This window comes from Capricornis sumatraensis, chromosome 4 (genome assembly GCF_032405125.1).
Source record: "Capricornis sumatraensis isolate serow.1 chromosome 4, serow.2, whole genome shotgun sequence".
Lineage (NCBI taxonomy): Eukaryota > Metazoa > Chordata > Mammalia > Artiodactyla > Bovidae > Capricornis > Capricornis sumatraensis.
In genome coordinates, this window is record NC_091072.1 from 119,429,078 (window position 1) to 119,500,194 (window position 71,117).

Sequence of the window (71,117 nt, forward strand, 5' to 3'; positions counted from 1 at the left end):
GCCTCTTCCCTAAGCTGATCTCTGGCAGGAGAATTACCCCGAGTGGCTCAGACTAATCAAGCCCTGCCTCCTTGGGTCTGGGGACAGGAATAGATCTATCCAAGATCTGATTATTCTAATATCTTTGGTTCTTGAAGGTCATTCAGTTCAGTACAGTTGCTCACTCGTGTCCGACTCTTACCTATTGTTAATTGTTTCTGCTTACTCTCACCCCTGGTGGCTTGTTTCCTTGTGAATATGGTGACTGTTAATTAAGGACTTAGGTGGCTAGGTGAAAAGTCAGCATGGTTTGGCCAAAAGTAAAAAAAAAAACAAAAACATGATGTCTTCTACAAACAGACAACTAGAGCTTGGTTCCTGAGAGGCGTTTGGGATTCAGTTGACTCACGGCTCCTCCTGGTCAAGTTGGGGTTTGTCATAAGTCACGTGGTCCCTTGTCCACGCTGTCACACCTGCTCCCCCTTTCAGCATGGCTGCCTGGAGGGAAACCACAGAAAGCACAAGCCCAGGGCAAACAGAGAAGGGTGCTTTCTCTTCTAGCATCCAGTACTGGTGATCACAGCAATCCAGGCAACCTGTACCACAATTCCAAGGTTGGAAAAAAATAGGTTGTCACCATCAAAAATGGCCATTCACACCTCAAAGGAGTTCTCACTGGTTGGCTCTCTCCTTGGATTTCACTAGTGACCATATTTGCAGGGTCTCTGCAGCCCGCCACAAGCCTTCTGCTGCTCTTCCTCTTACCCTAGGCCTTGGGCTCTACCCTAAATCCTCCACTGAGCTGCCTGGGGAGCCTTCAGATTTCTGCAACTTAGTTATGCTGAGCAAGTCTGGCAGGAGGACAGGGGCTTCATCTTTCATGAACATAAAAGCACCTATAGATTTCTTCAGAGTTCAGAAATAAAACAGATTTGGTCTTCACAGTGTGTTATGTGGCTAAAACTCCCCTGGGAAATCAGCTTGAACTGAGCTGAGGGCCTGGATGGGCCTTGGAAATGCCGTCACTTAAAGGTTGAGCAGAGAAATAAGAGACCATGAAGGAGAAACAGAAGGAAATAGAAAAGCATGGTGTTCGGAGACCAAGGCACAAACACACATCAGGCACTGAGTGTTCAACAGCATCGAAGTCGTGTGTCCATAGTGCTTTACGTGGCTGTGGATTTGGCAGTGTGGAGACAGAGCTCTGCTGGCTTTGTCAGAAGCCGTGTTTATGGAGCCGATTTCCCTGGGGTGAGGAGTTAGTGGGAGGCAAGAAGTGATGGTGGTGGTTGTAAGCAAGACTCTAGAAGTGGCAAGCGTCTCTTCTGCCCAAGGAGATGGACCTGACCATCCCATTTAATGCTGCGAGTTGCTCTCCCCTCGCTCACCCAATCTTCTTACCTTGCTTCCCTTATTTTCCCCATGATGGCGTTAATCCCCTGCCACAATATTACATGACTCTATCCTTTGCTTGGGGCTTCCCAGGTGGTAAAGAACTTGGGGTTAGTGGTAAAGAACTCACCTACCAATGCAGGAGACATAAGAGAGATGGGTTCGATCCCTGGGTGGGGAAGATTCCCTGGAGTAGGAAATGGCAACCCAGTTGCCAGTACAGTGTTCTTGCCTGGAGAATCCCCACAGACAGAGGAACCTGGTGGTTTACAGTCCAAAGAGTCGCCGAGAGTCAGACACGACTGAAGTGACTGAGCTCAGCACACACAGCACATCCTTTACTAACTTATGGTTTTCTTTGTTGATTGTGTCTCTCCCCTGTGAGACCAAAACAGTTTTGAACATGGAGATCCTTGTCAGTGGCATTCACTGATATATCCTAAGTGCCTAGAGCCTAGAACAAAAGGTTAGCATCCAATGGGTTGAATGAATGAATGAAGAGGAGAAGGACAGGGATTAAGAGAGATGCTGGGGCAAAGCAGGCTTTGGTTCTAAAGATGGTGGCAGCTTGACTATGTTTATGGCTTGGAAGACCTCTCCAGTTTGAAAGCACAGAAGAGAGAAGTGGGAAATAATGACTCAAGGTCTAAGAACTGGTGAGTTTCAGAGCATGCTTAAAAAAAACAGTCTGGTTTGGGGAAGTTGCAAGTAAAGTGACATGTAAAGGGGAGGGTAGATCCATGGAGTGTCTTAAATAACTCCAGTGGGCTCAGAATTAGTGACCTGGGAAATGGAAAACCTGGGGTTGATGCTCTTTTTGAACAAGAAAGAGACAGATCACTTCGGTGACCACTCAGGGTCACAGTGTTGCAGTGTCTCAAGACAGACCATTCAAAATCCTGTATAGCACAAGGTGAATGGTGCCTTCTGGAGCTGTGTAAGATGGCAGCCCTGTGTGGAGGGGCTGATGCTGAGAAGGGTGCAAGGCAGGATTGTATGATGGGAAACTCTTGGAGACGTAATGAGGCCTGACTAGGGTGTAGAAAGTTCCAAAGGCTGATTTTTTCCCCCAGCTTGTTGCAAGCTTTAATATCATTCACATGCAACTGATTCCAGAATTGGTCCTGGTATTTGTACTCCAGATATACACAGGGATGCTTTTATTCATATTTCTACTACTTTTATAAAGAACATGGTTTGAGAAATGTGTCCAGGGGTAGCATTAATGCAGGTTTATCTCCTTTGGTTCTGACTTTATTGCATGTTCCTCTCGTGGCCCCATACTGACTTCCATACTGAACAAAGGTCCCCTGCATCGGGAGGATGTCGAACTGGATCTGTTTCATTGGTTGGAGTTCCCTTCTCCTGTGTTCCCCATGGAAAGCAAGGCACAGATGCCAGAAGGGTGGGCCAACCTCTAGTAGTGAGCAATAGACTTTTATTCTCTGTAAGTGGAGAAATAGTATAGTCCTTCTTCTGCCAGTGTTGGAGGGTCTCCTGGGGAGATGTGAGTCAGCAGTGGCTTGCCATGGGGGTGGGGGCATTTATGGCAGCAGCCAAATTCAGATCTATTGGCTTGACCAGAGCTTTCATTCAGGTTTTTCAATAAGATGCTATGGAAAAATCTGAATGAACCTTTTGGCCACAGTACTAGAGGGTGGGCTAAAGCTCCACTACTTTGGGCACCTGATGCAGACAGCTGACTCATTAGAAAAGACCCTGAGGCTGGGAAAGGTTGAAGACAGAAAGAGAAGGGAATGACAGAGGATGAGAGGGTTGGATGGCATTACTGACTCAGTGGACATGAGATTGAGCAAGCTCCGGGAGATGGTGAAGGACAGGAAAGCCTGGTGTGCTGTAGTCCATGGGGTCGCAAAAAGTCAGACATGACTGAGTGACTGAACAACAATAACAACTAGTGGTTGGGAAGGTAAGAGGATCCGAATATTAAATGTAAATTGTTTATGGAAAGCCCTTCGAAACCTGGGCTGGCTGGACTGAGGAGATAATGAACTGGGGTTTTGGTAGTTGCACTTGCTCAAGAAAGAAGGAAGTCACTTAGATACCATAAAATGTTTTGTTAAAAGCATGATTGTAGATAAGTTCCCAAACAAGACCTATAAAGGGAATTTAGCACTTACCCAGAAAAGGACAGCTAGAAGTTGTGACCTTTGAGACTGATGTAGGGAGGCCACCTATGTCATACTGAGACCATATTTCACTGTCCTATTATTCTTACTTGATTCAATGTCATCTTGTCCCCTCTGTAAGATTTAACTACATTCTAGTCCATTTAATAGATTTTAAATGGGGATCTAGAAATCGTTGGCATCAGAAATGCGAAATAAATGGTGAGAAATAAATGGCATGGTCCCTGCTCTTGACTGGTTGTCAGACTTCCAAAGAAGACAGAAACACAAACAACTGGAGTAAACTGTGGTGGTGGTTTGGTTGCTAAGTCGAGTCTGATTCTTGTGACCCCATAGATTGTAGCTTAGCAGGCTCCTCTGTCCATGGGATTCTCCAGGTAAGAATACTGGAGTGGGCTGCCATTTCCTTCTCCAGGGGATCTTCCCGTCCCAGGGACTGAACCCAGGTCTCCTGCATTGCAGGCAGATTCTTTACCAACTGAGCTATGAGGGAAGCCCTAATGCTAAATGAAGCTTCTATGGAGATTGGGGAGGGCAGAGGGAGGAGAAGGTTCCTTCTCTCTGAGTTTCCTATGGAGACTTTTCCTTAGTCATCTTTCTGCCCAAAGTCCCAGGAGCTGGAGTGTACAGTGGGAGGAAAGAGTAAAGAAAGCTCAGGATTTCATGTTTGCTCCTAGGATCCCTGACTCTCCCCAAAGTCATTAGAGGTATTATGGGCCTCCATTCAACCTCTAACTGGCTGTGACCTTGAGGTGCCATTCACTGCTGGGGAGCCTGTGAGTGGGGATGTGGACTCAGTCTTATGTGGAAGCCCTTTTGACTGCCTGGTGCCCTCAGGAGCAAGCCAGGTCAATGAGTAGACCCTAGGGATAATGAGCAAAAGCCCTCACCTCCAAGAAGCCTGCCCAGATAACCTTTTCCTTTGCCTGGCAAAGCCTCCATAAACTCTAAGATGTAGCTCCGTGGATATCTCCTCTATGGAGCCTCCTCTGATCTCCTAGGAGATGTGTCTCCAGCTTCCACGTGCTCCTACTGTGAGTGGGAGGTCCTCACAGTGCATAGGAGTGAGAGGTTTGCACCTGACCCCCCCCACCCCCACCCCCCCACCCCCCCGGATTGTGCATTCCTTGTGGCCAGTCACCGGCTTTTACTAAACTTCATTACCTAGCACATGGCAGGTACTCAGCGCTGGTTAAACAGATGAATACATGAATGAATGTCAACATTTTACATCCTCCTTCACTCCACAGAGTTACCATCAAGGTCCTTGGAAGCTTCCCTTGCCTCCTCGGTCAGAAGTCATCTTTCCTCATACTCTCATCGAATGTTCTTTTACTATCTACTACAATACGCCAGAAAATTTGGAAAACCCAGCGGTGGCCGCAGGACTGGAAAAGGTCAGTTTTCATTCCAATCCCAAAGAAAGGCAATGCCAAAGAATGTTCAAACTAACACACAATTGCACTCATCTCACATGCTAGTAGAGTAATGCTCAAAATTCAACAGTACATGAACCGTGAACTTCCAGATGTTCAAGCTGGATTTAGAAAAGGCAGAGGAACCATAGATCAAATTGCCAACATCCGTTGGATCATAGAAAAAAGCAAGAGAGCTCCAGAAAAAAGTCTACTTCTGCTGCATTGACTATGCCAAAGCCTTTGACTGTGTGGATCACAACAAACTGGAAAATCCTTAAAGAGATGGGAATACCAGACCACCTTGCCTGCCTCCTGAGAAATCTATGCAAGTCAAGAAGCAACAGTTAGAATCGGACATGGACTTGTTCCAAATTGGGAAAAGAGTATGTCAAGACTGTAAATTGTCATCAGTGATCAGTAATCAGTGAAAGTCACTCATTCTGACTCTTCACGACCCCATGGACAGAATAGTCCATGGAATTCTCTAGGCCAGAATACTGGAGTGGGTAAACTTTCCCTTCTCCAGGGGGTCTTCCCAACCCAGGGATCAAACCCAGGTCTCTCACATTGCAAGTGGATTCTTTACCAGCTGAACCAAAAGGGAAGCCTAAGAGTACTAGAGTGGGTAACCTATCCTTTCTCCAGCTGATCTCCCCAACCCAGGAATCGAAGCAGAGTCTCCTGCATTGCAGGTGGATTCTTTACCAGCTGAGCTATGACACCCTCATGCCTGGGGCTCTGCCAGATTGCGCCTCTGAGCAGAGCTGGAGCTCTGCCATTCTGGAGGCGCACTCGGGCCTTCCCCATCAGGTTAAATGCCAGGCTGGATGAAGCATAAGCTTGAATCAAAATTGCTGGCAAAAGTATCAATAGCCTCAGATACACAGATGACACCATCCTTACGGCAGAAAGCGAAAAACTAAACAGCCTCTTGATGAAAGTGAAAGAGGAGAGTGAAAAAGCTGGCTTAAAACTCAGCATTCAAAAAACTGAGATCATGGCATCCAGTCCCATCACTTCATAGCAAATAGATGGGGAAACAATGGAACAGTGACAAACTTTATTTTCTTGGGCTCCAAAATCACTGCAGATGGTGACTGCAGGCTTGAAATGAAAAGACGCTTGCTCTTTGGAAGAAAAGCTATACAAACCTAGACAGTATATTAAAAAGCAGAGACATTACTTTACTGACAAAGGTCTGTCTGTTTGAAGCTATGGTTTTTCCAGTAGTCATGTATGGATATGAGAGTTGGACTATAAAGAAAGCTGAGCACAAAAGAATTGATGCTTTTGAACTGTGTTGCTGGAGAATACTGTTGAGAGTCCCTTGGACTGCAAGGAGATCCAACCAGTCCATCCTAAAGGAAATCAGTCCTGAATATTCATTGGAAGGACTGATGCTGCAGCTGAAACTCCAATACTTTGGTCACCTGATGTGAAGAACTGACTGACTGGAAAAGACCCTGATGCTGGGAAAGACTGAAGGCAGGAGGAGAAGGGAACGACAGAGGATGAGATGGTTGAATGGCATCACTGACTCAATGGACATGAGTTTGAGCAAGTTCCGGGAGTTGATGATGAACAGGGAAACCTGGCAGACTGCAGTCCATGGGGTCACAAAGAGTCGGACACGACTGAGTGACTGAACTGAACTGAACAAAACGGGAGCTGGCTGGCAAAGTTTTTTTTTTTTTTTTTTTTCTTAAAGGACCAGATAGTAAATATAGCTTTGCAGGCCAAGTGATTTCTGTTTCAACTTCTCAGCTTTTCTACTGGAGCACAAAAACACTGGAATAATTAAAAGCAGGGCCTCTGGAGACAGAATAGCTATATTCAAATTCTGTTTCCAAACTCCGTTTCTTCCTTCCTTTTACAGTCAGAGTTCCTAGGCAGCCTGATGAGGGTGGGAAGGCAACCAGGACTCATGCAAGGAGTGTGGCAGTAATGGAGTACCAGAACTGGGTAGCTCGAGACAATAGACATTTATTGTCTCATAGTTATGGAGACTTGAAGTCCAAAGTCAAGGTGTCAACAAGGCTGAGCTCTCTCTGACAGCTTTAGGGGAAAATCTCTCTTTGCCTTGTTCACGTTTCCAGTGTAGGCAGACAATCCTTGATTTTTCTTGCTTGGAGATGCTTCACTACGCTCTGTGTGTCTGCACATCTTCTTTCTGTGCATGTGGCTGTGTCCACATGTCCCTTTTATATGCATGCCAGTTATACTGGATGAGAGTTCACACTAATGACCTCATTTTCACTTAATTACTTCTATAGAGACCTTGTTTTCAAGGAAGGTCACATAAAAAGTGCACTGCCCTTAGTATTTTCTGTAATTTGAAATTGTCTCAGAATAAAAGCAAAAAGAAAAAAAATACAATGTAATCAGAGACTAGCTATTTGACAAGTTGTTTCACTTTTTATGCCTTAGTTTCATCAGGAAGGATAAAGCAACAACTACCCAAAGGGTATTGTGAAGGATAGAGATCATGTGAGTGAAGCAAGACATGGACTGGTGGTCCAGTGTCTGGCCATGATGTAAATGCTCACGCCACGGCTCTTTTCAGTACTATGTTCTTGTCCATAATTTGCAGTATTTCTTAGAATCTGAGATGTCATTAACAATAATGTAAGGCACATTATTATTCTATATGCTACTGGGAAAATAAGAACATACCTAATTAAGCTGACAGAATGATTCTTTTCACTTAGAATCTTTAATATTTCTTGAGAGAGCTCTTTTAGATTTCTTTTAATGTAGACTTTAAAATTCTATGTCTCTATATTAATTATGTCTCCAAAATCAATGTGGATGGTGACTGCAGCCACAAAACTAAAAGACACTTGCCCCTTGGAAGAATAGCTATGACAAACCTAGACAGTATATTAAAAAGCAGAGACATCACTTTGCCAATAAAGGTCCATCTAGTCAAAGCTATGAATTTTTCCAGTAGTCATGTATGGATGTGAGAGTTGGACCTTTAAGAAGGCCAAGCACTGAAGAAATGACACTTTTGAACTGTGGTGCTGGAGAAGACTCCTGAGAGTCCCTTGGACTGTAAAGCAATCAAACCAGTCAATCCTAAAGGAAATCAGTCCTGAATATTCATTGGAAGGACTGATGTTGAAACTGAAGCTCCAGTACTTTGGCCATCTGATGTGAAGAACTGACTCATTGGAAAAGACCCTGATACTGGGAAAGCAAAAGGAGAAGGGGGTGACAGAGGATGAGATGGTTGGATGGCATCACTGACTCAAGGGGACATGAGTCTGTGCAAACTCAGGGAGATAGTGAAGGACAGAGAAGCCTGGTGTGCTACAGTCCGTGGTGTCACAAAGAGTCGGACATGACTTAGTGACTGAACAACAGCAAAAGGATCACATGAGAAGGAACTTACAAGCAAAAAAAAAAATGCATTGGTTGAGGTGTGCCAAAGATTTCTTCGTATTTGCAGGCTGGTGCTCCCAGATCATTTAATTCAGAGTCCTCGCGTCTTTGCTTTTCTATCCAACAGCATCTGTGTGCCATCAAGGGCATCAGTGATGCAGTGAATGTTCCGCTGTTAATCTCTGAAACGTTCTTCCTGGCTCCCACCACCTACCATTCTGTGTATATATAGACTTGTTATTATAGGACAATGAAGGAAAAAGAGAAAAGAAAAGGGAGAGAGAGGGAGATTAGGAGAGTGATGACTGATTTTATCTGTCTTTTTTATGCCTATGTCTTATGTCCAATATCTGATTGCTCTATATCTTTATCTCTTGGGGGTCTATATCTATTGTTTGTTTTTGGTTACTTTCTGCAGCTTCTTTCCTTGTAAGTTTGGTGACTGTCGTTTGTGAGCTTATAAGTGGGGAACAGATAATGTTTTTCTCCAGAGAGATATGCATTTGTTTCCACAGGGAGTCAGGGACTATCCTCCCCTAGACTTGATTGCGGTCTCCTTCAGGGCTCTAAGTTCAAAGTGAAAACCTTGAGTTTACTGTCCCTGTCTTTGGGAGCCCAAAGTCCAGATGGTCAGAGCAGTTAATCAGCATTTGCACTGATAGCAAATTTGACACCACATTTCCTGCTTGCTTAATACTCGAGGTTTCAGCTCACTATTTTTGCTTTTTTTGCTGTTTGTTTTTAATTCTTGTTTGAAAAGAGGGAGTGCCTTAAAGAATTCCTTCTCCCCTGGGAAGTCGAGCAATGCATTTGAAAGACAAGTGGATGCAGAATCTAGGGATTTCAGAGTGAAAGAGACCCCTGGTGTATTTAGATCATCACACCAGCTGACTTAGGAGATCTTCTGTTGTCTTTGGGGGTTGACTCATGGTCACGCTGAGTGGAATGCCACAGTGGAGCAGCAGATGATGGCCTGATTATTATTATTATTATTATTATTTTTATCCCATGCAGGTGGTATGCAGGAGTCTTGAGGGTCTTTTGTCAGATTTTTGTAGGGTGTCTACTTGGCTCCTTGACCAGCTCTTCTCCACTTTGAAGGGCCTTTCTGTCTGGATTTGCTGACTCACTCTCTTTCTCAGTTTTGTTTCTGACTGAAGGCCAGAGGAGCTGCCTGTGCTGGGTTGCCCACCTCTTCAGTGATTTCTTTGCTTCTGTGTCATAAAATCAAGAGCAGAAAGTCACTCCTATGTCCTCGATTGGTTGCTTTGGTACATTTCTTTTCAATTTTCTTCATGAATTTTTTGTTCATTTTGGTTAGTATCTGGGAAATACAATCTGAGATTTTTGCTTCACTCTCTCATTTAATCCGGAAGTCTGAAATCTATATTTTTCACAGCACCTTAGAAGTCGCAGATGGTCTTTAGACCAGAATTTGAAAGTCAAGGGTCACCCATGGCCACCAAGTTAGCATGAATAAGCAGAGAAGGTTATGGACAATTCTGATGTCAGAAAGTCTTTGCCTATCACTTTGTTTAACTGAAGCACATAAAATGCTACTAAGCATAATGTGATTTCATACAAGTAAAGTTCAAAAGCAGGCACAATTCAGAATGGCAGCCTCTCAGTCACTTAGACAGAAGTACCCTAGACTCATCAATTCCACTTCTGGGAATATTCTCAAAAGGAGTGAAAGCAGGGATTCGAACAGATATATGTGTATCTGTGTTCATAACAACATTATTCACAATATACAAAAGGTAGAAACAACCCAGATGTCCATTATAGTTGATTGGAAAAACAAAAGCAGTCTATTTACACAATGGAATACATTCAGCCTTAAAAACAAGGAATTCTGACATGTGCTACAGTATGGATGAAGACATTATGGCAAGTGAAATAAGCCAGTCACAAAAAGCTATATCCTGTATAATCCCACTTACATGAGATATTGAAAATGGTCAAATTCAAAGAGATTGAAAGTGGAATGGTGGTTGCCAGGGAGTAGGAGGAGGTGAGTACAGGGAATTATTGGTTAATGGGGACAGACTTTCAGTGTTGGATGATGAAGAATCTCTGGAAATGGATGGTGGTGATGGTTGCCCAGCTATGTGAGTGTACTGAACTGAATGCCACTGAACTGTACAACAGGATAAAAACAGAAAATTTGTTTATTTCATTCCAATTAAAAAAAAAAACAAAAATAACAAATTTACAGTCAGGGAAATCAAGGTAATGGTTATCTTTGAGAGAGAGTGATGGATGGAGGCACAGAGGAGACTTCTGGGGTTTGGGAATCTTCTATATTTGATTTAGAGGTGATTATAATAGCATATAGATTTCTTAATAGTCCCTACACTATATATTTGCTGCTGCTGCTAAGTCGCTTCAGTCGTGTCCAACTCTGGGATTTGTGTAATTTAGAGTATGCAACTTTAAAATGTTCTAAATACAAATACCATGGAGAATTTTATGGAGAATTTTTTTTACTTCCGCAAGCAAAACTTGTTTGGTCCCAGGCAGAGAGGAGTTGGGCTCCACGACATTCACAGCAGTCGAGAAAAGAATCACAGAGCTGGGAAAAGGCAGCCTGCCATGAACCAGGTGGCGCTCCTCCACCCTCCAGCCAGAACCATGTTGAGTAACCACGTACCCCATCCCGCCCTGTGGGAGTTCACACCCACGTCATAGTCACGCCTCAAGAACACAATTCAGTTTCTCTTGGTTTATTTTTTGCGAAACTTCTTGTTGTTGTTGCTTGTTGGTTTTTACATTATTGGAGGCTTTATTTTCAGACGTCAAAGACTGTTAATCTCTGATGCTCCATGTTCAGGTCACCTCACTGCTGGAAACACATCCCGTCACTGAGTCCCCCATGTGGAGCCCCGAGCCTGAGGGTCATCTTTGCCCACTGAGAAAGAGGGGTGTGACTCTTGTTGGGAACTCTGCTGAGCTGGGAGAGGGAGCTGGGCTGCCAGGTACCAGAGAGCTGATGACAACAGCTAGCTGACAACTGAAAGGGTTAAACTTTCATCACTTACTGCGATGGCGTAAGATGCTATAAGATGGTAGAAGCAAGATGGTAAAACAGGAGAAACACAGACCCTTGTCCTACCTCCAGAGGGCCAGATGAATCCTCTCATTGTTGAGGAAACCAGAACACAAGGCTCCAGCCTTTTTATGGACCTTTGAGTTGGGTGAGGGCCAGGTGGAGGGCTTGGAGTTGAGAAGCACAGGGTTCTGAGTAGGGAAGTGTCCTCCAGGTGGCTCCCTTCCCCCCATAAGGAGACCTCCACCCAAGGCCTCAGCTAAGAGGCCTAGGAATGCAAGGATGCGAAACAGCATGACTGACCATGGAGAGCCTGAGTCCTTGACCTCTTCTCTGCCGGAGCTGACCCTGCACCGTGCGTGCACAGTCTGGAGTAAGGGTGGGGGGCAGACAGGGACAGCTAATCTGGGGTCAGGGCTGAGAAGCACACACGGATTTTTAATCAGGAGCCGGACTCCTCAGCAGTGTGTCTCTTGCCCTCTCTAGGTGGGAAACGAGGGGGTGGAGGGTCAGACCTTCCCCGAGGAGACAAGATGGAGTTACTCAGGCTCCCTGGAGAGCTGGAGAGCTCAGCGCCTGTTGCTCTCAGTCCACAGAGCTCAGTCCAGTGAGACTACCACAGCTCGACTTCCTGGAAGGGTCTGTTTCCTCCGCCTAGCGATCGGGCCTGGGGTGGGCCCTTTGGGGTGGGGTCCCCACCCCCTAGACCACAGCAGAGGAGCACAGCGCACGTCTTCTCTGTCCCACAGGACATTCCAGGCATTTGGGCCGGGCCTGTCCTGGTAGGAGAGAAGCAAAGAGACATCAGGCCAGGAATCCAGTGGCCACAGGTTCCAGCCTTCCTCGCCCTTCTGCCCCAGCCCCTGCCCTGCACCATTTCCCCTCATTTCTCCCCTTTCCCGTCACTCTGTCTCTGCTCAGGAGAAAAGGTACTGTCTCTTGCCAGACTCCAGTATGGCTCAGGGTGGACCATCAGCACATGTCTTTATTTAAAATGTTGTATTTGTTTATCATGTATTTTAAAAACTTTTTTATAATATTGTATTAAAATATCATCTTGAGGACTTCCCTGGTGGTCCAGTGGTTAAGAATCCACCTGCCAATGAAGGGGACAGGGGTTCAGTCCCTGGTCGGGGAAGATTCCACGTGCCACAGAGCAACTAAGCTTGAGCACCACAGCTCCTGAAGCCCGTGCACCCCAGAGCCCATGCTCCGCATCAAGAGAAGCCACCGTGATGAGAAGCCTGCACACTGCAAGGAAGAGTAGCCCTACTCGCCCCAACTAGAGAAAGCCCTTGCACAGCAGTGAAGACTCAGTGCAGCCAAAAACAAAATAAATGCTTAAAAAAATTATATATATATATATATAAATATATTTTTAAAGATAAATAAAACTATCATATTGATTACTGAGGATCTGGGTGCCACCTGAAACTTTGAGCCCAAGGGGATGCCTTCCTCTTGGCCCTGCTGTGCTCAGGGGCTGCTCTCCATTCACTTGTTCATTCATTCATTCATTCATTCATCTGTCCCACACACAGCTGTTAAGGGCCCCATCTGTGCCAGGGGGCATGCTGGGTACTGAGGAGAGAAAAGGAGCTCACAGAACAGTGTTGGGGAAAGACAGCTGCGAGCCCCAAGACTTGTGGAACAGTGGAGGAGGGGGGGTACAAGGCAAAGGGGCCCCAGGGGAAGCAAAATTGTACCAGCTAACACTTGGGGGTCTCTTGTACCAGGCTTTGAGCTAAGGTCTTGCCCTGTGACATTTCAATGGCCCTTTGATATTTACAGATGCTTGTAAGTCAAGAGGTGGGTCCTGAGCCCTGGTGAAGTTACATGCAGGTAATCTGCAGAAGATCTCACCCTGAGCAGGTGGCAATGGGAGGCCAGGTCCCTGTGGCTCTGAGCTCTCACCTGCTCTGGGTGTTGCAGCCCCACCCCCTGCATCCCCCCGGGGGTGTCTGGGAAGGCTGCATGAAGGAACTTTGCACTGAGCAGAGAGAGCACATGTGGAAGTTTCTAGGGAGACCACATAAAAAAGATTGGAGTACTTCTAGAAGAAGGAGCAACATTGGCAAAGCCAGAAAGGCTCAGAATAAAGCTTCACATCTTGGTGTCCACAGTTCTGGGAAGCCAGGCAATCTTGTGAAGAGGCGCTTGTACAGAAAGAGGCCAGGGCCTGCCGCTTCCTCTTTCTGCTTCTCTGTTTCCTAACAACGTCAGCATAAATAGGAAGCCTGAGAGGCTCGCTGACTGCCTCCGGGAGACACCACAGAAGGGCCGTCTGTCCCGGCACAAAGAGGTACGTGTGGGCTTCGGGGCAGGCTGAAGGGCGGGGTCGGGAGCAGGGGCGTGTGGCAGTCTGGGATGGGAAGGACAGTGAGAGCCTGGGGGTGTTGAGTGGGCAAGTGTGCCCCAGGGACTTGGGAGGTTAGGGCTTGGCCTTTTGGAAAAATCTGAACCCAGACTCCTGGGCAGCCAGTGGACGAGGAGACAGACAGCAGGGACCAACCAGCCTAGGTGTTGGGGGAAGGGCTTTGGGGGTCCAGTCCTCACTGGTGGATCCGCCTGTCCTGTCAGTGGGGAAGATGCCTGGGACGGTAGAGAGTTCAGGCCTGGGAGTCACACAGCTGTGTTCTGTTGTCTTTACTTTGTCACTAAGGTGTCACTAAAGTTGGTGGCAGTGATAACATCCTGTCCTGGGCTTCTGTCTCATGTCTGGAACACGGGAATGCCGATAGTCTCTGACATCCTGGCTTAGAAAAAGTGTGTGCATGCACGCACATGCACACACATTCGTGTGCGTGCAGACACATGTGTGAATGTCCACGGGGATGCAGAGATACTGGAGGCAGATGATGAAGCCAGGAACCTTGTTGTGCTCAGACCTAGATTGGTGTGGGTTGAGAAGCTCATGTCAGAAGATAAGAAGGGAGTAGGTTCCTTACTTACTTAGAGACATGTCTTCCGCCCTCCAAGAATGTTTTCTTTATGGTCGTACTCTGCCCTGACCACTGTCGATTAGTTGGGTTTGGGCCCAGCTGTGGATGCCTGCTACTGAAGTGAGTTGGCTAGGTGGTGGGCATCTGGGGGTGTTTTCGTCCAGGTGTGCACTTGCCCTCTGGATGGGAAGGCAGGTGTTTCTCTGGGTCCCCACTGAGATAAGAGCCTGAGGGGGCTTGCCAGGCAGCCCACAGCAACAAGTTGCAAATGTGCAATGTTTAGTCTTTAGACACCTCGCTGTTACATTTTTGTATAAACGGATTCTAATTTTCTCTGCTTATCATCTCCTTGCTTTCTAAGGGTTTAATAACAGGTAAAATCTGTCCTGCTAATTTTGGGTCACCCTTTTTTTCATTCATTAGTTTTATTTATGTTGTGTTATATCCACTAACATCACAGGATATTTCTTGAGTTCTTAAATGAATGTACTTAATATTAAAGTGAACCCATGGATCTATGCTTTGCTAAAAATTTAAAAATTGGGAGTACATTACATACATGTTGCCCTATGGCTCAGTTTTCCACTTAGTAGTACGTTTTGGACAACATTCTGTAATAAGGTGGAGAGATGTGACTCATTAATTAGCCCTAAGAGATACACGACATTTATCAGTTTAGGTGTTACTGAAAGAGCATGATGGGGTCTGGCTGCTTGCCGTTCAAAAGCCAATAAGCAGGCCAGGTTGGTGGAAAGGAAAGTTTGCTTTATTTCAGATGCTGGCAACTGTGGTGGCAGGGCATTGTGGATGTCTGTCCAAAGGCCAGCTCCCCACACTGGCAACCAGTGAGGCAAGAGCTTTTATAAACAGAAGGTGGGGATGGGGCTACATACAGAAAACAGCACAATCAGCTCTGACAGTCATCTTCAAATTGGTCATCGGTGATCTGACCAGTGTCATCGTTATTGTTTTAGATACAGTTAACCTTCAGTTTCGGGGTCCATTTGTTCCCATTTCTTTGAGGCCAGTTCTCGGAATCGTGGCAGCTGATGTCGTGAGTACAGTCTGGTGGTCATGCAGTTAACTTCTCCATCTTGGTGTTTTAGTATCTGCAAGACAGCTCACAGGATATGGCTCAGAATATTATCTATAGCCCTTGAGAAAGCACTAAAGATCCTTGATTGTGCTTAATGATTACATTATTATTATTTGGTCTCTTTCGACCATTTTCCCTTGCTTCTGTATGTCTCACTTTTCTGATTAAACTTATTCTTTGACTAAAGTTTTCCACAGACAAAAGGCAGGCAGAGGACGCGGTGGGGTGGAGGGTGGGCAAGGACCAGGGCGTCCTGCTCCATTTCATAGGTGCACCACGATTTACCCAATCGATCGTGGTGCACCTAGACACTTGCTAGACACTTGGGTGGTTTCCAGTTTTCCACACCTGAGAAAGTCTTCCTACAGCCCAGATTCCTAGAAGCAGAATTGCTTCTAGGCAAGAGACTGCACATTTGAAATAATAATAGATATTGTCAAAGCATCCTCAAAGTAGCTGAACTAACACACATCCCATGGCAGTGCATAAAAACGCTGGTTTCTCCTTAAGAAAACAGTCCATCTTTTAATTGTGTCCAGTGTAATGGATAAAAATTATCTGGTTCTCACTTGGGTTTTTCCTTTCCCTGGTGATAGGTGAAGTTGTGCATCTTCCGCGTGTTGAAAGGCCCTCGGGATCCAGTTTGTAATGTGCATGGAAATGTCCTTTACATTTCTCAATGGGTTGGTTGTCTTTTATGTATTGAGTATTAATACATTTGGAGCATTTTAGGAGTGGTCCATCTATTACGTGTATGAACCATTTATTGACATGTTGAAAATATGTCTTTTGGATTACTAGTCTATTTTCTCTTTGGTGTGTTTAAAGATACCTTGCATTGTATAAAAATGTATTCATTGATTTTAAGTCAAATCTGTCATTATTTCGTCTTTCAGCTTTCTGGATTCGGTGTCTTATTCAATCCCTGAGATTAAAGAAATATTTTAGAGCTTTTATCATTTTTAGCTTTGACATTTAAATCTTTAATCCATTTAGAATTTGGAGGTGTGGGTAATAAGTAATCATCTAACTTTTTAAAAAATGATTAGCTGATTGTCTAAATATCATTAATTTTGAGTGTGCAAACTATGTGTTCTCTGTGATTTGAAATTCTATTATTACTTCCAATTCCTAAGTAATTCTTTTCCTTAATATTTTCTGTTCCATCTGTCTACTATTATACTCATCGTTTTTCTAACCAATAAAGCAAGTCCCTCATGTTGGATTTGTTATAATCTAGAATCAGTTTGTTAAGCCAGTTGAAAATCTTTCTGGAGTCTTACTTTGGATTGTCTTGAATTTACAGATTACTTGGGGGAAGGCTGATCCCCAAATAGGAGTCATGTCATAAAACAGCAGGCAGCCTTCTACTTTAAAGCAGAAGGTACTGACATTTCTGTTGACTTTAATGTTACTGAAGTTTTCTAGTACATACCCAGAAATGCCAACGTTTTTTTCAATTCCTCATTTGCCAAAGTTTATTTCTTTGTCTCATCACGAATGGCTTTTGTATTATCAAATATTTAAGGGCATCTGTCGAGATAAGCTTATCTTTTTCTCCTTTTAATCTGTCTGTTGATCTATTTCTATTAATCACAAATAGAGTTGATGCATTCTTCTTTTTAAAGTCTTCATCAGGTTGTCCTATGAAATTGTTTTTGTCTGGAGTGAATTTGTGCCTTTTTTTACCTTTTCCAATAGCTATTTTTATCATTAAATTTCTGCATGAGTTTGAGAATTTTGGTGAGCATGTTTATTTTATTTTGAGCAAGAAGGCATTTGGCTTTTCTCTCCTCTTCCTCCCTCTCCTCGTTCTCTTTTCCCCCTTCCTGTAATCCTCTGGTTTCCATGCTTAATCCTCACTCATAGTGATCTTTAACCCTTACATTTTAAACACATATATTTATATTTAACTTATATTTTCCATCAGCATTTGGGCTTACTCAGAATATATATACTCCTCCAAAACAAGGCAAGATCCTCAGCAAGCTTTGGGTTCATCTCTGCTTTTTACCTCTAACCTCATAGCCAACACTTGTGTTAAAATGATCTCAGTTTTACTTCAATGTTGTTACTGTGTATTTATTTGTTTTTACTTTGAAAAGTGGAGTTGCTCCATCGTGCAGGACTCTTTGCGACCCCATGGACTGTAGCCTACCACGGTCCTCCACCCATGTGATTTTCCAGGCAAGAGTACTGGAGTGGGTTGCCATTTCCTCTCCAGAGGATCTTCCTGACCCAGGGATTGAACCCAGGTCTCCCTCATTGTAGACAGCCGCTTTGCTGTCTGAGCCACCAGGGAAGTCAGTAACAATATTTCTTTACTTAACAGTAAGTCCTATTGGTTTCTTTTTTCAAAATTGATTCCAGTATCAGGTGCTATCTCTCTTTTTTGGAACTTTTATTTTTTGTGTGAAATATATGCTAGAGTAACTCTCTTTAAAAAGATCTGGAAAGCTTTTGGACTGTAGCCTATCAGGCTCCTCCATCCATGGGATTTTCCAGGCAAGAGTGCTGGAGTGGATTGCCATTTCCTTCTCCAGGGGATCTTCCCAACCCAGGAATCGAACCCAGGTCTCCTGCATTGCAGGCAGACGCTTTACCATCTGAGCCACCAGGGAAGCCCTTTTTGTCCTTACATTTCCAAAATATTATGATTTTTCCCCCTTGAACTTCAAAGTAAGCTAGACTTTTTATATTTCTAGGTTCAAACATATTTTGTTCTCAGTATTTTCAAGACATTACTATCTATTTAGCGTCCTGTGTTACTTGTTAGAGGACTTTGCAAACCCAATCTTTTTTCACTGAAAATAACTTATTTGTTTACTTCTGGAAGCTTCTAGAATTGCCTTTTACTCCTTGATGACCTAAAGTTTATTAGTACGTGACTGAGTATGGTGCTATTAAAAATGAGTTTTGCTTTTAACTTAGTAGATTATTGGCTGATTTAAAGCCCTGTGAATTTTTCTTCTATTTGCAATTGTATCTCTTTGGTTGCACATGGAAAACCCCCAGATAACAGTAGCATAATACCATATAAGTTTATTTTTTCCCTCACATGAAAGATGTCCAGAGGTAGACAGACTCAGACTATATGGTTGGTCCACTGTGAGAAGAGGTATCGAGGTTCCTCTTTTTCTGTGGCATATGATTTCTACACTCAAAAGAACCTTATAATTCAAAATGACTGCTGGAAATCCAGCCATCACTGCAAACTGGAGAAAGGAAAAAAAGCAGAAGGGCGAAAATAGATTCCTCCTACCTGAGCCACTTCCTTTAAGCAACTTTTTTTGAAAGACACACCCAATGATTATACTCACATCTTCTTGGACAACATTTAGTCACATGACCACACCTAGCAATAGGAGAGTGTACGAAATAAAATCTTTTATTCCGGCAGCAAGAAACCTACGTAAAACCTAACCTTTTGTTACCAAGGGGAAAGGGGACAGCTAAGTAACCGACACCGTCGGCCGTACCTGCCCTCCGTTCTCTGTCTTCTGCTTCTAGATGTTGGAACTCTTGAATTTCTTTCCGAGGCCTCAATTTTTCTCTAAGACTTTTCTTTTCCTAGCCTATTTGCTGTCTTCAATATCTACATTTGTAACATGACAGTTTATAGTGTTAATTCTGATTTGGCCCATTATTGAATTACGGTGTGTGTTTGTTTCTTTGTTTTATGGATTTCTTCAACAAAACTTCAATACAATTTCAATTACCTTCAAATGCTAAGAACTCTGTTTATTTGTCCTTTGCATAGCAATCTGTTCTTAAGTGGCCATGATTTCTCAAATCTCTCTGAGCATGCTACTTAAGATGTTTTAACGTTTTGTTTTGTTTTTGCACAGACATCTGTGCATATCTACAGAAGTGTCTGTTGGGTCAGTATATGTCAGAATAGAGATGAAGGATTCCAATAATTGGGAAATACAACACTATGCTACTCACTATTATAACTGGTTAAGAACACAAATTCTAAAGCCAATCTCCTGTGCTACAGTCTCAGCCTTTTCCTTTCTGCTGTATCACCATGGACCTATACCAGGTTCCTCATCTACAAAGTGGAGATTTTAACCTACACATTGATGGGTTAATATCTGCACAGCCTTTTGAACAGTGGCCAGATGATGGTAAGTGTTTTGGAATTGTTAGCCACTAATACGAATTCTCTGCATGTAGGTCTTTTATGCTTGTGTCCTTGGATGCCATCAATTTGTTTGAACTATTTATAGCATAAAGGTAGTCACTTGTTCTCCATATTTTGGCACAAACATTTATTTTTCACTTTGTCCTTTGCTTTGTGGTTCAGTTATTTTTATAAAACACTGAAGTGTTCACTTTTAGGCACTTTTATTTGTCAGCCTTTGTCTTTGATTTTTTCTGGTGCTTTGAAGCTGAAATAGTTCAAAGATATCCAGTTGTACAGTTTGCAAGTTTCATAGGATTTAACTGCCTATATTTAAATTTTTATTGATTTGATACATGGGGAATTGTGTAAGGTAGGGATTTAGGCTGATATGTTTTATGTTGTTATTCAATTGTTTCAACACTTTTTATTATTCCATCACTTAATACTGATTTGTGGTTCCTCTTCATCATGTAGTACATTCTCTGGTGAAATACAGTTCATCTAATCAGTATGTCTACTGATTTGTTGTGTGTGTGCATGCATGTGTGTGCATGTGTGAAAATCCATTACTTTACCTATCAGATCTTTATAATAAATTTTGCTATTGAATGGAAACTCATTATTTTATTGACTATAGTTGATTTATAATATTTAATAGGTGTCAAGTGTAAAGCAAAGTGATTTGGTTATACATATATATATATCTGTATTTGTTTTACTTTTGATTCTTTCCCATTATAGTTTATTATAAACATAGTTTATTTATAATAGTTTATTATTGAATATAGTTCCCTGTACTGTACAGTTTATGGTGTTTATGTATTTTATATATGGTAGCATACATCTCAGTTCAGTTCAGTTGCTCAGTCATGTTCGACTCTTTGCGACCCCATGAATCACAGCACGCCAGGCCTCCTTGTCTATCACCATCTCTGGGAGTTCACTCAGACTCACGTCCATCGAGTCTGTGATGCCATCCAGCCATCTCATCCTCTGTCGTCCTCTTCTCCTCCTGCCCCCAATCCCTCCCAGCATCAGAGTCTTTTCCAATGAGTCAACTCTTCTCATGAGGTGGCCAAAGTACTGGAGCCTCAGCTTTAGCATCATTCCTTCCAAAGAAATCCCAGGGTTGATCTCCTTCAGAATGGACTGGTTGGATCTCCTTGCAGTGCAAGGGACCCTCAAGAGTCTTCTCCAACACCACAGTTCAAAAGCATCAATTCTTCGGCACTCAGCCTTCTTCACAGTCCAACTCTCACATCCATACATGACCACAGGAAAAACCATAGCCTTGACCAGACAGACCTTAGTCGGCAAAGTAATATCTCTCCTTTTGAATATACTATCTAGGTTGGTCATAACTTTTCTTCCAAGGAACAAGCGTCCTTTAATTTCATGGCTGCAGTCACCATCTGCAGTGATTTTGGAGCCCAAAAAAATAAAGTCTGACACTGTTTCTACTGCTTCCCCATCTATTTCCCATGAAGTGATGGGACTGATCGTCTATTAACCCCCTACTCCCAATTTACCCCTCCCCGCTATCCATTTTGTTAACCAAAAGTTTATTTTCTATTGGTGCTTACTCACTCAGTCATGTCTGACTGTTTGCAATCCTCTGGACTTCCCGCCAGGTGCCTCTGTCCATGGAATTTTCCAGGCAAGAATACTGGAGTGGGTTTTCGTTTCCTCCTCCAGGGGATCTTCCCAACCCAGGGATCAAACCGGTGTCTCCCGTGTCTCCTGCATTGCAGACAGATTCTTAAACTGCTGAGCCACTGAGGAAGACCCATTTTTCTATGAGACTTCTAAAGTCTTATTAACTGTCCTCACACATATTTTTCCCCTTGTGAATTCCTGCCAAAAAGAAAGAAAATCTTGTTAAGTTTTGATTAGAGTTGTGTTAAACTTATAACTGACTTTCAGAAGAATTAACCTCTTTACATGTGAGGAATTTGCATTTGTGGTAAGACCCAAAGAGAAACTCTGAGTTTTTAGCTGAGTTCCAGGTAGGCAGAGCAAGCCGCACCAGCTCAGGCAGACTCTCCTTTGCCTGCCAAGGCGCTGCTCCCCTGCAGGAGCTAAAATACTCTCCCCCAGCCCCAGACAAACCCACTCTTCCTTCCCAGGCATTTCTTGGACTAATCACCCCACAAAGATCATCAAGTTTGGCTCTCTCTCACGATCTCACGTGAGATACGTCGGGTTGGGCCCATTTTACAGGTTTAGAGAGCGAGGTTCAGAGGGCACTGAAAAGTCAGCCCAGGCCGCCAGCACAAGAGGGACAGGGCCGGTGTTGAAAGTCAGTTTGGCTGAGCCTAGAGCCGCGGTTTTCCCAGCAACAGAGCTTCTGGTATATGTGTCTGTGCAGCTTGAGTGAAGTTTTTGACAATTTTACAGACAGAAAAGGAGTCATGGTCCTCTCTGTTCTACTTTCCTGGTACTTCCCAGGGGCTGGATGAAATGAAATGAGGAAATCCCCAACCTTCTGCAGAAAAAAAAGGGAACTGGCATTTCAGGGGGTAGTGTGGGAGGAATGAGGTAAATGGAACAAGGTGGGGAGAGCACCAGGCTTGTGTGTGTGTGTGTGCACGCACGTGCACGCGTGAGTGTGTGTGTGTGTGTGTGTGCATGCACGCGTGAGCGTGTGTGTGTGTGGTGAGGGTGTGTGCACATGCTCACTCCCACAGAAGGATCACACCCCAAAACCCAGTGACTCCCCCAGGTCAGTACCTGGTGGGGGAAAAAATCAAATACCAGGCTTCCCTCTTGAATTTTCTCATTACCAGGGCAGTGTGGCCCAGTGGGAACCCACATCTGCAGAGGCCACTAAGTGCATCTCCTTCACGGTCACATCCCTGGCACTGAGTTGAGGAGCAGGGACTGTCCCAAGGGCCAGGCTGAGGCAGCAGTGGGGGTGCAGCCAGGCAGCAAGGCCGCTCCTGGGTCCGCCCTACCACGTGGGCCACGTCTCATGGGCTGATGATTCCTTCCGCAGGCCTGGAGGAGGCAGGATCCCGGAGAGAGGAGGATTCCCAAGAGCTGATGACATGGGTCTAGCCCAGCCTCCAGCAGAGGAGGAACACAAGACTCCAGGACAGTGAGGAGCCCACACTTTGCCCAGACCTGGACCCACCCGAGCGGGCCACCTGTTCTCCAGAGCTGAATCACGAGATGACACTGACCCGGGGGCTGCTCTCCCTGGCTCTGCTGGCGCTCTGCTGGGGACTCAGCACAACAGGGGCTGAAGGTGAGCCGGATCGCCCCCACCCCTTCTCACTGCCGGGCCACAGAACCGAGAGCCCCAGACTTCCGTCCTCCTCCCCATCTCTTCTCTCCCCTGATTTTCCCTGCAGGCCTCCCTTCCCTCCCCCTACACTCCCACTCCTTCTTCTCTGGCCTCCTGTAAAGACCCTCTCTGGTTGTGTGGCTTCTCTGTCCACATTTCCCAGTGTGGCATTCCAGACCTCTAACCTCCTGGCTGGCCATTCCAGTCCTTTGTCTGACCTTGTGTTCCCCCCAGACACTCAGCACCTGGAGGTCTTGACCAGTTCCCACCTCTGTACCTTTGCTCCTGGGGACCCTCAGCCAGGGTGTGGGGGGGTGTCTCTCCTCTTGCCTCAAGGCCCTGCTGAGATGCCCCCCTCACCCTGGGCTCCTCAGGCCACTGACCACCCTCTCCAAGGGCTCCCAGAGAACTCAGCTCCCCTGATAACTCTGAGAACCACACTCCACTTTCCAAGCATCAGGCCTAGTGGGGCCTGATCCAAGAGTAGGGTGGGGAGGTCCCAGAGTAGGGCCCTTAGGGGTGGGTTTGTGCCTCTGCTCCCAGGCTGCACCCACCCGGGGGGCCCAGGGGAAAGGCCTGTGTCTGATGCATGTGCCCGCCTATAGTGGGAGGGACTCTGTTTCTCCAGGAGCAGGGCAAGGCAGGGGCTCAGGACACATGCTGTGAATCAACTAGAATATTGTGTTTTTCCCGACAGGAGGGTCCACAGCTGGCTCCCTTACACCTGCACACTTGCAGAGACAGCTGCCTCTGCCCCTGCCATGGTCCCTGGGGACCTTTGCCTGGGCTCTAGGAGCCTCTACCGGATTCTGGGAGACTTCTCTGCAGTGCTGTGCACCCAGGAGGTGGCGACAAGGGGGAAGGTGTGACCCTCTTTCTGCTTTCCTCCCTGGCAGGGACTATCCCTCTGGAGACCCTGCGCTGCCACAATGACTACACCAGCCGCATCATTTGCAGGTGGGCAGACACCCAGGATGCCCAGCAACTGGTCAACGTGACCCTCTACCGCAGGCCCAAGGAGTGAGTGAGGCAGGGCCCAAGGTTGGAGGGCAGTGAGGGGCACTGCTGTGTGGGCAGTGCCAGGGGTTTGGGGCTGGACAGAAGGTAGGGATGGGAAACTCCTGCCCAGGAGCTCCCGACCCATCAGGCAGCCTGCCGGGCCCAGGGGCTTGTGTCTGATGTCCAGTTTGGGGGAAGAACCTCCGATGTTAATATTGTTGATGATGGTGATAATCTCTTATTTTGTCACAATTGAACAAAATCAATCAGCAGAAGTCAATTTTGGTTCGTCCTCCTTATGAGGTTGGCAGGACATGGACATGATGCCCAATTCACAGATGGAGAAACTGAGGCTGCAGAGGTGAGGTCTCTACCCCTGGCCACACAGTGGGTTCAAGGCCTTAGCAGGACCAGTGTCCTGTGTCCAGCCTGCAAGGCTAAGCACCATGTCTCCCCCAGGCCCTGCTGCCTCTGGAGTGGGGGCTTCTCCTCTCGCCTCACCTAGTCTCCAGGACATAGCCCATTTGGGAAGGTACTCCCACCATTCTGGGATCCGGTGATAGTCTAACTCACCATAATGGAAATAATTAAACGGCAGGCATCACAGGGTCTGGGGAGACCCCTGATGACCTCCCCTTGGAAGAAGGGCTTTTGCTCCACAGCATCATTGCCCCTACACTCTCTCCCCTGCTCTCCCCAGAGTCTCCATCCTCCTTGTCCACTGCCCCCATCCCCCATCCTCAGCTGTGGCCTGCCTCCTCCTGCACTGGGACACCAGAAGAGAAGCTTCCCAGCACCTCCCCCCACCATGGCCTTCCACCTCCCTGGATATTCCCGGCAGTGATGGCCTGTCCCAGGCCTGTCTGAGGCCAGAGCCAGGGCCCCACTTGGTCTTGCTGCTCAAGGACATCACTGCCATCCCAGTCTCCACTGTCCCCATGCTGTGGAGGGACCCTGTCCCAGGATCCACTTACAGATGCCAACCAGACTGCAGCTCAGGGCCTCGCAAGTCCAGTCTCCTAGCCCGGCTGTCCATTCTCTGCTTCCCTCTGAGGAAGCCTCCTCTAAAGAGTGGTCTGGAGCCCTGTTTCCAGTGCCTCTCAGGTACTTCCTCCAGAGCCCACTCTCCCAGGACTCTGCTGCCCCCAGCAGGCCATTTAAACTGCTCCTGCTGGAGTCGGTGATGCCCACTTGGTGAAAATCAGTGGTTAGTCCTGGCCTTCTCCCCACACACCCGCAGGCAGCACCTGACAAGGACCGGCTGGGCCTAAGCACGAGGCACCATGGCACCTCCCTCCCTGACCCTGGCCAGCACCCGGGCCCTTCCCCACGTCCCCCTGGCCTGCCCTTTTCTGTCTCCTAGTCTGTTCCCTACTCTGAAGGGGACGATGTCCCAGGGCTCTTGGACCTCCACTTTCTTGCATCTGGGTCCAGCGGCAGAGACCCAGCCCCAGACTATGGCTCTGACCCAGACATGCTCTCTCCAGCCTGGACCTTTCCCCAAGTTCCAGAACCATAGGTGCACTTGCCTGTCCACATTGTCCCTTATAGTCTTTAACTTCAAGTGTCCTAAGCAAGTTCCTGCTCTGCCTCCCAAAGACAGCCCCTTTGCTAGATTCCCATCTCAGCTCACCAAAGGGGAGCTTCCAGGGGCTCAAGCCAGACAAATGGGGGCAGTCTTTTATTTTTTGCTTTCCAGTCTCCTTTCCCTCCTTTCCTTCTTCACCGCAATGTCCAATCCATCAGCAAATGTGATCTACTTCATCTTCAAATAGAAAGTGAATCTGGCTAACACCTGATTCAAACCACTTCTTATCACTGAGATAGCCCAGAAGCCTCCTAACTTGTCCCTCTGCTTCCAGTATTGCCGCCCCCCACCCCCCGCAACCCAAGTCAATCTATCCACAGCTCAGCAGCCACAGGAATCCTTTCAAAATGTGTGTCAAAACAGCACTCCTTTGCTCATAACTCTCATTTTTCCTCACTTCCAGTGAATTCAAAATTCCTTACATTCCCTTTAAGCACTGGCCTTCTGTAACCTCACTCTGCTAGGCTCCTGGACCTCCCACCCTCACATCTCTACTCTGCATGCACTGTTAATTGCCTAGTCACACAACATCCCAAACCTATGCCTACCCCAGGACCTTTGCACTTGCTGTTCCTTTTCCTTGAAATCCTCTTTCCCCAGATTTGGCATGGTTCCCTCCCTGATCTTCAAGTTTCTGCTCAGATGTCACCTTCTCCAAGAGGTCTTCCCTGCCTCTTTTACTTCAAATCGTATCCCCAGGCCAGCCCTTCTGGCCTGCTCACACCTCTTTCCTTCCTGACTTGTCTATGTACGCTTCTCTCCATTTGACATGTGACATCATTCCTTCATTGTTCTGTGTATGTCTGCCTCTATTAGGATGTCTGCACTGTAGACAGGGATTTGCATGTGTTTTGCTTCCTGCCAGGCTCCCTGGTACTAAACAAAGCCTTACACGTAGGAACCACCCATTAATATTTGTGAGTGAGTGATTCTTCTCTCTCGGCTAACCTTATCCTCTCCTGGCAGGGACCATCCACAGCGAGTGTCCTGCAATCTTAGTGACGACAAGCCCTGGTTAAACAGCCCTTGTCCTGGCTGTGTACCCAGAAAATGTGTTATTCCTTACCGAAACTTTGTCCTTGCCGACTATGACTACTTCTCATTCCAACCGGACCAGCCTCTGGTCACTGAGCTCACCGTTAATCTGAGCCAGCATGGTAAGGCCTGGGGTCCCTGGCCAAGCGTAGTCCCCTGTGAGGACAGAGAACCCTGGAGTGTCCACAAGTGCCTGGCCTACTTGGGGAGGCAGATGTGGAAACATCTAATCCTCCAGGGTTGTAAGGACCATACAAAGGGTGTGGTGGGCCAGGAAAAGGAACAAGGGATTCTGCCTTGGGGAGAGGACCCAAGAAGTTTCCGGAGAAGGATACACGTCTGCTGGGTACTGAGAGGTGCAGGATGACCCTGGGCAGAGGAACTAGTTAAGTGTGGCCTGAAGAGGGAGTTACAGGAGTCACAGTGCCCTCTGCTGGTGGCCACACAGGCCACCTCGTGGACCGTGGGGACAGAAGGAAGCCAGCTCCCTTTGGAGTTTAATTTGAGCACCTTTTATGGAGTTTATGTTCTGAGGCCTAGGAATCTGCACAGCTTCATTCATGTTCACGCTGAATCCCCACGATTTAGCAGAAGGCAGTCTGAGGTCCATGGAGAAGAGGGGTCTGTCCAAGGTCACTCAGCCAGTGGGAGCAGTGCCTGGCCTGGGACCCAGGCCTATCCACACATGGGCCACAGAGGACCTTCACCTCCCGCACAGTCATCCAGCCCCTTAGGGACCCTTTCCTTCCTGTCCCTCCAGTGCAGCCCCCCACACCCAAGGACCTCAGCGTCACAACTACCACGGAGAGTCTCCTGCTGTCCTGGAAGATAGCCCATGAGGGTTTCCAGAGCCACTGGCTATCCAGCCTGGAGTTTGAGGTGGCCTACAAGCGGCTTCAGGACTCCTGGGAGGTAGGGAGCCCACCAACTGTGCCCCAAACCCACAGGTACCCGGCCCAGCCGGCCCTGCTCAAACAGCCCCTCTCCCCTCCAGGATGCCCACACCATCCACTCCAAGTCCCCCCAGGCCATCTTGGAGCTAAAGTACCTCCTGCCCAGCAGCACCTACGTGGCCCGAGTGTGCACCAGGCTGGCCCCAGGCTCGGGGCTCTCAGGACGACCCAGCCAGTGGAGCCAGGAGGTTTCCTGGAACTCCCAGCCAGGTGACAGAGTTGGGACAATGCTCCCTTGTGGAGAGGGGAGCTCATTACAGCTCCAGGACAGGAGTCCACTGTCCACACGACAGGATCCTCGGGTGCTCTGTGTTCAGTGTGGTTTCCTTGGACCCACCCCATCCCTACTGTGACTCTGCAGAGGCAGCGGCTGCATCTGACTCACCCCCAGGCCCCAGTTTGCTGTCCACGTTCTGTGGAGGAACAATTACAATTTAATCACAATGGCATATGGGCAGCTGTGTTTTCATGAGGGCTGCACGACATGTGGACACAGCAACATGACGGTGTTATTTAATAAATCCCCAAACCCCGAGGCTGAGAGATCCTCCCCATTTTGCACAGGGGGTGTGAAGTTTCACAGAATTCACCCTCTGACCTGAGGTCACACGGCTGGCAGGTCAGGCTGAGTTTAACCCCTGATGTTTTTAGCCCCACAATCTCTCTGTGACGAGTCTCATGCTGAGCCCACTGAAGGCTAGGAATGAACGAATGAGGACTGAAGGAGGGTTTGTTCTCCCTCCCAGGGGATGAGGCCCAGCCTCAGAACCTCCAGTGCTTCTTTGACGGGGCCGCCCTGCTTACTTGCACCTGGGAAGTGAGGTCCGAGGTAACCCGCTCTGTCTCCTTCACCCTCTTCTACAAGACCGGCCCTGATGCGCAGTGAGTGTTCCCTGCCTCTGTCCCCTCCCCTCCTCTAAGCCTCACCCTCTCCAGGCCTCCTCCTGCCCCTGGAGCCCAGCAGAAGCCACAGCTCCCCCTGAGGTCTCACCCCTCACATAGCCCTGCCTCCCCCTGCCCTGACCTCTGCCGTGATCCTCAGGGAGGAAGAATGCTCTCCTGTGCAGAAGGAGACTGGCAGCCCCTACATCCGGCACCGATGCCAGATTCCTGTGCCTGACCCCAGGAACTACAGCCAGTACATCGTCTCTGTTCGACCAAAGATGGAAGAGAAACTTATAAAGAGCTCAGACAACAGTGAGTTTGCCCCTAGCCTTCTGTGTGGAGCATCTCCCAACAGCACTCTTTCGTTCCTCATGGTCCAGACTTCATGTGTGTCAATTTCAATGATATACCCTAGGGAGACAAATGGAACAAAAATGATTCCAGTCTATCCTGGAAGTTCTCAAGAAGCAATAATGCAACAATGACAAATAACATGAAGGAAGATGCAACTGATATTCCTCAAGAATATCAGTATTAAACACCTCTGATCTCAGTCTTTTAGCTCTATCTTCCCTGGTGGCTCAGACGGTAAAGAATCTGCCTGCAAAGCAGGAAACCCCGGTTCAATCCCTGTGTTGGGAAGATCCCCTGGAGAATGGAATGGCTACTAACTCCAGTATTCTTGCCAGGAGAATTCCATGGACAGAGAAGCCTGGTGGGCTATAGTCCATGGGGTCACAAAGAGTCAGACACGACTGAGCAACTAACACTTTCACTTTATTTTCCCCTCCAACTTCTCAGTTGCTCAAAAGTTCCTACTTCTGCCCATGACCTCCTGGTCTTCCCACCGATTTTTCCTTTTCTTTCCCAGATTGGATTTTTCTTTTTTAAGTTTCCAAAGTCCTCCCCAGATTGATATTTTCAGAGTTAATAATAATTCATCTGTGATTTACTTCTTATGTTGGGTACTGATGCTGCTAAGTCGCTTCAGTCGTGTCCGACTCTCTGCGACCCCATAGACGGCAGCCCGCCAGGCTCCCCCGTCCCTAGGATTCTCTAGGCAAGAACACTGGAGTGGGTTGCCATTTCCTTCTCCAATGCATGAAAGTGAAAAGTGAAAGTGAAGTCGCTCAGTCGTGTCCAACCCTCAGCGACCCCATGGACTTCAGCCTTCCAGGCTCCTCCGTCCCTGGGATTTTCCAAGCAAGAGTACTGGAGTGGGCTGCCATACCAGGGGCAGGCTGCCATACCTTGCAGGCTAAGCTCCCCAGTTCCTGTTACATAGCGAGGACCTCATGCAGAGGAAACTCCTGCATTGCTTCTCGATAATCAAGTTCTTCTTCCCAATCTCTTGTGTGTGTCAGGGACAGCAGCTGATTTGTCTTAGTTACCTGGGTTTAAATCCGCTACTTATTGTTTGGGATCTTCCATGCAATCTTTGTCTCTACCACTTGATAGCTGCCTGTCCTTGGAAAGTTACCTAATCATTGTGGGGCTCAATTGTCTGAAAAGTGGACAGATTCAGAGTACTTACTACATCCAGTTGTTATAACTGAGTGAAATTATTCATATAAATTTAGCATGTATAATAATGCTTAGAACAGTGTCAATACTCTAGATTAGAATAAATTAACAGTACATTTATTTCTATTTAAATACTAGGGGTAACCCATACTTTTGGTCACCTCACCACAAAACAAGTGTATATTAACATCTCCCAAGAGAAGGGCATTTCAGGTCAAAATAGATGACATGGTAAAACCGGGGTGCAAAGACCCTAAGATGGGTGGGATCTGGGGTCCTGGGTTAGTGGAGAGAGCACCTGTGATGAGCACGGAACACAAGAAATGTTCCACTGGAGGAATACTAGAAACAATAGGCCTTAAAAGTTTTCCTCCCTCCAGTCCAGATGGCTCCCCCAACCCTCAACGTGACCAAAGGCAGAGATGGCTACATCCTGCACTGGAAAGAAGAAAAAATGAGCTACTCACACATAGCTTGCATCTTCCAGGTCCAGTACAAGAAAGAAGGAGCCTCATGGGAGGTGAGAGCCTGTGCCCAGGGAGGGGCCTGGAGGGGAGGAAAGGGCAGTGAGACAACACTTGGGAAAATGTCACCTGCCGGATGCCTGGCTCCCAGCATGTGACCAGCCTCAGAGAGGGTCTTGGGACTTGGCGGTCACTCCAATGAGCAGTCTCATTGTCTCTTCCTTTGGTGAAGGAACTGAGACTCACAGAGATGATGTGAACTTGGCCAAAATGTACACATGACCCTGAGTTGCAAAGGGGGCATAGACATCAGGAGGGGGAGAGCTGAGAGGCAGCTGGAGGATGGGTTTTCAAAAGTCATAATAAGGTGACACTTCTTCATAAGACTCTCATCCAGAATGCAAATGTGCAGTTGCTAAGAGCAGAGCAGCTCCTGGGGAGGCCGGCAGGGCCTCAGCCCGGGGCTCAGTATCTTGCCCCGGCCCTCAGGCAGCCTCTGGGGCCTGTGGACAGAACCTGGGGCTCCACAGAGGGCAGACCAGAAACCTCAGAGCCAGCCCCAGAATTTTCGGCTAGAAATGGGGAAACTGAAGCCAGGAGGAAGTGGGTTAGTGGTGGAGCTGGGAGTGGTCCTTGGGCTCCTGAACATCTGTTTGATGGTCCAGGTTTCGGTCACCCTGCACCACACTCCAAGGGAGACCATATCTGGGGTCCAGGCTGCCCCAAGGTGAGCTGGGAGGGTGAGGGGGGCATGATGATTCCTCAGGGTTTCTGCACCCCGATGTTGTCATGTGTGCCAGGAGTTCAGTACAAGAGGTGCTCCCTGGTCCCGTCCCTCTGGAGTGCAGTCCTCCGTGGTGAGGGTGATGCTGCTCAGATCTGGGGATGTGACTGCAAGCTGGGCACTGATGGGTAGCAGGAAGGCTGGGGTGCTGAGGCGGGAGGGTTTCGTAGCTGTGCCCACGCACCCCAGACCTCAAGACTCCTGCTCACACACCTGCTCCTGCAGGACACCAAGACAGAGGACTTCCAGAATGCCCACACCATGTCGCTGCCACCTCTGGAGCCCGCCAGCCGGTACCAGGCCAGAGTGAGAGTAAAACCCGACCCGGGGAACTACAATGGGATCTGGAGCGAGTGGAGTGAGGCAAGGTCCTGGGACACCGACTGGGGTAGGTCTGCCACGCTCCGCCTCACCCCTCCTGGCTCAGCCCTGCTGGGCAGAAGACAGGGAGGATATGAACACAGAGACGTAACCCCACCCCAGAATAGCATCCTTCCCTCCCAGGCATCATTAGGGCTTAGAAAATTACACCTCCTGGTGTGCAATGCAGACTGCAGGCAAGGTCTCCAGAGGACAGAGGAGAGAGCACGTCTCACCAACAGGTCTCCCTGCGACTGAACCTTAGCCTTCTATTAATATGGCCCAGGCTTCTACTGGCTTTCCAGGTGGAGCAAGGGTAAAGAATTAGCTTCGCCTGCCAATGCAGGAGGCACAAGAGATACGGGTTTGATCCCTAGGTCAGGAAGATCTCTTGGAATAGGAAATAACAATTTGCTCCATCTTGCCTAGGAAATTCCATGGACAGAGGAGCCTGACAGGCTATAGTCAATGTGTTCACACAGAGTCAGACATGACTGAGAGCACACACACACACACACACACACACACACAGGCATGCTTTCATTAGCCTTTGTGGAAGCTACTACTCAGGGACCACTCAGCCTGAGGAACTACAGACTGGGGCCTGAGATTGGAAAGCTTTGGTCTGATTTCTCAATCTCCTACTTTTGTTAATTTCATTTATCTATCACCATGGTGGCCACCAGGAGACAAGTATAGGACAAGGTCCAGGAGGTGGCTGCAGAAAGAGGACAAAGTGTTTGCAACAAGGTCCCCAGTCCCAGCCAACTGTCAGGGTAAGAGCCCCAGAGAGAGGACCTCAACCAAGCAGAAAGGAGAACTGGGCCACAGGACCTAAGGGAAAGAGATCAGCGGAGTTCTGGAGGGGCCCAGCCAGTAAGGGGCTTAAGCCCAAGTGGACAGTTGAGAGAGTCTTTGATGGGACTTTGCATTTTATGGTTCCTCCACCATCACCCCTTGCTTCATCTCTGCCTCCTGTTGTCCGTGTTCTTGATGACCACCTTATATGCCACCTCCTTTGGGAAGTCCCTTGTGATTGCCTTTGGCCACAGTTGCTGCCCTCCCATAGCAACTCCTGCTACTGGCCAGGATCTAACCCTCTGTGTCCTCCCACCAAGCCAACATTGTGGGTGGCTCAGACAAAGGCCCCCTTCTTCTTAGTCAGTTTCTGGCCTCCTCTCCTCTGCACCCCAAGGAAGCAGCTACACCCCGTCTTCTGAGTTTCCAGCCCTTTCCCTCCCTGGATGCTAATGATCCTTTTTCCTTTCTGGCTTCCTGAAGTGCTACCCATGTGGGTCCTAGCCCTCATCCTTGTCATCAGCACCTTAATCCTGCTTCCAGTCCTGCACTTCTGTGGTGTCTACGGGTACAGGTAAGGGTACTCCAAGAGGAGGGAGAGTGTTATCCAGGGCCCTAGAGGATGCCAGGGTCACTCTCTGTCACTGCTTTTTCACCCGCTCCCAATGGGGTCTTGGACAAATCTGAGCTCTCCCTGGGCTTCAATTCCACCTCCGTACGTGAGCACAGGCAGCTGCCCGGAGGTCTTGGGCAGCAGTCACCCCTTTGCTGTCTTTTCAGGCTGAACCGGAAATGGGAGGAGAAAATCCCCAACCCCAGCAAGAGCCACTTGTTCCAGGTAGGAGCTAGCCGTGAGGGCAGCGGAAGTGTGGGGCTCGCGTGCTCCTGCGCCCATGTCCCCATGCCCGCGTCCTGCTCCCCTTCCTGTGGGCTTTGAGTGGGGCTGGAGGTGCAGGCGGCTAGAGAAGGGGCTGGGAAGCTCTAAGAGCCAGGCCAGCCCGCAAGCCCAGTGCTGAGACCCCCTGGTCTCCCCTGACGCTCAGGGTGCCCTGCCGGTGGGGACTAACCTAGGATAGGAGGGAGGGTTGGCATGGGGGGCTGGTCCCTGGGAGGCTCCAGGAGAGGCGTAGTCACATCGAGGGCAGGTGGATGGTGGGAGGCAGAGTGGTTTTCCGAGGACAGAACGGCAGAGCTGAGCTCTAAGGGATGCAGGGTGGTGGCAGGTGGGAGAGGCCACAGCAGGCAGAAGGCATGTGGTGGGTGGAGATGAGGCTCCTTTGAGAAGGGAATTGAGTGGGGAGGGCGGTGAGTCTGGGGCACATCGCAGGAGGCTGAGAGGACCCTGGGGAACAGGAACCCTTTGGTCAAGTACACGGGGCCAGAGCTGCCTTGGGAGGGTCTCACGGCAGTGCAGAGGGGGCTGGGGTGAGCATGGAGCAGGGACAGTCCAGATAGTGTCCTCAGAAGACCCAGGACCCCGGCGAGGTCCCAGCCCCTCTCTGGCCTCATCTCCTAGTGTCAGGAGGCCGTCCTGCTGGTACTGAGAATCTGCCTCTTCTGGGGGCTCCTGAATCTCTACCATCCTCAAGGCCTTCCTTCCATCTGCACCTTCTGGAGCACCTTGACTCCCAGAGATACAAATGCCCTTTCTCTTCCCAGAACGGGAGTGCTGGACTCCGGCTGCCAGACAGCATGGCCACCCTGGGTGGTGGAAGCCGCCCACAGAAGGGGCCGTGGGGCAGCAGCTGCCCTCAGCTCCTGGAGGGGTGAGTGTTGGCCAAGGGGATCCCTGGGTGGTGGGAGGGTGGCCCCCTCTTGCACACCAGAGGTTTGGAGGAGGTGGCCTGGGTCTGGGCCTCAGTTTGAAGACATCCATGGAGGCTGGTGGCGCTAAAGCAGGAGGCATCCCAGGTTAGCGAGGGTCAGACCTCAGACTTGACTGGAGGCAGGAGACTGGAGCAGATGACCCCCCTTCACCCTGCTGCCCAGGGAGACCCCACACTGCCTCGGCTCCACTGGGTGGCAGAGGGTCTGTGAACCTTCATGGCCTCAGCATCAGAGCCACCAGCTTGCCACTAACCCTCATGTGAGAGATGACTGAACCCAGGCTGGACACTGACCTGGGGCCTGAAGCTGGGTGACAGCAAGGAGCGGAGGGTGGGAGGGGTCCTTGACCTTGAATGAGAGCACGGAAGCTGGAGGGCCAGACCCATGGGGAGGCTGAGGAGCATCTGGTTTCCTGCTCTGGGCCTGCTCCCCAACACTGCCCTGCTCTGAGTTTTCTGTGGGTGTGGCCAGGCCTCTCGTCCCACTACCCCCTCTGCCATGAGCTGAGACGTCTGTCCAAGGAGGTCCCAGCATCTCTGCCCCTGTTCTCCCCACAGGGCATTCCCTGTAGACTGCAGGCACAGCGAGGTGTCACCTCTCACCACAGAGGACCCTAAAGATGCCTGTGACTCATCATCAGAGCCTGACATGACTCTGACCGCCTCGGACCTTCCCACGGAACAGCCCCCCAGCCCCCCGACAGGGCTGGCTGCCCCCTCAAGCAGGCCTGAGAGCCAGGCTTCCGGCTTTGACTTCAACGGTCCCTATCTGGGGCCGCCCCACAGCCGTTCCCTGTCTGACCTCATGGGCCAGCAGGTGCCCCCACAGACAGGCATGAGCAGGAAGCCACAGTCCTCGGGGTCCCTGGAGTACCTGTGTCTGCCCGCAGGGGGGCAGGTGCAGCTGGTCCCGCTGGCCCAGGTGAAGGGGCAGGGCAAGGCCAGGGATGGGAACACAAAGTCCAGCCCAGGGGCCCAGAGGAGCCCTTCCCTGGAGTCAGGGGTGGGCCTTGCCCCTCCAGAGCCTGGGCTGATGGAGGGTGGTCAAGACCAGAAGGACAGGGCCCCCACAGTTCTGCCCACTGGCTGGCCTGAGGATGGCACCATAGCCTCTGGTTATGTCACCACTCCAGATCTGATATTCACCCCACCCACTGGGGCCCCATCTCCCTCCCAGGCTGCCCCTCCGAACCTCCCCTCAGACCAGAGCCCCATTTTCCATCCTGGACTGGCTGATGGGCCCCCTGTAGCCTCAGCTCCCCGGAAACCAGAGTTCGAGGGCTATGTGGAGCTCCCTCCAGCCACAGGCCAGTTTCCCCAGTCCCCTCTAGCCAGCCCTGCCCCTCCTAGAGTCAGCAGCCCTGTCCTGAGCCCAGGCCCGCACCGGGCAGATGTGCCCCCCACCTCCCCTACCCCTGAGGGTCTCCTTGTCCTGCAGCAGGTGGGTGACTACTGCTTCCTTCCTGGCCCTCTCTCCCCCCAGAGTAAGCCCACTTCCCCAGGACCGTGTCCTGAGATCAGGGACCTCAATCAGGTGGTCCAGGCTAAGAAGCCTCCAGCTCAGGCCATTCCCCAGGTGCCGGCCATTCAGCTCTTCAAAGCCCTGAAACAGCAGGACTACTTGTCACTGCCCCCCTGGGACATCAGCAGGCCTGGGCAGGTGTGCTAAGTCTCTGTAGACCTGGAGGGAGGGGAACAGAGGAAAGGGCCTGCCTTTCCTCCTGCCCTGCCTGGCGCTCCTGCCACCCCTGCTCCCTTCCCTGGTCCTTTCTGCAAAGCCATGGAGAAGCTTCCATGTTGTAATAGATGGAGACCAGAAAAATAAGTTAACCATCTACCTCCTTCCTTGACCTTCAGCAAGGTCAAGCTTCTCTCCCTCCCTTCCTCTCTGCCACACACACACACACACACACACACACACACACACACTGTTTTTTGAAATTAACTTATTTTAAGTTCTGAATTATTGGAACTTTATATATATACACACCAGAGAAGGAAATGGCAACCCACTCCAGTACTCTTGCCTAGAGAATCCTGTGGACAGAGGAGCCTGGTGGATTGCTGTCCATAGGGTCGTACAGAGTCGGACACGACTGAAGCGACTTAGCATGCCTGCATGCATTGGAGAAGGGAATGGCAACCCACTCCAGTATTCTTGCCTGGAGAATCCCAGGGATGGAGGAGCCTGGTGGGCTGCCGTCTGTGGGGTCGCACAGAATCAGACACGACTGAAGCAACTTAGCAGCAGCAGCAGCGGCAGCATATATACACACACTCATTTCATGTCTCCTTTTCCTTTTTACTAAGTTTTCCTGCTTTTGCTTTGTCTTCTTTCTCTTTCCACTGATTTATCACTAGACTTAGTTTGAGGTCTGGGCTAAGCCCATTCTGAAGTTCATCCTGTCTCCATCAGAGCTTTTTCTGATGCTGACACGTCTGGTTTCGTGGAGGATTTCTGCCTGTCCCTGGCAGGCATGAATGTGCACAAGATTCCAGCCTGGAGGCAGGAGGCTGGAGGCAGTGTGGAGGCTTGGGGGTTTCAGACTTGGAAGAGCAGCCCTGGGCACAGCAAGCATCTGTCACCCCAGGTGTGGTAGCAAAGCACGAGCCTCAACTGTCACTCCAAGAATTGTCACTTCCCGTGGACTTGGCATGGGAAGCACTGTTCTGAACTCATGGGAAACACTGCTAGTCTCTTCGAGGTGACTGGGGAGTTTCAGGGGACCCCCTAGTCCCTGCATCTGAGCAGTGGGCAGTGCAGATTGCTGGCTGAAGTGATCTCCTTCCTGTACTTAGGCTAGTGGGGCCGGGGAAAGTTTGAGAGGGGAGCAGAGTTCAAAAACCACGTAGAAAATTCAGAAAGAATTGCTCAACAAGGAAAAAAGGAAAACGACCCAAGGACATGGACACTTGAGCTTATAGTCCAGATCTCCTGGCTGCCCTCCCTCCAGAAAGATCTTACCACTCCCACCCCCACCGGCCACCTATGAGAGGCTTTTGGTCTGTGACTGGCCTACATTGAGGATCATGGTTCTTTTAAATCTTTGCCTTTCTAATATGCAAAAGATGGCATTAAATTGTTTCAATTTGCATTATTTCAAAACTGTCATGTTTGCACATATTTTCCTATTTCTTGGACATTTGTAATTTCTGCCCCCCCACCCCCCCCCAAGCTAAACTCATTAAGATCTCATTGTGTCAGATGTCCACTTTTTTCTAAGTAAACTTTACAAAGTATTTAGCTCTGGCTGGCCTTTCACAGATGGTGCAAATTTATTTTTCCAGTTTGTGGTTTGCCTTTTAATTCTGTTCATCACGCTTTTGAGTGTATTCAATGCAGGCTTGTCTGGGTGGTCGAATGAATCTATGGGTGAACTCCTTCATGGCTTCCCTTTTGGTGTCAGATTTGACAAAGGCCTTCCCCATTGAAAGCTGCATTTGTCCAAAGTCATATTTTTTTTCTGGTTCTTTTTGTGTTTGAAAATTGTATGCATGGAATTCTTTTGGAATGTATGCATTTAAGATGGAGAGCCAGCTTAGACAAGTAGCCCAGATGTTCTGGTATCCTTGGTGGAATCACCCATTCTTCATCCGTGTATCTGATATAGAAAATCTGTGTATACACTTGGTCAGTTTCTAGACTTCCCTTTTTATTACATGGTCTTCTCCATGGACCCCACTGCCCTGACTGTTCTAGCTTTATCATATGTTTTAGTAAATGGCAGAGCAAATGTTCTTGTTTCTTTCATCCACAAAAATCCCTGTTGATTATGGCATTGTTTGTAGCTGAAGAAAATGATAAACAGTTGAAATCTTCACCCATAGTGAAACTAATCACAACATTTGAGTGCATTCTAAGGTGGAATCCAGTGTGCAAAATGAATGAAGTGGACCTATGTGCATCAGAGAGAAGTCCAAGATGTGAATTCCAAAATGTTTGGAAAAAAATTGTGATAAACTATTTTTATTACAAAACATTAATGTGTATATAAGTGTTTAGGTGGATGGGCAGGGGTGCCGTTTGAAAGCACACCCTAAAGAGGATGGATTCTGTTCAACAGAAGGGCCTTCTGTCTACCACAGTGAGTTAGGGGCAGTTTTGATCAGACCTAAGATGCTGGTTGTAACAGAATGAGAAGCAAGTGGCACTCCCAGGACAAGCCAGGAGAGAGTGAGGGAAGGAGAAAGATGGGCTGGGGGAAAGAAATATAAAGAACACACGCAAGCTAATAAAGGGATTCGTTGTAACCCAAAATTCAAATCTAACTGGGCATCCTGTGTTTAGTCTCTAGTAAGAGTGGAGACAGAGGGAAGAGACTGAATTCCTCATAAAAATAGATGAGAATTATTTTGCTGTTGATGTGGATTTTTTTAATTTTTATTTATTTATTTTTATTTTCAGCTGTGCTGAGTCTTCACTGCTGCTTGGCCTTCTCTCTAGCTGCAGTGCGTGGGCTTCCCGTTACGGTGGCCTCTCTTGTTTCAGAGCACTAGCTCTAGAGAGTGTGGGTTTCAGTTGCTGCCCATGGGCTCAGTAGATGCAACTCCAGGTTCTAGAGCACAGGCTAAGCTGCCCCAAGGCAGGTGAGACCTTCCCAGACCAAGGACTGAACCCTTGTCTCCTGAGCTGGCAGGCAGATTCTTTACCACTGAGCCACCAGGGAAGCCCTGCTGCGGCTAAGTCGCTTCAGTCGTGTCCGACTCTGTGTGACCCCAGAGACGGCAGCCCATCAGGCTCTTCTGTCCCTGGGATTCTCCAGGCAAGAACACTGGAGTGGGTTGCCATTTCCTTCTCCAATGCATGAGAGTGAAAAGTGAAAGTGAAGTTGCTCAGTCGTGTCTGACTTCGCGATCCCATGGACTGCAGCCCACCAGGCTCCTCCATCCATGGGATTTTCCAGGCAAGAGTACTGGAGTGGGGTGCCATCGCCTTCTATGAGGGAAGCCCTAGATGAGCACTATTAAGAGCTTATGCCTGTCAGGCTCTGCTCCATTGATTTAGGGGATTGCAACCCCTTCAGACAAATACTACCTTTATCATATTCTTTTTTGTGTGGGGGGAAACTAAAGCACAGAGAGGTTATATAACTCACTCCAGGTCAACCAACCAGTGGGTGGCAGAGGCAGGATTCAAACCTTGGCCCTGTAGCTTAAAAATAAAAGAGCCAGTCATTCAGTTGTGTCTGACTTTCTGAGGTCCCATCATAGAGATCCCATGAGCCTACCAGGCTCCTCTGTCCATGGAATTCTCCAGGCAAGAATATTGGAGTGAATATTGCCAATTCCTTCTCCAGGGGATCTTCCCAACCCAAGGACTAAACCTGGGTCTCCTGCATTGAAAGTGGGTTCTTTACTGTCTGAGCCACCAGGGAAGCCCTGGAATTTAGAATCTGCCCTCAAAAGCAAGGTCTCTCACCAGAATGTCCACCTGTGAATGCAAAATGATCCATGTTGCTTGGCAAGACAGAAAAAAATTACAAAATGAGCAGGTTTTGTGGTGGGGTAGGGGCAGGGGATACTGAGCCAGAGCCAAGCAGAAAAACATGTTTTTACTTCTTTAAGTGTAAGTAAGTGAAAGTCTCTCAGTCGTGTCTGATTCTTGCGACCCTATGGAATATACAGTTCATGGAACTCTCCACGCCAGAATACTGGAGTGGGTAGCCTTTCCCTTCTCCAGGGGATCTTCCCAACCCAGGGATCGAACCCAGATCTTCCCGTATTGCAGGCAGATTCTTTACCAGCGGAACCACAAAGGAAGCCCAAGAATACCAGAATGAGTAACCTATCCCTTCTCCAGTGGATCTTCCCAACCCAAGAATCAACCCAGGGTCTCCTGCATTGCAATCAGATTCTTTACCAACTGAACTATCAGAGTAATACTTTTATCTCTTTGGGAGCTAAATATTAAGGGTGTGGGTTCTCACTAACTGATGTTGTGAGATACCTTGCAGGTAGGACCATGTATTCCTCACCTGTCTGCCCCTGAGAAGCCAGCCCAGAGCTGTACACATGAGTAAGGGACCACTGAGGAGTTGTCATGACCGAGATCTCCAGGAAGCTGTCCCTGAGATGGAAGGACACACGGAAAGGACCTACTGGGGTGTGACAGCACAGCGGAGAGGGAGAAGCAGAGCTGAACAGGAGCCGTTAGGGTTTCCAGACCTGGATAAACATCCACCAGCCTACAGGGAGCTCCAGAGCAAAAAGGGCCTGCTGAAAGAGCCCCACAATGGACAGAAATGACCAGGCCCTTGGGCTCTCATGGTGTTGGCTCATGGATGTTTTCTTAATAGACTTTACTTTTTAGAGAGGGTCTCCCTGGTGGCCCAGTGGTAAGGAATCTGCCAGCCAATGCAGGAGACATGGGTTCGATCCCTGGGTCAGGAAGATCCCCTGGAGAAGGAAATGGCAACCCACTCCAGTATTCTTGCCTGGGAAAACCCATGGACAGAGGAGCCTGGCAAGCTACAGTCCATGAGGTGGCAAAGAATCAGACACAACTTAGCAACTAAACCACAACATTTTTTTTTCAAGAAATATTAGGTTCATAGCAAAATCAAGCAGGAAGTACAGAGATTTCTGATATATCCTCTATCCCACATATGCACAGTGGCCCCCACTAGCCACATCTCTGGTTCACCAGAGTACGTTTGTTATAATCGATATATATAATCGATGAATCTACACCCATCCAAAGTTCATCTACAGTCCATGGGGTCGAAAAGAGTTGGACATGACTGTGTAACTAACACACACCTTGGTGTTGAACATTCTATGGGTTTGGAAAAAGATGGAATGACATGTGTCCCCATTATGGTATCATACAGAGTACTTGCACTGCTCAAAAAACTCTCCGTGCTCCGCCTAGTCATCTCTCCCTACCTCCTGACTCTAAGCAGCAACTGATCCTTTTATTGCACTCATATTTTCGCCTTCTCCAGCATGTCATATAGTTGGAACCACAGTGTGTAGCCTCTTCAGTTCAGTTGAATTCAGTTCAGTTGCTCAGTCATGTCTGACTCTTTGTGACCCCACGGACTGCAGTACGTTAGGCTTCCCTGTCCATCACCAATCCCGGAGCTTGCTCAAATTCGTGTCCATCAAGTTGGTGATGCCATCCAACCATCTCATCCTCTGTCATCCCCTTCAGATTGGCTTTCTTTCACTTTGCAATATACATTTAAGTTTCCTCCAAGTCATCTCATGGCTTAGTAGCTCAATTTCTTTTAGCACTAAACAAGATTTCCTTTGGCTGTTACATTTGGATGTATCAGTTTATTATCCATTCACCTACTGAAGAACATCTTGGTTGCTTCCAAGCTTTGGCAATTAGGAGTAAAGCTGTTATAAACATCCATGTGCAGGTTTTTGGTGAACTTAAGTTTTCAGTTTCTCTAGGTAGATACCAAGGAGCATGACTGCTGGATCATATGGTAAGAGTACATTTAGTTCTATAGGAAACTGTCAACCTATCTTCCAGAATGACTGTACCATGCTACTTCCCCACTAGCAATAAATAAGAATTCCTGTTGTTCCACATCCTTGCCAGCACGTGGCGATGTTGGTGTTACGGATTTTCGCCATTCTAATCAGTGTGTAGTGGAATTTCATTGTTTTCATTTGTAATTCCTTAATTACATTTGATGTGGAACATCTTTTTGTATGTTTATTTGCCATCTGTACACTTCCTGGTGGGAGGAATCTGTTCACCTCTTTTATTCATTTTTCAATTCAATTCAGGTCAGTCACTCAGTCATGTCTGACTCTGTGACCCCATGGACTGTAGCATGCCAGGCTTCTTTGTCCATTACCAACTCCCAGAGCTTGCCCAAACTCATGTCCATCAAGTCAGTGATGCCATTCAACTATCTCATCCTCTGTTGTCCCCTTCTCCTCCTGCCTTCAATCTTTCCCAGCATCAGGGTCTTTTCCAATGAGTCAGTTCTATGCATCAGGTAGCCAAAGTATTGGAGTTTCAGCTTCAGTATCAGTCCTTTCAATGAATATTCAGGACTGATCTTCTTTAGGATGGACTGGTTGGACCTCCTTGCAGTCCTTGGGTTATTCATTTTCTTCTTCTTATTATTCACTTTCTTATTATTGTTATAAGAGATATGTGGACCATTTGGATAATGATCCACTATCAAATATGTCTTTTTCAAATAATTTCTCCCAGTCCGTGGCTTGTTTTTTCATTCTCTTGAGCAAGTACTCTTACACTATTTTGGTGGAAAGTAGTTTTTTAGACATTTTGTTTCTAAAAATATTTGAGAAACATGACCAAAAAGATAGGTATATAAATGTTTATTGCAACATTATTCGTCTTTCAGAAACAGAAACCACATGGAAGCAGCAGTGTGCTCCCTAAGTCTGGGGTAGGGAGAGGTGTGGATGTGTGTACTCCACCCTGGGGAATACTATATGGCCATAAAAAGAAAGGCTATTAAGGAAAGATTTCCAAGATACATTAATTAGAAAAAGCAAGGTCTAGAACAATCTGTTGAGTAGAATCACATTTTTAAGGTGGGGAGCCTGGAGGGAAGTAGTCAATCTAAGCTCAAGTCTATAAATGCAAGGGGAGACAATGAGAGCACACAGCCACCCAAGACTGGGGTTTCCTCTAGTGGGGGCAGGGAATCAGAATATTTTTATTCTGCAGCCTTTTAAACTGATCTTTTAATGTTTATGTGCTACTTGTGTAAAATAAAACCAATATTTAAAAAACATTATAATTGTGTCAAAAGCAAGGCAAGTGAAAAAGAAAAGAAAAAAAGGTCAAATATTTATTTATTACCATGAAAGCAAACAGAACCATAAGGCCAGGATTCTCAGATTAGATTACATATGTTTTAATGCAGTTGTGGTCTGTTTTCAATACATATACACCACACAAAGGGTTTGAAATTTAAAAATAATAGGATGGAAAAGGCAAATGCTAATAACAACAACAAAATGCAGATGGCAGTGTTAATATCAGCTTGAACAATATTTAGGACCAAGTATATTAAATAGAACAAAGAAGGACACTTACAGCAAAAATAAACAACAACTTTGAAGACCCAGTGATCATCAACTTTAAAAAACTGAACAGCACGCAAGACATGGAAGCAACCCAAATGTCCATCTGCAGAGGAATGGATAAAGAATGTGGTACATATATACGAAGCACTATTACTCACCCATTAAAAAGAATGACATAATGCCACTTGCAGCAACATGGATGGACCCAGAGACTGTCATACTGAGGGAAGTCAGTCAGACAGAGAAGAAGAAATGCCATATGACATCCCATATTTGAGGAATCTAAAAGGAAATTATACAAATAAATTTACAAAACAGAAAGAGACCCACAGACTTAGAGAATGAACTCATGGTTGCTGGGTGGGGGGAAGGGGTGGAGTTTGGGATGGACATATCCACACTGCTATATTTAAAATGGATAACCAACAGGGACCTACTGTATAGCACATGGTCTGCTCAAGGTGATATGGCAACCTGGATGGGAGGGGAGTTTGGGGGAAAATGGATACATGTGTATGTATGGCTGAGTTCCTTAACTGTTCACCTGAGCCTATCATGACATGATTTGTTTATCAACCATACCCCAATACAAAATAAAAAATTAAAGAGCTTAAAAAAAACCTGAATGGCATAGGACAATCCATAAAGCAAATTCTTATAAATTTAGGAGAATCGGATAAAACTCTCAGTTAGCAAATGTACTTATTTCATATTTGGGAGATCCCATAGATAAAATATTTTCAAGGGTTCAAGAAAGTAGCCTGGTACAGGGCACACAGTGGATTCTCAACAAAAACGGGTGAATGAGTGAGGGAAACAATTTCAAAGCTGACAAAGAGCATTCGATTTTATACCAGGCACTTCACTCTCTTAATCTTCCTCGCGACCTTGTGAGATGGGCATGATTATCATCCCATTTTACAGATGAGGAAGCAGAGGCACAGAGAGGGTGGGGATTTGCCTAAAGGTAGTAAGTGGTTGAACAGGGGGTTGAACTCAGGGAATTTAACTACAGAATCAGAGCTACTGCCCTCTCCTGCCTCTGGAAATAACTTACATATGACAATAATTAACAAGTGAGATTATATAGGTGAATAAGTTTATTCATAGCTGTATAATATACATATGTATATATATACAAATAAAGATTACCTTCTCTTGCTTCTTTTTCTTTTATTCCTAAGGAATAGATAGACAGACAGATCAACTTAGCCACAAGGAAAAGTTTAAAGAAATTTCAGACAGGAGAATTTTCTATATTGTGATTACATTTTCTGTCACAATGAAAATAAAAATCAGTAATAGAGGGGATCAAAGAAAAGTCTCGATTGCCTGCTTATAATTAATCTTAATTGAGAACAGTTTCTGGAAGTGAGGGCTTAGACTAAATAAACTTGGCTGAGATGCCTTTGCCAGGCTGAGCGTGATGGACAATGTATAGCTCAGATCTTCAAAGGGCGAAGCCAAGGCAGGATCCAGCATGACTGAGGAGTGACAGGCAGGCCTGGAAAGGTCTGGCTCTTCTCTTGACTCAGCTGAGAATCTGCATCTGCATTAAATCCCGGACTTCTTCCCCAGAATCCTCCATGTGTCTAGAGAAGGCTTCCCTCGTAGCTTGGTAAAGAATCTATCTGCAATGCAGGAGACCTGGGTTCGAGCCCTGGGTCAGGGAGATCCCCTGTCGGGCTGGGGGGCTGCTCCATGGGGGAGGTCCGAGGCGGTCAGAGTCATGTCAGGCTCTGATGATGGGTCACAGGCATCTTTAGATTCTACAAATTAATTATTATAAATGTGAGTCTCCACACTTTAAATGCTGACATTTTTCTGGGTAGTAAGTTTCCCAGCACTCAGCACCAGATCATTCCTGGGTTTCCTCTCCTACACTCTTATAATGCCTAATGAACACTTGTTTAGATAATATCCAACTGTTGGAAAAATTCCTAATCTTTTGAGGCACAGCTGGAGATCTGTCAGTAAAAGTTTTGGGCAATGCATTTCTAGAAAGAATTCTGTACCCAGGACTAATGGTTCAGAAAGATCCTAAGACCTTTATCTTTGACTGTAGAAAATGGTTGACAGTCTAGAGCAGTCATTTCTAAAGCATTTTGTTTAGACTTTAGCCTCTGAGGACTCAATACTATGAGGAATGGCCTTGATAAGTCATTCTTGTGATGTCTGCTGTTTTGAGATTTGAATAAGTGGAAACAATGTGGTTGGGTGCCTTGTTGATCTGTAGGTCTGGCTGCTTTTCTTCTTTGCGCCATCATCTTCAGGGTGTCTGCCTCAAAGATAATTTATCATGAATCTGAAACTCAGTTTTGAACTTATTTGTCTTGGTGAAATGTTGACATGGCTAAGCTGACGTTTTGCTTCTAATTTATTCACACGAGATATGAACAGTTGGGAACTATAGTCAGTATCCTGTGATAATGGAAAAGAATATAAAAAAGAATGTATATATGTGTATGAGTCACTTTGCTGTACAGTAGATACTGGTACAACATTGTAAATCAACTATATATGCTTCAATAAAAAGTAAAAAAATACCAAGGAAAAGATGTGACAATTCTCACACTGGAGCTCTTCTTGAAGGATATATCGCCTAAGTGGAATTAAACCAGTAAAAAATGAACTAGAATTCTTAAAAGGATCCTGTTCCATGTGAGGAATATTGCTACTCTAAAATTTCTACAGTGATGAGACATAATTAAATCTCCATTCCTGCCTTTTATTGTTATTTCAATTTTAGAAGCTCAAACCATCTATAATATTCTTCCAGAAATTATCAAGCAAATGCACTCTCTTAATATTTGTATTAACCATCAATCTAGTCTCCTAGTCAATGATTTAAAACTCTTATTATTTTTTTCTTCAGAAAATTAACAGCTTTCACCACTATTAATTAGTGCAGCCTTTTACTTTTGAAATAATAAATATATGTTTATACTTCAAGTGACTGATTCAATTTCAGCATGAAAAGTGTGTAAGCAAACATATTGCAAGGAGAAAAAAGAGAAGTAGATGGAGTAGATACAAATTTTAAAAGATAAAACTATGATAAAATGTTTGGTGACATATCTTGGATGATAAAACAATAAAGAGAGGACTTCCATAGTGGTCTAGTGGTTAAGACTCTGCACTTTCAATGCAGGGGGCGTGGGTTCAATCCCTGGTCAGGGAACTAAGATCCCACATGCTGCATGGTGTGGCCAAAAAGTTAAAAAAAAAAAAAATATATATATATATATGTGTGTGTGTGTGTGTGTGTGTGTGTGTGTGTGTGTGTGTTTGCAGGGCAGTAGTAGGGATGCAGACACAGAGAATAGACTTGTGAACATAGCAGGGGAAGCAGAGGGATGGACAAATTGAAAGAGTAGCATTGAAACACATATATCACCATATGTACAATGGATCTCCAGTGGGGAGTTTCTGTATGACACAGAGAGCACAACTTGGTGCTCTGTGACATCCTAGGGGGCTGGGATGGGGAGGAAGGGAGGTTCAAGAAGAAGGGGACATATGTATACCTATGGCTGATTCATGTTGATGTATGGCAGAAACCAATGCAATATTATAAATCAATTATCCTCCAATTAAAAATAAATACATGTTAAAAAAGAGAGAGAGAGAAATTCTAAAGTGATGGACACTGCCCTAGAGGTCCATGTCACCCCCAAGCCCCCAAAACTCTTTATCTCCCTGGGCCCTTTCTGGTTGAGTGAGCCTTGTGTCTAAGCAACCTCCATCCAAATTTCTCGAGGCACATGCTGAACACTTCCTTAGACTCATGCAAGGCTATTATTTCAAAAGAATCAAATTCTATGGTAGAGAGGAAACCATGGAAAGGTCTGGACTAAGAGGAAGGATGGCTTTTATTCTGGTCCCTAAGATCTGTGCATATGAAGCTAGGAACTTGGGATGCAAACCTGGACTCACCCTGAAACCTTGACAGGTCCTTGCCAATGGTGATAGATGACTGGACAGAGGATAAGCCAGCTACCCAGACCAGGGCTTGGGTCACAGGCTCCCCGTGGCTGGGGAGGGCCCCAGCTCAGGCAGGCCACTCTGAACCCAGCCCTCCGCACCCACCTCTCCTGCCTTTTGCCTCCTGCCTCCTCCATCAGCACCACCTCTGCCCACTGGCCCTGCATTAGCGGCAGCTCTGAGCCTTGGGTTACACTTGCAGGATTTGTCCATCCAGGTCTCTCTGTGCCCAGTGGTGGGTCCTCCTCTCTCCTTGACTAAGCAGCCTGTGCCCACCCTCCCATTCCTTCCTTCCTCCCACTGCATAGCTGGAGGCAGCGATCCATGCTCCATCCTAAGACCAGCCTTGGCTCTAGGCAGCAGGGATGCACAGGGCCAGAGCAGTTTTTGACCCCATGCAACTCTGTTCTTTTCCTTATTCAGTTCAGTTCAGTCACTCACTAATGTCCAACTCTTTGCGACCCCATGGACAGGCTTCCCTGTCCATCACCAACTCCCGGAGCTTGCTCAAACTCATGTCCATCATGTCGGTGATGCCATCCAATCATCTCATCCTCTGTCGTCCCCTTCTGCTCCCACTTTAAATTTTTCCTCACATCAGGGTCTTTTCCAAAGAGTTGGTTCTTTGCTTTGGGTGGCCAAAGTATTGGAGTTTCAGCTTCAACATCAGTCCCTTCAATGAATATTCAAGACTAATTTTCTGTAGGATTGACTGACTGGATCTCTTTGCAGTCCAAGGGACTCTCAAGAGTCTCCTCCAACAACACAGTTCAAAAGCGTCATTCTTCCACGTTCAACTTTCTTTATAATCCAGCTCTCACATCCATACATGACTACTGGAAAAACCATAGCTTTGACTAGGCAAATCTTTGTTGGTAAAGTAATGTCTCTGCTTTTTAATATGCTGTTTAGGTTGGTTATAGCTTTTCTGCCAAGGAGTAAGCGTCTTTTAATTTCATGGCTGTAGTCACCATCTGCAGTGATTTTGGAGCCCAAGAAAATAAAGTCTGTCACTCTTTCCATTATTTCCCCTTCTATTGCCGTGAAGTGATGGGACTGGATGACATAATCTTAGTTTTCTGAAAGTTGAGTTTTAAACCAACTTTTTCACTCTCCTCTTTCACTCTCATCAAGAGGCTCTTTAGCTCTTCTTCACTTTCTGCCATAAAGGTGGTGTCATCTGCATATCTGAGGTTATTTATATTTCTCCCGGCAATCTTGGTTCCAGCTTGTGCTTCATCCAGCATGGCATTTCGCATGATGTACTCTGCAGAGAAGTTAAATAAGCAGGGTGACAATATACAGCCTTGACATACTCCTTTTCCTATTTGGAACCAGTCTGTTGTTCCAGAATTCCAAAGAATAGCAAGGAGAGATAAGAAAGGCCTCCTCAGCAGTCAGTGCAAAGAAATAGAGGAAAACAATAGAATGGGAAAGATTAGAACCCTCTTCAAGAAAATTAGAGATGCCAAGGAAACATTTCATGCAAAGATGGGCTCAATAAAGGACAGAAATGGTATGGACCTAACAGAAGCAGAAGATATTAAGAAGACGTGGCAAGAATACACAGAAGAACTGTACAAAATAGATCTGAAGATCATGAATGACCAGATAATCATGATGGCGTGATCACTCACACTCACAGTGCCAGACATTCTGGAATGCAGAATGCAGAACCTATACATGCAGGTCGGGAAGCAACAGTTAGAACTGAACATGGAACAACAGACTGGTTCCAAATAGGAAAAGGAGTCTGTCAAGGCTGTATATTGTCACCCTGCTTATTTAACTTATATGTGGAGTACCTAATGAGAAACTCTGGGCTGGAAGAACAAGCTGGAATCAAGATTGCCAGGAGAAATATCAATAATCTTATATATGCAGATGAAACCACCTAATGGCAGAGAGTGAAGAGGAACTAAAAAGCCTCTTGATGAAAGTGAAAGAGGAGAGTGAAAAAGTTGGCTTAAAGCTCAGCATTCAGAAAACGAAGATCATGGCATCCGGTCCCATCACTTCATGGGAAATAGATGGGGAAACAGTGGAAACAGTGTCAGACTTTTTTTTTTTTTCTGGGGGGGGGGTCCAAAATCACTGCAGATGGTGATTGCAGCCATGAAATTAAAAGACACTTACTCCTTGGAAGGAAACTTATGACCAGCCTAGATAGCATATTCAAAACCAGAGACGTTACTTTGCCAACAAAGGTCCATCTAGTCAAGGCTATGGTTTTTCCAGTGGTCATGTATGGATGTGAGAGTTGGACTATGAAGAAAGCTGAGCACTGAAGAATTGATGCTTTTGAACTGTGGTGTTGGAGAAGACTCTTGAGAGTCCCTTGGACTGCAAGGAGATCCAACCAGTCCATTCTAAAGGAGATCAGTCCTGGGTGTTCTTTGGAAGTACTGATGCTAAAGCTGAAACTGCAATACTTTGGCCACCTCATGTGGCCAAAGTTGACTCATTGGAAAAGACCCTGATGCTGGGATGGATTGGGGGCAGGAGGAGAAGGGTAAGACAGAGGATGAGAAGGCTAGATGGCATCACCAACTCGATGGACATGAGTTTGGGTGAACTCCAGGAGTTGGTGATGGACAGGGAGGCCTGGCATGCTGCAATTCATAGGGTCGCAAAGAGTTGGACACGACTGAGTGACTGAACTGAACTGAACTGAACTCCTTGGAAGGAAAGTTATGACCAACTTAGACAGCATATTAAAAAGCAGAGACATTACTTTGTCCACAAAGGTGGGTATAGTCAAGGCTATGGTTTTTCCAGTAGTCATGTATGGATGTGAGAGTTGGACTATAAAGAAAGCTGAGTGCTGAAGAATTGATGCTTTTGAACTGTGGTGTTGGAGAAGACTCTTGACAGTCCCTTGGACTGCAAGGAGAACCAACCAGTCTACCGTAAAGGAGATCAGTCCTAGTTGTTCATTGGAAGGACTGATGTTGAAGCCGAAACTCCAATACTTTGGCCACCTGATGCAAAGAGCTGACTCATTTCAAAATACCCTGATGCTGGGAAAGATTGAGGGCAGGAGGAGAAGGGGACAACAGAAGATGAGATGGTTGGATGGCATCACCTACTCAATGAACAAGGGATTGGGTGAACTCTGGGAGTTGGTGATGGACGGGTAGGCCTGGCATGCTGTGGTTCATGGGGTCGCAAATAATCAGACACGACTGAGCAACTGAACTGAACTGAACTGTTTTACATATCCAGTTCTAAATGTTGCTTCTTGACCTGCTTACAGATTTCTCAGAAGGCAGGTCAATTGATCTGGTATTCCCATCTCTTGAAGAATTTTCCACAGTTTGTTGTGATCCACACAGTCAAAGGCTTTGGCATAGTCAATAAAGCAAAAGTAGATGTTTATCTGGAACTCTCTTGTTTTTTTGATGATCCAGTGGATGTTGGCCATTTGATCTCATCCTTGGGTCCAATCTTATTCCTGAGAGCTAGGAGGCTAGCCTCTGACACCTGAATTCCTGCCTTCTTTCTCATGCTGGAGTCTCTGTCCTAAAAGACTAGAGAATTGTACCTGTCCTGTTCTGCCCCTGCCCAGCTCCTGACATGCTTCTGGTCCCATGCTTGGAAGGGGGACCCCTTTCTACTGAAGATTTCTCCTGGCCCCCCTCATTAATGAGTGATAACACACTTCCTCCTCTATTACTGCTCAATGCTCTTCTCTGCTTCCCTATCTCTCTCTGCATACATGGCTTCCAAGTATTGCATTGTACTGATATTTGTAAGTCTTAAAAAAAAAGAAAAAATAAGAGAAGCAGTACCAAATTTTTATTTTTAAATCAGGTCTGTTAAAAAAATTATTAACTAAACTTTAGACTAGCTCCTTGACCCTAGGCTCTGACCTCCCTTTTCTTGAAGCATTTTCCTTAGAAATCTTAACTCTCTCTGTCCTGTTGAGATATGTAGACATCATTTTTTAAAAGGCTCTCTCCAGTCTTACAACCCAGAACTGCCTTACTCAAGGACCTGGCTGCTATCCCTTTGAAGTGTCATCCTAAAGAAGTTGGGTCTCTCTCTCCCAGTTACTGTGCAGAGGTAGGTGCTTGACTGCACTGAGCACCTTACTCCAAATTGTAAAACTACTTTCTGACTTTTGATAGGAGAAAGCTTGTTTCTTTGGGTAAAGCCAGTTAGCAAACTCAGACAGGCCAATGAGCTCCCTCTTTGGCAAACTCTTAAAAAACCTCCTGCCCTTTTTGTTTCAGGAAAATTGAGTTTACATTTGGTTCTAGTCTCTCTCCCCTAGCAATAGTCTTTTTTTTTTTTTAATTGGAGGGTAATTACTTTACAATATTGTAGTGGTTTTTGCCATACATTGACATGAATCAGCCATGGGTGTCTATGTGTTCCCCATCCTGAACCCCCCTCCCACCTCCCTCCCCATCCCATCCCTCAGGGTCATCCCAGTGCACCAGCCCTGAGTACCCTGTCTCATGCATCGAACCTGGACTGGCGATCTGTTTCACATATGATAATATACATTTTCAATGCTATTCTCTAAAATCATCCCACCCTTGCATTCTCCCACAGAGTCCAAAAGGCTGTTCTTTACATCTGTGTCTCTTTTGCTGTCTCACATACAGGGTTATCATCACCATCTTTCTAAATTCCATATATATGCGTTAATATAGTGTATTGGTGTTTTTCTTTCTGACTTACTTCACTCTGTATAATAGGCTCCAGTTTCATCCACCTCATTAGAACTGATTCAAATGCATTCTTTTTAATGGCTGGGTAATATTCCATTGTGTATGTGTACCACAGCTTTCTTATCCATTCGTCTGCTGATGGACATCTAGGTTGCTTCCATGTCCTGGCTATTATAAACAGTGCTACGATGAATTTGGGGTACACTTGTCTCTTTCAGTTCTGGCTTCCTCAGTGTGTATGCCTAGCAGTGGGATTGCTGGGTTATATGGTAGTTCTATTTCCAGTTTTTTAAGGAATCGCCACACTGTTCTCCATAGTGGCTGTACTAGTTTGCATTCCCACCAACAGTGTAAGAGGGTTCCCTTTTCTCCACACCTTCTCCAGTATTTATAGTTTGTAGACTTTTTGATAGCAGCCATTCTGACCATCGCGAGATGGTACCTCATTGTGGTTTTGATTTGCATTTCTCTGACAATGAGTCATGTTGAGCATCTTTTCATGTGTTTGTTAGCCATCTGTATGTCTTCTTTGGAGAAATGTCTGTTTAGTTCGTTGGCCCACTTTTTGATTGGGTCGTTTATTTTTCTGGAATTGAGCTGCAGGGGTTGCTTGTACATTTTTGAGATAAATTCTTTGTCAGTTGCTTCATTTGCTATTATTTTCTCCCATTCTGAAGGCTGTCTTTTCACCTTGCTTATAATTTCCTTTGTTGCAAAAAAGCTTTTAAGCTTAGTTAGGTCCCATTTGTTTATTTTTGCTTTTATTTCCATTACTCTGGAAGGTGGGTCATAGAGGATCCTGCTGTGATCTATGTCAGAGGGTCTTTTGTCTACATTTTCCTCTAGGAATTTTATCGTTTCTGGCCTTACATCTAGATCTTTAATCCATTTTGAGTTTATTTTTGTGTATGGTGTTAGAAAGTGTTCTAGTTTCATTCTTTTACACGTGGTTGACCAGTTTTCCCAGCACCACTTGTTAAAGAGATTGTCTTTTCTCCATTGTATATTCTTTCCTTCTTTGTCAAAGATAAGGTGTCCATAGGTGCGTGGATTTATCTCTGGGTGTTCTATTTTGTTCCATTGATCTATATTTCTGTCTTTGTGCCGGTACCGTACTGTCTTAATGACTGTAGCTTTGTAGTAGAGCCTGAAGTCAGGCAGGTTGATTCCTCCAGTTCCATTTTTCTTTCTCAAGATTGCTTTGGCTATCCAAGGTTTTTTGTATTTCCATACAAATTGTGAAATTATTTGTTCTAGTTCCCTGAAAAATATCATTCATTGGTAACTTGATAGGGATTGCTTTGAATCTATAGATTGCTTTGGATAGCATCCTCATTTTCATTATACTGATTCTTCTGATCCATAAACATGGTATATTTCTCCATCTGTTTGTGTCCTTTTTGATTTCTTTCATCAGTGTTTTATAGTTTTTATATATAGGTCTTTTGTTCCTTTAGGTAGATTTATTTCTAAGTATTTTATTCTTTTTGTTGCAATGGTGAATGGAATTGTTTCCTTAATTTCTCTTTCTGTTTTCTCATTGTTAGTGTATAGGAATGCAAGGGATTTCTGTGTGTTAATTTTATATCCTGCAGCTTTATTATATTCATTGATTGCTGCTGCTACTGCTAGGTTGCTTCAGTTATGGCCGACTCTGTGCGACCCCAGAGATGGCAGCCCACCAGGCTCCCCCGTCCCTGGGATTCTCCAGGCAAGAACACTCGAGTGGGTTGCCATTTCCTTCTCCAATGCATGAACGTGAAAAGTGAAAGTGAAGTCACTCAGTCACATCCAACTCTCAGTGACCCCATGGACTGCAGCCTACCAGGCTCCTCCACCCATGAATTGTCCTGGCAAGAGTACTGGAGTGGGTTGCCATTGCCTTCTCCATATTCATTGATTAGGTCTAGTCATTTTCTGGTGGAGTCTTTAGGGTCTTCTGTGTAGAGGATCATATCATCTGCAAGCAGTGAGAGTTTTACTTCTTCTTTTCCAATCTGGATCTCTTTTATTTCTTTTTCTTCTCTGATTGCTGTGGCTAAAACTTCCAAAACTATGTTAAATAGTAGTGGTGAAAGTGGGCACCCTTGTCTTGTTCCTGACTTTAGGGGAAATGCTTTCAATTTTTCACCATTGAGGATAATGTTTGCTGTGGATTTGTCATATATGGCTTTTATTATATTGAGGTATGTCCCTCCTATTCCTACTTTCTGGAGGGTTTTTATCATAAATGGATGTTGAATTTTGTCAAAGGCTTTCTCTGCATCTATTGAGATAATAATCATATGGTTTTTATCTTTCAATTTGTTAATGTGGTGTATCACATTGATTGATTTGCAAATATTGAAGAATCCTTGCATCCCTGGGATAAAGCCCACTTGGTCATGATGTATGATCTTTTTAATATGTTATTAGATTGTGTTTGCTAGAATTTTGTTAAGGATTTTTGCATCTATGTTCATCAGTGATATTGGCCTGTAGTTTTCTTTTTTTGTGGCATCTTTGTCTGGTTTTGGTATTAGGGTGATGGTGGCCTCATAGAATGAGTTTGGAAGTTTACCTTCCTCTGCAATTTTCTGGAAGAGTTTAAGTAGGATAGGTGTTAGCTCTTTTCTAAATTTTTGGTAGAATTCAGCTGTGAATCCATCTGGTCCTGGGCTTTTGTTTTCTGGAAGATTTCTGATTACAGTTTCGATTTCCATGCTTGTGATAGGTCTGTTAAGATTTTCTATTTCTTCCTGGTTCAGTTTTGGAAAGTTATACTTTTCTAAGAATTTGTCCATTTCTTCCATGTTGTCCATTTTATTGGCATATAATTGCTGATAGTAGTCTCTTATGATCTGTTGTATTCCTGTGTTGTCTGTTGTGATTTCTCCATTTTCATTTCTAATTTTGTTGATTTAATTCTTCTCCCTTTGTTTATTGATGAGTCTGGCTAATGGTTTGTCTATTTTATTTATCTTCCCAAAGAACCGCTTTGGGCTTTGTTGATTTTGGCTATGGTCTCTTTTGTTTCTTTTACATTTATTTCTGCCCTAATTTTTATGATTTGTTTCCTTCTACTAACCCCAAGGTTCTTAATTTCTTCCTTTTCTAGTTGCTTTAGGTGTAGAGTTAGGTTATTTATTTGACTTTTCTCTTGTTTCTTGAGGTAAACCTGTACTGCTATGAACCTTCCTCTTAGCACTGCTTTTACTGAGTCCTATAGGTTTTGGCTTGTTTTGTTTTCATTTTCATTCATTTCTATGCATATTTTGATTTTTTTTAAATTTCTTCTGTGGTTTGTTGGTTATTCAGAAGCGTGTTGTTTGGCCTCCATATGTTGATATTCTTAATAGTTTTTTTTTTTTCCTGTAGTTGATATCTAATCTTACTGCATTGTGATCAGAAAAGACATTTGGAATGATTTCAATGTTTTTGAATTTACCAAGGCTAGATTTATGGCCCAGGATGTGATCTATCCTGGAGAAGGTTCTGTGTGTGCTTGAGAAAAAGTTGAAATTCACTGTTTTGGGGTGAAATGTCCTATAGATATCAATTAGGTCTAACTGGCCTATTGTATCATTTAAAGTTTGTGTTTCCTTGCTAATTTTCTGTTTAGTTGGTCTATCCATAGGTATGAGTGGGGTATTAAATTCTCCCACTATTATTGTGTTACTGTTAATTTCCCCTTTCATACTTGTTAGCATTTGCCTTACATTTTGCAGTGCTCTGATGTTGGGTGCATATATATTTATAGTTGTTATATATTCTTGTATTAACCCTTTGATCATTATGTAGTGTCTTTCTTTGTCTCTTTACACAGCCTTTATTTCAAAGTCTATTTTATCTGATATGAGTATTGCTACTCCTGCTTTCTTTTGGTCTCCATTTGCATGAAATATCTTTTTCCAGCCCTTCACTTTCAGTCTGTACTTAAGGGTCTTGTTTTTGTATCCATTCAGCCAGTCTTTGTCTTTTGGTTGGGGCATTCAACCCATTTACATTTGAGGTAATTATTGATAAGTATGATCCCATTGCCATGTACTTTGTTGATCTGGGTTCAAGTTTATACACTTTTTCTGTGTTTCCTGTCTAGAGAAGATCCTTTAGCATTTGTTGAAGAGCTGGTTTGGTGGCGCTGAATTCTCTGAGCTTTTGTGTGTCTGGAAAGCTTTTGATTTCTCCTTCGTATTTGAATGAGATCCTTGCTGGGTACAGTAATCTGTAGGTTTTTCTCTTTCATCACTTTAAGTATGTCCTGCCATTCCCTTCTGGCCTGAAGAGTTTCTATTGAAAGATCAGCTGTTATCAGCTGGAATCCCCTTGTGTATTATTTGTTGTTTTTCCCTTGCTGTTTTTAATATTTGTTCTTTGTGTTTGGTCTTTGTTAATTTGATTGATATGTGTCTTGGGGTGTCTCACCTTGGGTTTATCCTGTTTGGGACTCTCTAGATTTCTTGAACTTGGGTGACTATTTCCTTCCCCATTTTAGGGAAGTTTTCAACTATTATCTCCTCAAGTATTTTCTCATGACTTTCTGTCTTCTTCTTCTGGGACTCCTATGATTTGAATGTTGGGGTGTTTGACATTGTCCCAGAGGTCTCTGAGGTTGCCCTCATTTCTTTTAATTCTTTTTTCCTCTCTACTTCATTTATTTCCACCATTCTCTCTTCCGCCTCACTTATCCTACCTTCTTCCTCAGTTATTCTGGTTCCCTCCAGAGTTTTTTTGATCTCAGTTATTGCATTATTCATTATTGATTGACTCCTTTTTATTTCTTCTAGGTCCTTGTTAAACATCTCTTGCATCTTCTCAATCCTTATCTCCAGGCTATTTATCTGTAACTCCATTGTTGTTGTTTTTTTTTTAATTTTTATTTATTTATTTATTTTACTTTACAATGCTGTATTGGTTTTGCCATACGTTGACATGAATCTGCCATGGGTGTACATGAGTTCCCAATCCTGAATGCCCCTCCCACCACTCTCTCCATATCATCTCTCTGGGTCATCCCAGTGCACCAGCCCCAAGCATCCTGTATCCTGTATCGAACCTAGACTGGTGATTCGTTGCTTACATGATAGTATACATGTTTCAATGCCATTCTCCCAAATCATCCCACCCTCTCCCTCTCCCACAGAGCCCAAAAGTCTATTCTATACATCTGTGTGTCTTTTGCTGTCTCACATACAGGGTTATCATTACCATCTTTCTAAATTACATATATATGTGTTAGTATACTGTACTGGTATTTTTCTTTCTGGCTTACTTTACTCTGAATAACCGAGTTTATAAGTTTCATCCACCTCATTAGAACTGATTCAAATGTATTCTTTTTAATGGCTGAGTAATACTCCATTGTGTGTATGTACCACAGCTTTCTTATCCATTTGTCTGCTGATGGACATCTAGGTTGCTTCCATGTCCTGGCTATTATAAACATTGCTGCAGTGAACATTGGGGTACACTTGTCTCTTTCAATTCTGGTTTCCTCGGTGTGTATGCCCAGCAGTGGGATTGCTGGGTCATAAGGCAGTTCAATTTCCAGTTTTTTAAGGAATCACCACACTGTTCTCCATAGTGGCTGTACTAGTTTGCATTCCCACCAACAGTGTAAGAGGGTTCCCTTTTCTCCACACCCTCTCCAGAATTTATTAAAAATATGGAATGCATCATGAATTTGCATATCATCCTTGCACAGGGGCCATGCTAATCTTCTCTGTATCATTCCAATTTTAGTATATGTGCTGCTGAAGTGAGCACTGTAATTCCGTCTTTTTTTTTTTTTCAAGATTTTGGATCATTTTTACTATCATTATTCTGAATTGTTTTTCAAGTAGACTCCCTATCTCCTCCTCTTTTGTTTGGTTTGGTGGTCATTTATCATGTTCCTTTACTTGCTAAGTATTTCTCTGTCTTTTCATCTTGTTTATATTGCTATGTTTGGGGTGGCCTTTCTATATTCTGACAGTTTGTGTTTTCTCTTTATTGTGGAGGTTCCTCCCTGTGGGTGAGGTTGGATGAGTGGCTTGTCAAGGTTTCCTCATTAGGGAAGCTTACATCAGTGTTCTGGTGGGTGGAGCTGAATTTCTCCTTTCTGGAGTGCAATGAAGTGTCCAGTAGTGAGTTTTTAGGTGTCTATAGGTTTGGTGTGACCTTGGGAAACCTGTATATTAAAGCTCAGGGCTATGTTCCTGCGTTGCTGGAGAATTTGCATGGTATGTCTAGCTCTGGAACTTGTTGGCTCTTGGGTGGAGCTTGGTTTCAGTGTAGGTATGGAGGCTTTTGGGTGAGCTCCTATCGATTAATGTTCCCTGGGGTCAGGAGTTTTCTGGTGTTCTCAGGTTTTGGATTTAAGCCTCCTGCCTCAGGTTTTCAGTCTTATTCTTACAGTAGCCTCAAGACTTCTCCATCCATACAGCACCAATGATAAAACATTTAGGTTAATGGAGGAAAGATTCTCACAGTGAGGGAACCCAGAGAGGTTTACAGAGTTACATGGAGAAGAGAAGAAGGAGGAGGGAGATAGAGGTGACCAGGAGGAGGAGAGTGGGAATCAAAAGAGGAGAGAGAAATCTAGCCAGTAATCAAATCCCTATGTGCTCTTCACAGCCTGGAACACCCAGAGAGGTTCATGGAGTTACATAGAGAAGAGAAGAGGGAGGAGGGAGATAGAGGTGGCCAGGAGGAAAAGAGGCGGGATCAAAAGGAGAGAGACCAATCTAGCCAGTAACCAGTTCCCTAAGTGTTCTCCACAGCCTGGAATACCCAAAGAGATTCACAGAGTTGGGTAGAGAAGAGAGGGGGGAGGGAGGAGAGAGAGGTGACCTAGGGGAGAAAAAGGAGAGTCAAAAGGGTGAGAGGGCAATCAAGCCAGCACTCACACTTCTAAGTAAAAATGGGTACTGAAGATTGGATTCTCAAAGGTACAGAATTTATAATAAATACCAAAAAGCAAAGATTAAAAATCTAGAGTAGAGATTAGACTCTCAAAAATACAATATTAAAAAAATAAAACAGAATCACAAAAATTATTTTAAAATATATGAAGTTTGCTTCAAAAATAGGGTCTTTTTTGGCAAGGTAATAGCAGATTATAAAAACGAAAATTAAAGGAGTAATAAAGGACTTAAAATTTAAAAAAAATTTTAAATGATAATAGTAAAAACATACATAGGAATTTTTCTAGAGCTGTTGCGGGCAGTGTGTGGTCAGTTCAGTTTCAGATAGTTCCTTGTTCCAGCTTATACTTCTCAAGGCCTATAGGCCCCTTCCAATGTAGTTGGTGCCAACTACATAGTTTTAATCTGTTGCACCTGTCACTTCAAAAGCAGTTCCTTCTATTTTGGCTTCTTCTGTTTGCAAGTCTCTTTAGTGTCTAATTTCTGTCCTGACACAAGGGAGTGAAGGTGGTCACTTATTTAGGCTCACTTGTTCAGTGGTGCTGTTGGGAGGGAGGAACACTGCAAACAAATATCACTGGTGTGTGTGGGGAGTGCTCGCAGTGTCTCGGCCACACTGGGTTTGCCCCCACTCATGGCATGTGTGCTTTCCCAATCTACACTGCTCAGGCTCCAGGTTGCTCTGCAGGGGGACTGTCTAAAGCAGGCCCTGGGTGGCATGTACTTCCCAGGTCTAAGCCGCTCAGGTTCAGGTTCTCGGGTACTTCACAAAGGTGCAGACTCGGTTGGGCCTGTGTTTTCCACCTTTCCCAGGTCCGAGCAGCTCAGGTGACCTGGTACTTGGTGAACACATTCTCCCCAGGTGGGGCGGTGAGTCTTATCACCTCCCCCTTCCCAGCTGCTCAGCTTCCTGGGTGCGCAGCGGGAGCACTGTCTCAGGTGTGCCATGTGTCTCCTCTAGGGAGCTCATCTCTGGCTGAGACCCTCCTGGCGGATGTCAACCATCCAGGATCCCAGGAAAACTTGGTTAGCAATTGGGAGCCTGCTCGCAGTTTGGTAGAGGATGCCATCTCTGGGGCTAAGATTGCCCCTTTCCGGCTCTGGCTGTCGCCCGCCTGCCTCTCTGCCTCTGGTGGGGGATGGGCCAGTCCACAGTTGGCTAGCTCTCCTCTGGTATTTGCTCAGTCCTTTGTTCTGTGAGCGGGCTGGCAGTGTCTTAGGTTAGAGCTTTTCTCGTGAAAGTTCTCTCTCTCTCTCTTTTTTTTCTTTCTCTCTCTCTGGCTATCCCACAGTTTGGGTTGCTATCTCACTTTAGCTCCCTCAGATTGTCCTCAGTGCATTCAGGCCCAGTCCTTACCCTAAGCAATGCAACCCTCGCCTCCCTGTTCAGCCCCCGCTTGCTGGTGGCAGATGTGAGCATCTGGACTACTTCTCCACTGGGAGTTGCCATTAGGCATGTAACCTATGGGCTTTATTTATTTATTTATTATTTATTTTTCCTCCCGGTTATGTTGCCCTCTGAGATTCCAAAACTCCCCACAGGCCCGCCGGTGAGAGGATTTCCTAGAGTTTGGGAACTTCGCCTCTTTCACAACTCCCTCCCTGTGACAGGTCTCCATCCCTAACTCTTTTGTCTCTCTTTTTATCTTTTATATTTTGTCCTACCTCCTTTTGAAGGCTTCCCTGGTGGCTCAGAGGTTAAAGCGTCTGCCTCCAATGCAGGAGACCTGGGTTTGATCCCTGATTCAGGAAGATCCTCTGGAGAAGGAAATGGCAACCCACTCCAGTATTCTTGCCTGGAGAATCCCCTGGATGGAGGAGCCTGATAGGCTACAGTCCATGGGGTCGCAAAGAGTCGGACACGACTGAGCGACTTCACCTTCACCTTCACCTCCTTTTGAAGACAATGGGCTGCCTTTCTGCATGCCTGGTGTCCTCTGCTAGCATTCAGAAGTTGTTTTGTGGAATTTGCTCAGCGTTCAAATGATCTTTTGATGAATATGTCGGGGAGAAAGTGGGCTCCGCATCCTATTCCTCCACCATCTTAGGACCACCCCCCTCAATAGTCTTAAATAAAGTCTTCCTTGTCTCATTTGGCAACAGAAGCCACAGTGGTGGGACTGTCCCTCAGAACCTGAAACCTGCCAGGGATTATGGGTTATGCAGAGATTTTTAATGTCACAGAAGCTACTGGTAGGGCCTTTCCTTTAATTTATTGTACTGATTGATTTCTTAAGTTGGCACTATCACTGCACTGTGGGAATGAATTATTCTACTCAGTCAGATAGTCCTTTGAAACACTGTTGGATCTGATTTGCCATTACTTTATCAATGATTTCATGTCTGCATTTAAAAGTCTGATAAACCTATAGATCTCTTTTTGTGCTAGCTTTATCAAATTTGGGGAACATGGAGAAAAAAAAAAGTAAAAAAAGCATTGCTTTCACATTTAGATTGCAGGGTAAAAAAAGCTGTCAAATATCAAGTATTTTTAAATTGTTACAGTAAAAAAAAGGAGAGGACTCTCTTAATGATGCAATCATCTGCTGAAGCTTCATGCTTTCTAAATATTGTGCTGCTTCAAGAAATTTGCTAAGCTTGCTGTTGAATCATTTATGTATACTGACATAATTTTTGAACTATCATCAATTTTCATGAATTATATAATTTAGCCTGAGCAATGTTTCAGAAGCCCTTTGAAACAACTGAATTATTCAAAGAGTCTTAATATGAGCAATAAAAAGTAAATGAATATGCTCATGAGCACCAGAGGAATTCAGTTTTTTCTGGGAGGTGAGTTTGAGTTCAGATAAAGCAGGTAAAGCAATTAAGCATTGGTTTTCAGGCTTTTTATTCCGTTGGTAATTTTAGCTGCAAGCCTGTTCTTGATTAGCAGCTGGTCAAACGGCCACTCTAAAAAGGACCTTCATCTTCTTGATCTTAGGTTTTCTCTCTCAAGACGGGCTTATGTGTTTTCTTCCCACAGTTTAGGAATGTGACAGCTGCACTGAACCTAACTGGGAAGTTTTCCTTCCATCTTTGCCTTTCCTCTGGGATCATGTAAATAACACAGGGATAATCTGTTGCTTAAAAGTAACTTGTCTTAAAAGAACTTAAACACTAAATGAATTTAAGCATTTGAAAGAACTTGTTAAACAATACACTTATCAGTGGTTAATTATTATATATGCTTTTCCTTTTGTTTCTACTATTATTCTGTTTTTCAGGATTTTACAATACTTTTAAGGAGACTTGTGGGTTTCTTAAAAATACTCTTTCTACATGACAGCTGACATTCATCTCCCAAGGATCTATGTCAAAAGAAAAGCTTCCCCTGCCCAGTCCTGACCCTGCCAAGAGATGTGTCTGTCTCCTGGGGCATAATATTAATTTGATATGCTTCTTGACATATTATTTCCTAAAACTTTATTGAAGTATGGTTGATTTACAATGCCAGGTTTAATTTCTGCTGTACATTAAAGTGACTCAGTTATACACCTATATATGTGTAGTGTGTGTATATATATATATATATTCTTTTCCATTATGTTTTATCACAGAATGAGCATAGTTCCCTGTGCTATACAGTAGGATCTGCTTGTTTGTCCATCCTATAGATAATAGTTTCCATCTGCTAATCCCCAATTCTCAGTTCTTCCTTTCCCCCACCTCTTCCCCTTTGGCAATGTGACATATTATTAAACTGAACATCAAATTAAAACCTACATCAGAAATATACTCATGTTTTTTCTCCCTCATTAGCATTTCTACTTCTTTTTGAATTGGTTTTGGTGTGTGATATTTTACCAGATAATCAGGCATTTCAACTAGACCTTCCAAATTATGGGCACAAAGTTGCACATAATGTTTCCTTGTACTTGTCAATTTTCTCTTTCTATGACAATATCTACTGTTCTCACTTGTATATTACACACTTTTTGTCCTCTCTTTTAAAATTAGGCCTAGGCCTGGGCAGCATTAAGTCTTCTGAAACACTCAGAATAAAATTATTGATATCATCTACATAAAAGATATAAGATCATAAATGTCTTTAGTGTCAAAAGTTTTCTAACCCAGAAGCAGAAAAAGACCTCATATAACTTTTTCAGTATTAACGTTTCATCTCTGGCGGGTCATTATCAGGTTCCTTGAGGAAAATTCTTCACATGGAGCCTAAGGTTCCGTGTGTACCAAAGCATCAGGACTTTCTTCTTTTGGTGGGAAGAAAGAGGGGAATTACTCTTACTTCTTCATTCCCCCTCCTTCTCTCCGTTTTTTCTATCTTTCCTTCTCATTTTTCTTCCTTCCCTTTTTCTTTCCTTTCTCCTTGTTAAATGTTGCCTCCTTTTCTTCAGGAGGCTGTGCCAAGGGCTTCGTGTCCCTCCAAGTAAAGCTTGCTTATCTCTAACAAGCAGGAATTACCCCACATCTACAAGTTCTTCACTCTAAGTAGCCATCTCAAAATTAGGTTTAAAAATAATTCAGATTTGTGGTTGGAATTGTACCTGCTTGCTGGCTATATATGCATATACTTCTCTTAAAAACTAGAGAAAAGTGAGTGAGTGTATCATTATTCCACATGAGATAAAAGGAACATGTGATTGAACATCATACAGGTCCTGGTGGTAACTTCTTCATCTGGCTGTTGCAGGGAATCTCTTGGCCATGGGCAAACCCCACTGGTGTCACTGCTGTCAAAAAGAGAACTGATATAAAGTCAAACTCTAAGACAGCCTCAGAGGTTGAAGAACCCTACCTTCGAGCAAAGGACTGGGAATGGTGCCAGGGTGCCTGGCTTACAACACTGCGTATTCTCTCACAGTCTCTGGCTCAGACCAGATGTGCCTCAGCTGGATTGCCCAACTCAGGGTCTCTGGCAAGGACACAGGCAAAGTGTCAGCTGAAGCCACAATCATCTTAAGGTTCAACTGAACCAAGATTCGCTGCCAAGTTCACTCAGTGATAACTGAGGAGATTGTGCCTTGTGTACTCTATGACCAGGAGCCTCACTTCCTTTCTGACTACGGACCAGAGCCTGACACGCTCAGTCTTGTAGCATATGGGCTGTTCCATCAGGCAGTTTGCAACATGGCAGGTGAAGGGCTTAGTTGCTCTGTGGCCTATGGGATCTTCCCAGACCAGGGATCAAACACATGTCTCCCGCTTTGGAGGAGCCACCAGGGAAACCCTTGGGAGAGTATTTTTACTGGCAGCTTCCCACTCAATGATGTATTTCAAACCAAAGATGTCTTGGGGGAATTTCTTAAAAGAAATTTCTATCAATCAAGTACTGGAACATAGATAAAACTGACTTAAGTTTGTGGGACATTGATGCTTCAGGATATGCTTAGTAATTCAACAAATAATAAAATGAAGTGTACAGTTATAAAAGAGAGAGAGAGAAAAACTGAATAACACCTGAACAATACTCATTTTTGCAACTGGCCATGTGGACACAACTGGTATTAATAACTTTTCCTTCCATCACTCATTCTCTTTTCCTTGTGCCCAACCAGCACTTGCATACTCCTGGTTCTTTACCTGTCAGAGCAGCTCGCATTATCCTTGAAGGTGGTTTTACTTCATTTAGTTCACTGTAGTTCTGTTTTTACTTTTACCATTGGGCATACAATGTTATGGAGAAGAAACTAGCAACTCACTCCAGTATTTTTGCCTGGGAAATCCCATGGACAGAGGAGCCTGGTGGGCTACAGTCTATGGAGTCGCAAAGAGTAGGTCACAACCTAGCAACTGAGCATGTAATGTTAAGAGGCATCACACAAAGGCCTGGATCCTTTCCTTGGTGTAATAGCAATCTTCTCCCTTGAGCATCACAACCAATGACCCCAACAGGACCATGGCTCACTTCTTGCCTGTTGGTTTAGTGATGTGATAAGCCTCAAGTGGGCAGGTGCAGCCTCAGCTTCTGGGACAGCAGAACCTTTGTCTGATGTCCCCTGTTAGAATCATTTCTCCCACAGTAACCTAGATTTCTAAACCAGCAAAGCCCAATATTGCAGAGACAGGAACACAGTTTTTGCAAATGGGCCATTAGGAAAGTCTAGTCCCAGTTCTGGCCCTTGTTCCTGGACCAGAATCTTCAAAAAGTCTGAAGACTTCCCTGGCAGTCCAGTGGTTAAGCTTCCATGCTCCCACTGCAGAAAGAACTGAGATCCCACAAGCCCTGCGGAGTAGCCAGAAAAAAAGAAAAAAAAAATCTAGGTCCTCCCCTTTCCCTGATGCTCAGTCCCTTTGGAGAAAGCTAGAAGAAACATTTGCCATATACATGTTGGGCAGTGCGGCAGGGTCCTTCCTTGAAGGGACCCACCCTTCCCTTCAATCAAGGGGCTCTGTTCTAAGAACCTGCCCAATTCTAGGAATTGAATAAGGGGGAAAATCTCCTTAGTGTGGTGACTCAAATCACATCCCTGTCCATTAGGAGTTTTTTCATTCGTACAGATTAAAACTTTATTAGGCTGCCCAACTACATCACTCCTAAGTACACCATGACCAACTAACTTCTGCTAAAGCCCTCTTGGGTTATACTATTTTTCACTATTTCAGCTCTGCTTCCCAAGGTGCTAACCACACCCACCTTACAAGTACTTCCTCTTAGCCTCCACAACCCCTGGACTCCATCAAGGCCCTGAATTCAGGGAACCCATTGCAAAGGTGGCATCTCCTACATCATTCCTGGTCTGCAAAAAACAACCAGAGACTTTCAAGGAGGTTGCACTCCTCTCATCACTGAAGCAGGGATTAACGCACTTCCAAAGGTCTCTATGAACTCGTGGTTTGCTTGATAGAAAGTGATGCAAACAGTGGGACTTCCCGGGTGGTCCAGTGGCTAAGACTCTGCGCTTCCAATGCAGGGGGCCCAAGTTGGATCCCTGGTTAGGGAACTAGATCCCACATGCCAAAACTAAGAGTTTGCATGCCACAACTAAAGATTCCTCATGCTGCAATGAAGATGGAAGATTCTCTGTGTACCACAACTAAGACCTGGGACAGCCAAATAAATAAGTAAATTTTTTAAGGAAAGAGAGAAAGATAGAAAGTGATGCAAAAAGACTAAAGAGAAGGACTTATGGTGATGCTAACAATCTTTCCTGTTAGCTCAGCTGGTAAAGAACCTGCCTGCAATGCAGGAGGATCCCAGTTCAATTCCTGGGTCAGGAAGATGCCCTGGAGAAGGGATAGGCTACCTACTCCAGTATTTTTGGGCTTCTCCGGTGGCTCAGCTGGTAAAGAATCTGCTTGCAATGTGGGAGACCTGAGTTTGATCCCTGAGCTGCGAAGATCGCGTGGAGGAGGGAATGGCTACCCACTTCAGTATTCTGGCCTGGAGAATTCCATGGACTGTATAGTCCATGGGGTCCCAAAGGATCAAACACTTCTAAGTAACTTTCACTGTCACTCTTTCATACAACAGTCCTTCAGTGAAGCATCTGGTTTCTCCTATCTTCCAACAGTAAATCACACCTTTCCTTAGTGTCTCCTGCAGAGATTGCAGGGAGATCACACCTGAAAGATCCAGCTAGCTTGATCGGTTGCCAAGTGCTTGCCCATCATCACAAGTTATGTCCTGCTATGAGCTTTCCTAACAACGATGTATTCTGAGCAGACACTCTGCATGTTCATTAGATATTTTTGTCTCGTGCTGCTGAACATCTGCACTGCGGTGCAGCTCCGTGTCCCTGGATGACTGATGGGGAAGAGGCTTCCCCATCTCCAGTAGGCTTTGCCACATCTCATCAGCCCAAAGTATTTCCCCCAGTTTTATTGAGGCATGGTTGATGAATAAAAATTGTATGTATTTACATGGTACTGTGTGATTTCTTCACACAACATGATGATTTAATATACTTTTGCAGTGTGAAATGAACATCACAATCAAGTTAGTTAATACATCCATCAGCTCACGTGGTAACCATGTTCGAGACCTACTCTCTCAGCAAATTTCAAGCAAACAGTGAATATGAGACAGTACAGACACTATGTTGTAATTTACATCCCCAGAACCTATTCGTCTCATAACTGAAATTTTGTACCTCTTGACCAGCATCTCCCCATTTGTCCCACCCCTAGTTCCTGGCAAACACTATTCTACTCTCTGTTTCTCTGAGTCCTGTTTTTTTAGATTCCACATATAAGTGAGATGATACAACATCTGTCTTTCTGTGTCTGGCTCACTTTACTTAGCATAATGTCCTCCAGGTTCAACCATGTTATCACAAGTGGCAAGATTTCTTTCTTTTTTTATAGCTGGATAATACTCCACTATGTATATATACTACATTTTCTTTATCCATTCATCCATGAGAAGATCCTCTGGAAGAGGGAATGGCTACCCCCTCCAGTATTCTGGCCTGGAGATTGCCATGGACTGTATAATCCATGGGGTCCCATGAACACTTGGGTTGTTTCGGTATCTTGGCCATTGTGAATAGTCCTACTGGGAACAAGAAAGGGCAATTCTCTCTTCAAGATGCTGCCTTCATTTCCTTTGAACACATACCCAGAAGTAGACTTGCTAGACCGCATAGTAGCTCTACTTTTAATTTTTGTGAGGAACTGCCATACTATTTTCCATAGTGACTGCACCAATTTACATTATCACCAACAGTGTGGGCTTCGCTGGTGGCCCAGATGGTAAAGAATCTGCTTGCAATTCAGGAGACTGGGCTCAATCCCTGGGTCAGGAAGAGCCCCTGGAGGAGGACGTGGCAACCCACTCCAGTATTCTTGCTGGGAGAATCCCATGGACAGAGGAGGCTAGTGGGCTACAGTCCAGAGGGTCGCAAAGAGTCATGACTGAAGTGACCTAGCATGCACACATTCACAGGAGAAAATGTGCTGAAGTAAAGAAAATGTCGTGGAGGGGGGGGACACACTGTCACTTTCTGTTACAGGATTTTAAAAAGTGCCAAGCTATGGATGAGTGGCTCAGATGGTAAAGAATGTGCCTGCAATGTGGGAGACCCAGGTTCGATCCCTGGGTTGGGAAGATCCCCTGGAGAAGGGAAAGGCTACCCACTCTAGTATTCTTGCCTGGAGAATTCCATGGACAGAGGAGCCTGGTGGGCTACAGCCCACAGGATCTCAAAGAGTCAGATATGACTGAGCAACTAACACTATCCCTATCCTGTGTGATTATGACAAAATGTGTTGCATTTGTAATCTGAAAATTGAAAGAAACAACAAAGAAAAATATTAAAAGTAAATGAGAAAAAATGCTACTGCTGCTAAGTCACTTGAGTCGTGTCCGACTCTGTGAGACCCCATAGACGGCAGCCCATCAGGCTCCTCTGTCCCTGGGATTCTCCAGGCAAAAACACTGGAGTGGGTTGCCATTTCCTTCTCCAATGCAGGAAAGTGAAAAGTGAAAGGGAAGTCACTCAGTCGCGTCCGACTCTGTGAGACCCCATGGACTGCAGCCTACCAGGCTCCTCCGTCCATGGGATTTTCCAGGCAAGAGTACTGGAGTGGGTTGCCATTGCCTTCTCCGGAGAAAAAATGAATTGGATAAAAATATAGGCACAGAAGAATGGAATGGGTAAACCTGTTGCTTTGGGAAAACACCAAGCTTTCCGGAAAAGGGTAGATGCACCTACATTCTCTGCGGGCCCGGCCCTTCTTTCCTTTCCAGCCGGAGATGAGGCTTGACTCAGCTTGGTGCTGCCACCTAGAGATCATCATCAGACATGACTCCAAATACAATCGGTAGTGACAGCCCGTTCTGCGGCAGTATGCAGTTTTCTTTCTAACAAGGCTGCCGTAGGAGCTTTGTGGGAACTTCCAGTGTGAAGACAACAAGGCAGGAAAGAGTGCGACAGAAAGAGATAGACAACACATGTGTGTGCGTCTGTTCAAAAGTATTAAGCATTTCAAAAGCATGGCAATAGATCATTAAACCAAGTGGGGACCCCTCTGACTGTAATGCCCTGTGTGACCACATAGGTTGCACAACGAAGTTGTCCTGGTTTGCACACTTGAGTCTGGCTATATGCATGTTTTCGATGCTTTTCTATATCTGTCATATGTGTATGTGTGTACAAACACACGTAACTGTGTGCAGGCATCAGGCTGATGTTCAGCCGTCTGTGAATACACATTTGTTCAGGTAACTGTGTATGCCCATGATGGTGTATTTATGTGTGTGAGAGAGAAGGCAGGTTTCTGTATTTCAGGACGTGGGAGCCTCAGGTCTGTGACTTGGGCTGTTGGGAAATGGTAGATGGGCTGGCTGGCTTCCTGGGTAACACTCGCAACAGATCCATTTGGACCTGCCCACCGAAAACTGCAGAACTCTCACAGGATAACTCCATACAAACTCCCACATTAAAAGACTTGGTCAGACTCTAGTCCAGCTTCTAGCAACCTAAGGCTGTGCCCCTTGGATGACACCAAGCCTTCCACTGAAAGGCCTGCCTGAGAAAACATAGCTGCTGGGAGAATTTACCATCTGTTGCAGCCAACACCCAACCGTAGGTCTCTGCCCTCCCTTTCTTCGAGTGTTTGCCAGAAAGAGCTCACTTGACAAGTCCCTCCTCTATGCTTTTGAGATGTTTGTGTTTCTCCTCCAACCCAGGAGTAGCTTCCTCAAGGACCCGGACGAAAGACATCCTTTTGAAACACAAAGACCAGGGAGGCCAATCCCATCTCCCAGACTCTGGGAGGGCAGAATCTCAGCCTCCACGACTGCCAGCCTCCAGCCCCTGGCCTCATCACATTTACTTGACCCAAACCTCAGGCTCTGTTTACCTTTGACACCACACCCCCGCCATCTGCATTTTCCAGGGCACCCAGCCACAGGACAGAGGATGCTCTCTGGCTTTGGGAACAGAGCTCACCAAAGGCTCCAGGGACCAGGGACTTGGGGCCCCTGGAGAGCCCACCCTGCCCCGACCCTTCAGTGGGGTAACTGAGGCCCAGGGTCCAGACACTTTTCAGACTTCCTTGGGGGAATCAAGTTCTTTCCAGTTGTCCACGTGGTAATTTACTTCATAATGTACATTTTATTTCTCTCTCATTTCCTGAGTAAACCGTTCACAGGATCCCTGCCCCAGGGTCTGCTTCTGAGGACCCCAAACTCAGGCTGCCCTCCAAGGCTCGTACCCCCAGGGACTGCTTTAGAAGAGATTTTTGTTTTCTGAGCTTCTCTCTGCTCAGTCAGCTGACCAGCACCCAGGCAGCCTGGCAATGGGCCATGTGTGTATCTGTCTCCTGCAGGCCGAGCTGCGCTCAGATGCCAAGGAGGGGGGCCCCTGGCTCTTCTTTCTCACCCTCCATCTCCCTCTCAGCTTTTCTGCTTCCCAACTGAGTTTTTACCTTTTTTCCTCTTTCTTTGCTTGTTTGCTTTTTAATGATTTCTGGAGAGCAAAGAAAGATCTTCCATGTGGAAGATAAAATGACTGCATAGCATTTATCAAGCACCTACACTGGGCCAGGCACTGCTACTGATCACTACATTTAGGGAGCCGTTGACCACCCTCTGTCCATCAAGCTGCCTGAGGAGATTTGTTCTCCGACTTTCCTGTTATTACATATGAGGACGCCAGGATTCAGAGCAGCCTTAAGGAACCCGTCCAGGGGCTCACAGATGTTTGTTGGCTGAGTCAGGCATCCCAAGGGAGAATGCTGAGACTCAAGTCCCAGGTCTGCCTGCCAATGTGAGCTGGGTTAGCAAAGATAAGGAGGTCACCAAGAGGTCATCACTTCACTTGATTCCTTGTGCCTCATTTTCCCCATCTGTTAATTAAGGAAATGCAAGGGTTTTCTAAAGTCCCTCCAGCCTTTCCTTTCATCCTCCTCTTTAGGGATGGAGTACGTGGTCTGCTGACCTCAGGCCACAGTCCAAGACTCCCTGCATGCCTGGTTGCCTGTAAACAATTTACCCAGGTTAATTTTCCTTGTTGACATTATCTGGCTCTCACTCAGATCAAATACTCGAGAGCTTGCCTCCTCCTTCACTCAGCTTTTAAAAGATCACTGGCATTCCACTATCAGAAAGAATTTAAGGATCAGCCAACATGAAAATCCCTGTGTGAACTTCCTCCTCTGAATCAGATACAAACATTTTAGAAGCCTCACCCTGTGCCCACAATAATTCCTGAGAAAACCACTGTTTACATTTCTTCAGAGCAATGTAACCAGTGGTTAAGGGCAAGGACTTCAGAGACCCTCAGAATTCAAATCCCAGCTCCACCACTTACCGACTGCGCAGACCTCTCTGTGCCACCATTTCCAGATCTGTAAAATGGGACCATTAAAGGAAACGATTTTGAAGGAGCGTTGTGACTGAGTTGATATATGTAAAGCTCTCAGTGCTATTTTCTAAATGGAGTCTGCCTGGGTTTCTAGTCCCTTAAATCCAAGGACACAGAGGCTCTCCACAGTGACTCACCTTTCCTGTGGGAGACCCTTGCGAGGTGGCTGAGGAGGGGGTCTTACCTTGGGCAACAGGGTAAATAGGTAAATAGAATGAAAGGGAAAGCAAGAACCT

At 45.6% G+C, this 71,117-nt stretch overlaps 1 protein-coding gene and 1 non-coding gene across 4 annotated transcripts; one reads left to right on the forward strand and one right to left on the reverse strand.

Moving 5' to 3' along the window:
* The first annotated feature begins 13,646 nt into the window (after nucleotides 1-13,646).
* Nucleotides 13,647-38,300, forward strand: CSF2RB (colony stimulating factor 2 receptor subunit beta). 3 transcript variants are annotated; one of them, XM_068969834.1, is made up of 15 exons: nucleotides 13,661-13,674; nucleotides 15,289-15,368; nucleotides 22,535-22,786; nucleotides 23,722-23,845; nucleotides 26,379-26,569; nucleotides 27,208-27,359; nucleotides 27,442-27,610; nucleotides 28,147-28,282; nucleotides 28,443-28,597; nucleotides 30,190-30,329; nucleotides 31,283-31,445; nucleotides 32,699-32,789; nucleotides 32,996-33,053; nucleotides 33,875-33,981; nucleotides 34,600-38,300. In XM_068969834.1, the coding sequence occupies exons 3-15, from the start codon at nucleotides 22,711-22,713 to the stop codon at nucleotides 35,708-35,710; spliced, it is 2,673 nt and encodes an 890-aa protein (XP_068825935.1). In that variant the 5' UTR covers nucleotides 13,661-13,674; nucleotides 15,289-15,368; nucleotides 22,535-22,710; the 3' UTR covers nucleotides 35,711-38,300. The 3 variants fall into 3 exon arrangements, with proteins under 3 accessions (XP_068825936.1, XP_068825935.1, XP_068825937.1); XM_068969835.1 differs by lacking the exon at nucleotides 15,289-15,368 and having other exon boundaries at nucleotides 13,647-13,674; XM_068969836.1 differs by lacking the exons at nucleotides 13,661-13,674; nucleotides 15,289-15,368; nucleotides 22,535-22,786; nucleotides 26,379-26,569 and having other exon boundaries at nucleotides 23,733-23,845.
* A 19,066-nt stretch (nucleotides 38,301-57,366) lies between these two features.
* LOC138079468 (U6 spliceosomal RNA) lies at nucleotides 57,367-57,473 on the reverse strand. The gene has a single exon (XR_011144929.1). It is a non-coding gene; the product is annotated as a U6 spliceosomal RNA (small nuclear RNA).
* Nucleotides 57,474-71,117: the final 13,644 nt, after the last annotated feature.

Excerpts from the sequence above, each read along its gene's own strand:
- CSF2RB (XM_068969835.1), top strand. The coding sequence starts at position 22,711 with ATGACACTGACCCGGGGGCTGCTCTCCCTGGCTCTGCTGGCGCTCTGC. Across the intron at positions 28,283-28,442 it reads AAGACCGGCCCTGATGCGCA|GGAGGAAGAATGCTCTCCTG; the intron begins GTGAGTGTTCCC and ends CGTGATCCTCAG. Across the intron at positions 32,790-32,995 it reads TGTGGTGTCTACGGGTACAG|GCTGAACCGGAAATGGGAGG; the intron begins GTAAGGGTACTC and ends CTGTCTTTTCAG.